The sequence below is a fragment of the Lycorma delicatula genome, chromosome 4, assembly GCF_047948215.1.
Source record: "Lycorma delicatula isolate Av1 chromosome 4, ASM4794821v1, whole genome shotgun sequence".
In the NCBI taxonomy this organism is placed as follows: domain Eukaryota; kingdom Metazoa; phylum Arthropoda; class Insecta; order Hemiptera; family Fulgoridae; genus Lycorma; species Lycorma delicatula.
Window position 1 is genome coordinate 45,784,053 of NC_134458.1, and position 60,948 is coordinate 45,845,000.

General features: G+C 31.9%; 1 protein-coding gene across 1 annotated transcript; it reads left to right on the forward strand.

The window, feature by feature from the left end:
- Window positions 1–8,044: 8,044 nt before the first annotated feature.
- LOC142322605 (uncharacterized) lies at window positions 8,045–46,307 on the forward strand. Its single transcript, XM_075361681.1, has 3 exons — window positions 8,045–8,957; window positions 12,144–12,169; window positions 46,221–46,307. The coding sequence occupies exons 1-3, from the start codon at window positions 8,045–8,047 to the stop codon at window positions 46,305–46,307; spliced, it is 1,026 nt and encodes a 341-aa protein (XP_075217796.1).
- Window positions 46,308–60,948: the final 14,641 nt, after the last annotated feature.

A 60,948-nucleotide genomic window follows, 5' to 3' on the forward strand; every position in this document is an offset into this window, starting at 1 on the left:
AATTGTCTCGACGACGGCATCTTCCCATCGCTCTGGAAAAGGCAGCGACACGGCCTCCTTCCCAAACCCGGGAAGAATCTTGAGAACCCCTGCTCCAACACCGTTATGTCTGCTGGGCAAGTTGTTCAAAAAGATGATCCATCAGAGGTTTGCTCCAGCGGTCGAGAGCGCTGGAGGGATGCCGCCGAACCAATACGGTTTCAGGACAGGCAGATCTACGTTATATGCAGTAGCCAAAATTTCTGCTACCACTAGAGAAGCCAGCAAATCAAACGAACAGGTCGTACGACCAAATATTGCGCCCTCATCACTATAGATGTCAAGAACATCTTTAATAGTGCAAGCTGGACTAGAATAATGCAGGCGGTACAGGCTCTTGATATTCTCTTCTGCCTGAAAGAAACGATATCCTCATATCTCTCTGACAGGATGTAATTTTACAACACAGACGATATAAAGGCTTGTAGCATATCCAGGAGCGCTTTGCAGGCTTCAGTGCTGGGACCCACCCTGTGGGATCTCATGTACGACGGGGTATTAAGGGTCCCCAACTTGAAGGTGTTACCCTTGTAGGATTCGACGACGACCTAGCCATGCTGATGCTTGAAGAGGGTGTTAGAACTTATCCAGTCTTCATATCACAAGATACAACTGTGAAGGCCGGCCTCCATCTAGTACCCGAAAAGGCGGATCTAAAAAAAAAAGGAAAACATATCTGTACTGCTCTCAGGTCGCATAATTGAGGCCAAGCCTGCGATAAAATACCTTGGCATATGGTTAGACACGAGGCTTAACTTTGGCGTTCACATGCAGAAAGTCTCAGAGAAGGCGGATAGAATGTCACGATGTTTAGGCTGCTGCCCAATAAAAGGGCTCCAGACAAAAATTCAGAGCACTGTTGTCCAGTATAATAACATAAACTTTATTGTACGGTGCTTCAATTTGGGTAGAGGCGCTGCAGATTGCGATAAATAACAAGAGGATATCAAAGGTGCACAGGCGTTCTTGCCTCAGAGATTGTTCCGCTTACAGGACAGTTTCTAAAGATGCGGCTGAAGTTCTGGCAGATCTGATCCCAATCGACTTGCTTGCTGAAGTGAAGAAAAGAACCTGGGAAGAAGGCGGGTCACCCAAAGATTCGTGCCATGAGGCTTCGCGGGTCAGGGCAGCACACACTGAAGTATGGCAGAGACGCTGAAATGACGCGGGTAAAGGACGCTGGACTCACCGCCTAATCTGCGATATAGCCAAATGAATATCTAGGGAGCATGACGACATGAACTACGTCCTGATCGAGTTTTTATCTTGGCATGGGGAGTTCAGGAGCCCTGAACTCCCCATCTGAATACTTATTCAGATTTGGACTGGATCATTCAAAAGTTTGCTCCAGTCGCGAGGGCATCGAGGAAACGGCGTACCAAGTGTTTTTTTTGAATTTCCGAGATTCATCTCAGAGAGGAGCACACTGGTAGTCAAGCTGAAAATAGATTGTTCCTGCCTAAGGATCTCGAAGAGATAATGATCACTTCGGTCTTGAGCTGGCAAGCAGTGTAGGACTGGGACAGTACTGTAATTTCGAAGCTACGAGCCCAAGAAGACGCTAGGAAAGGAAGAGTGACGGTGATGCCTTAGTGCTAAGGTCTGAGGACAGGCTGTCTGCGGAGCTCCTGTAGGATTCCGAGCCATTGGGATCGTCCCAAAATGAGAGGCAGCACTCCCGGTGATGACATCTCCAATGATGGCAGCCGTAGATAATCTAACCTCACGAAGAGAAAGCCACTCCTTTCCCGAAGTAATGCCTTGCAGCGGTTCCGGGAAGGAGGTTGGCGGAATAATGGTTTATTGGTACGCACAGTCATACATACACACTAAGTAAGATCAAGCGGAACCTGTTGCTAGTCCGACACGTTATATCGGAGTGTCCGTAATAGTATTCCTTACCTCAATAAAAAAAGATAAATAAATTTAAAAAAACGACACACAGACGGTCAGATAAACAGATGAACGGACCGATGCCTTCCAAGTTAAAAACATCTAGACATGTCTGTCTTGTAGTAGATAAGTGAATAGTTTTGAAAAGACATGATCTAGCGGTGACCGCTTAATCTACGTTTGTTTCTGGGACTGACAAGCTCGCCATGTGACGATCAGAAGCATCACCGTATCACTGATGTTGAACATGCTAGGTTTACCTGAGCCAAGGTGTACAGTACAATATTTTATTTGCACGATATTATTCAGAAGAGCATTAGATATTTACTCAACATTTTTTGCTGAAAAAAGGAAATAAGGGATTTTCTGACGAATTTCAAAACGCAATGAAAAAAATGATAGAAAAGAGACGAAATTGGAATTTTTTAGTGGAAAATAAACTTTGATGGTTTTTCCAATACGGGGGGAAAAGTCGGTTAAGTAAAAACATGGAATACTACGTAATGCATTATAGTGTGGTAAACAGCGGTTTTATGACATCCGTAGTCATTTTGGAAAGAGATCGGTGAGGGAATGGAGAAGCCGGTAACTAAACATAAGGGTCATTTTAATTAATTTGAAGAGAGCCAGGTACACACAGCATCGATTAATGCCAAGAGAATGTGTCGCTTTGTTTATTCACTACCTATGTTATAAATAGAAAGAATTACTTAACGTTTGTTTGAAAATTTCTGGAATAAAATTCCGTAATACTAGTAACAAATTGTTCATAAACCGCTTTATGTAACGAGATATTTACTTAAAAAAAACATCATAACTAATCAACCGAAAAACCAACAAATAAACTTTCTCCGAATAATAAATGTCTATATAAAACTAGCGTTCTCCATTAAAAAGCTGATAACGATGTTGCTGGTAAATTTTCATGACATTTACATACAGCTTAAAATTTCACCATTCCTTTAGCACCGGTAAAGATTGAAAATTAATTTTTCCTTTAGATCTCTTTTTTAAATGTGTTTTTTTATTTAAAAGCTTTTGAACATTTGAAGTTACTAAAACTTTATAGTTTCAAGCCCCAAGTCAAAACGTTAGAAAAAACTGTATTGTGAAAAAGTTATTCTGCATTAATTTAAAACAATATTTGTTTAAAAAATTGTAAAAATACTTGGTCAGATATTGTATCACAAATTTGAAATTTATGTAACACACGGGTTTGTAAAAGTGGCTGTAGCTTGGTTAAAGTGTGCGATACGTAGGGTGTGTCTACTGTTTTTATGTATAATACGCATAAAATATTTAAATATTTACTTTAAAAAAATTAATGTTACACCCATTTATAAAGATGGGAGTGAACTATGTTTAACTGGAAAATAATTTCTAAGAAACAAGTGCAACATTCAATCAACCATTAATTAAAAGTTTTATTATATATATAAAATAAGAGATATTTTACTTAAAAAATAATTTCATTTCGTAGTATCCAAGAGAATTTTGTATGATGTGTGTATGAATGTGTATTGTTACCTGAGGAAACTTTTTCTTTTTTTTTTAACCTCCGGATCCACCGTTAGGCATTCTTCAGAGAATACCTGAGGAAGCTTAGAGAATTCTAAGTGAAACGTAGTGTTTATAATTTATAAGTTTGTATAGTTGATTGCTTAACCCAAGAGATTAATAAAGGTAATATTTTTAAGTAAATTATGTGTTGTTATTATATTTAATCCTATCTAATCAAGAGGAAAATAAACTTAAATAAATTACATTTAAGTTAATATATATATATATATATATATATATATATATATATATATATATATATATATAAATTTAAATACATATATTATATATATATGTATATATTAGTTATGAACCTGAGAATATCCATTAATACAAAATTCCACGTGGTTTATCTTCCCTCTGCTATATAGTATATCATTCAGTAAATAAAGATCCATAGAACTCAAGTTTCATTAAAATGGTGATTTGTAGAAATAATGTTAGTAAAGTAATTGTTACGTACGGGTGAGACTATGTTATAAAACAGTTCAGTATTAGCTTTTATAGTTTAACATGGATATTTTTGCAGAAAGAAGAAGGAAAAACGGTAAAATATAAAAATCTGAGGTATAATTGTTTAAAAATAATGTCTATATCATACATACTGAGATATCATAACCACTAAAACTATAAAACCTTTTATTCTAACTGCTAAAATCTTGAAAAGATGGAAGGAAATTGTTAAATAACTTATTATTAATCTTTTTACTTTTGAGTTGTTTTCTTAGGATGTAAACAAGCACCACTGATTAAACGAAAATAAGCTATAAGAATAAAAATAAAAGTTTTTATTTCGACTTTGATTTGGTTCTCTCCGTATAACGAACACAATTTCTCATCTAAAAATAGTAGTATTTTGTTGGGTGACATTTTCTTGCTTTGCCAAAATCAGTAAATCATCCGTACATTTTAACCAAATATACTACTTAAAGCTTGATTTTGGTTATATAACAATGGCAAACATATATGATATCTTGTTAATGTTATAAAGCCAAGATCAGTTTCAAAGAAAATTTTACTGAACTTTTTCGTAACTGTTACTAAACAAGAAGTCAATGTAAGAACATATGAAATATTTTGAAACATTTCAAAACAAAAACTAAAAATCATTTAGTATAAACAGAATGTTAATTACCATTAATATTATATGCAAATATATCCTTCGGTATCATTTTTCATTTCTACCAAAATATTTGTGTTTAAATTTTTATTTATCGATAATCTTGAAATCAGGAAATATTTAATAGAAAATTTACATCATTCAAAAATTGCTTTTGTATTATTTCAAAATTATACGTTTTAATAAACTTAAAATTTCTTATATTATTAAAGAGCAACGGACATTACTACATTATTTTTTTTTAATAGGATTTATTAATGTACTATATTTTGAAAATGAAAGATATTAAATAATATTGTAAAATCCTCTTATATTTTATTTTTATCAATATTTAAAAAGTACGCGTTAGTTTTCATAAAATAATTTTCGCCCTAAATCTAAATATTAACGAAAATATATTTTTTAAGACGGAAAAGCATTCTAACAATGTAAATTAAAATTCATAAAATAATTTAACCTACCCGTCTTTGGATATATAGGATAAGACACTACTTTTGAATCATAAAAACGTTACTATTTTCCAAAATTTCTAAATTGGACTTTAGAAATTTTAATATGCAAAATTTACATATTATCAAACACTGGTTTGATAATATGTAAATTTGCTTATTAAGTAGGATAACATATTTTCTCTGAGTTTTAAAATCTCAAGAGATTTTCACAAACTTCTCTTTTTCTCAAAAGTATCAGATTATGAAATATATATATATATAAAAACACAAAGAAACGGTCGGATGTTTTTATGGTTTTATTATGTTTACTTTTATAAAGATTTCTATTTACATAACTAACTATTAAAAGTAATTATTAGTATTACGACAAATGCTACAAGTACGAGTAATTATTTTTTGCGCTATGGGCAATTTTTGTAAAATTATTATTATTTATATTTTTTAATACGTATTTCTGTTATAAACACCTCACGTTATTAGTTATTTTGTAAAGGTTGTCGAAGGGAGTTTATATGAATATGAATTAAGTTATTTCTAAATGATCTATTTAAAAAAATCAAACGTCAAGTGATGATTTACTCACCTATAAACTCACTATACACCTATACACTCAAACACACTATGAGTATTTGCAAATTAAGCATGTTTCTACCTCTGTAAGTTTTACAGTATTTTTACTGAAAAAAAACTGTATAAATAAACACACACACACACACACACACACACACACACACACACACACACACATATATATATATATATATATACCTCTAAATTATATTTTTATAATTTTAAAGATATATTACGAATATTTATATTTAAGTAAATCATTTTTATAAAAGATGTATTTATTAATTGAACATAATACACATTTTCTTCAATTAAGAAATAAGTATTAAGTATTTATATGTAATAATAAAATTGTCTAGCCAAGTAAATTTTTTTCATGTAATATTCTAGCCGGTTTGGAAGTTAGTAGCGGTTGCGATCTCGGGTTTGTCACGCGTGGTTGAAACGCTTTCCTCTTCCTGACCTTTTAAATTATTTAGATGCTCATACCGACAGCAGCCGCCTGTCGCAGTACCACTATTACGGCATTTCACCTTTACACTGTAGGTCTTCTTGTAATGCATTAACATACTATGTAACTACATATCTAATAGAATTTAAATTTGAAAAAACAAAACAATATATATATAATTCTGATTATGAAAATTATCGAATAGTAGTTTCCTCTAGATCAGTTATTTAAATTATATTTTTATATTTAATTATTTCTTTTAACGAGTTTTAATTTTAAAATCATAAAAACTATTTTAATATTTAATAAAGCTTAGATTTTAATTTCTTTACAAACTAATTTAGTAATCTAGGGACCTCTAATCAAATATTGTAGAATAATTATTTATTTTTTTGTTTATGATGGTCAGTGATGTTATTAGTTAATAATTTAAACTCTTGCAACTGCAAAACCAACATAATGTTTTAGTACAACGCTTTTAATAACGTACTTCAAAACGTATTCAAAATCAATGTTTACAACTATTTTCAGTAACTAGTGCTGCTGTATTCACAATGATAGCAGCTGATGTTGCAACTGGGGGCTTTTTTTTTAATTAGACAGACCGCTATGAAGAATTTGGTTGAAAAGTGTGTTAGATTTCAATTATGTCTATTCATTTAGTAAGTCGTTGCTACTAATAAAAATAATGTTTAATAAACTCTCATTAATTCAAGTTTCGCCCACGTTTCGTCGCGGTTTCGCCCACGTTATACGAGTATAGAACTTCAAAAATTCGAAATCACTTTTTAGTAATTGTGTATGCTCTACTGAACCGTTATTTCTATTTTCAAATTACCGGATAAAATAGATTAATTTTGATAAATAACAATTTTTCAATGAAACAAAATTTCATAAAACATGTAAAATAAGAGTACTATAAAACTTCTGTATAAATTATATTTCTTGGTTTGTCACTTGTCGGTATCAAGATTATTTAGCCGTTAAGATTTCTGGAAAATAATATATAAAATCGGCCATGGGAGAAACAATCTGAACGGAGATCCACTCCAACGTGATTGATAGTTTAGCCTTGCGACTTGTTAATAGTAACAGCAAAAGAAACTTAGAATATTGTTACGCATAGCTCTGATCTGTGATCCGGTACTATTAAACAGACTGGGAAGTTAAAGGTTACGTAACAACATAGCTGGAGAACCAACTTTAATTTCAGTGTATGAGGTGGAGATCCTAGTGGTTGAAAGTATTAAGAAACTCTTGTTGATAATGGATTTCATCATCGATGCTTAAAACTATATCGGTAGATAGATATTCACGGATATCACCGTCAAACCTTTAAAAAGCAATGTTATTTATTGCTTCTGCTATTATTTTGAAAATATTAATACTAAATTGTAAGCCGAATCAATGCCAATTATATGTATGGTTTACTCTGAAAGAACTTCTTAATTTAGCATATAAAAATCTACTCATGTGAGGATGAGTTCTCGCAGGTTGCCATATCCTACATCAGGGATGTAGAATATGACACCACTGAGACAGAAATTTTTGCTGCAATTACTGCAAGAGTAGGTACTGATGAGGGCATCAAGATATCGTCAATTAGAAAAGGGTACGCCGAGACCCAAAATGTTACAGTTATTATCTCGTATAGGGCTGCCTGTAAGCTGGTGGAACAAAGGTTGAGGATTGGCTGGGTAAATTGTCGGGCATATATTAGGGAATCAGAGGAAAAGTGCTTCAGATGCTGGAATACTGGACATCGTAAACATGAGTGCAAGGGCCCTGACAGAATGGATCTCTGCTTCAATTGTGGAGGCAGAGACCACAAGATTGCTGAATGCCGGGAGCATAGTAGCTGCCTGGATTGTGGGAGCCAAGAACACCGCACCGGAGGCTGGGGGTGCTCAAAACATTTAAATGCTTAGGGTGATAATGGTTAACGCAAACAGAAGCACCATGTCTCATGATTTGGTTAGTGAACTGGTCATACAGCAGAGGGCTGATTTACTGATAATCACGGAGCCGAACAAGTACCTTGTTGCTAGATCAGGCTGGATGGTGGTTACAAATGGTGACGTGGCAATTATGGATGTAAGTGGCAGGATAGCATGGAGATTGACGTCCAGATCTGGAGGCATGTGGGCGGTGGAGTCGGATTCAACACTAGCGATTGGTGCCTATGTGTCTCCAAACTGTGACATACATGAATTTACTAGAAGACTAGACATAATACAAGGAGTAGTAAATAACGCTAGGAAGAAAGTCATTATTCTAGGTGATTTCAATAGTAAAGCGATTGCAGAAGGGAGCGCATACACCAATCGCAGAGGTGAGATCCTTACGGATATGATGGGGGCAATTAGCTGTCATTGTGTAAATGATGGCACCCCTACATATGAGGCGAGAGGACATTCGTCAGTCTTGGACTTAACAATCATAGACGATAGATGGAGTAGGGAACACTGGGACTGGCGAGTGTTACCACATGATGTGGCGAGTGACCATCATGCCACTATGATTACCTTAAAAGGCTCAGACTATGTGACTAGAGAGAAAATGCCCTATAGTAGTTTTACAAAGGAACAGATCGAGATCATAATCGATAGAACGGCCGAAAGGATTATCAACATAGAGAATCTGACACCAGTTGCCCTGACTAACGTTATAAGACAAGAAATGGGCAGAGTAGCTCACAGAAGAGCCAATAGACACTCAGTGTATTGGTGGAATATGGAGATTGAAACACTGAAAGGGCTCCTACAATCGCGCAGAAGAAGGAAGCAGAGACTCAGAATGCGAGGCGGACAGGAGTACGAGGAGGCATCTCTGGCTTATAAAGAGACCAGACGGGCCTTAAACAAAGCTATTCGTATGTCTAAGAAAAAACAATGGCATAGACTCTGCGAGGAGTTAGACGGAGACCCCTGGGGACAGGCATACAAAATAATCACTAAGCGATTTGGAAGGCGTCTGTCCGTATTAAATAATGAGCAGGTAGAACAACAACTTAATGAGCTATTTCCCGGTAGAGTAGAAACTGCAGGAAATGTTATAGATTGCGAACCCAGACGCTTCACTTCTCTGAACTGCACTTGGCTGTAGCACAACTGGGTAATAGAAAGAGCCCGGGTCCAGACGGAATTCCAGTGGCACTCGTTAAAGGGCTGATAAAGAGAATTCCTTATGAAATGCTTGATGTTGCCAGCCATGGATTAGAAAACAAGTCATTTCCAGGAATCTGGAAGGAATCTAGGGTGGTGTTTATCTCAAAAGGCACAAATGAGAATGGAGAACCTTTATACAGACCATTGAGTCTTTTAAATACCATGGCGAAGGTAGTGGAGAAGATGCTCGCTGGCCGAATCTTTAAGGAACTTGAGGAAGGAATAGGCATTAGTGGAAATCAGTTTGGATTCATGAAGGGTCGTTCGACGATACAGGCGGCGACAAAGGTGATAGACTGGGCTAAGGATAATAGGAGCGGCACATGGAGAACGAGGCGTATTCCCCTATTCATAGCTTTAGATGTAAAAAATACATTCGGTTCTATTAAGTGGGAATCAATAAATATGGCATCAGTGGAATAAGGTATCAGTCCTTATTTAAGAAGGCAGATAGGGGAATACCTCTCAAATAGAGAATGCTTGGTGGAGACGCAGAGTGAGTGCCTACGTTTCATATTTATGGCGGTGTGCCACAGGGGTCTGTACTGGGACCCTTACTCTGGATACTGGCCTTCGATGCGATATTAAGACTAGACTATCAGGATGGGGTACAAGTAATTGCCTATGCCGATGACTCATCAAGGGTAAAACAACTGTCGATGTACAAGAGAGTGCTAACAACACGTTACGGACGATAGATAATTGGTTGAAAGAGAGGGGACTCCAGCTGGAAATAGAAAAATGTAAATATATTATGTTCACAGGGAAGAGGATTTTAGACCGTCCGGCCATCCAAATTGGAAACCAACAAATAACAGAGGTCGAAAAGATTAAATACCTGGGTGTGACTTATGAGAGGAATTGCCGGTTCACCCAGCATATAATAGACATATGTGCCAAAGGTGAACAGATGACTAAGAATTTGAATATAATAATGTCTTTGCAGAGAGCTCCAAGACCCACTAAGCGAAGGGCGATAGCGTCCACAGTGACATCCATGATGTTATATGCAGTACCAGTGTGGTGGCACTCAGTCAGGGTTAAAAGAAATTTGAAGAGACTGGTTAGTACTCATAGGAGGCTGTTGCTGGGGGTTGTTTCAGCTTACAGGACGGTCTCCTATGAGGCGTTGTGCGTGTTGTCTGGGGTGCCACCAATAGACTTAATGGCCCTAAATAGAGTCGAGAGGGCGCAAGGCCTCGAAGCAAATGAAGCAAAAGATAGACTTAGACATAGATGGCAAAATAGATGGCAGGAGGATGGACCAGCCAGACGCACGAAGGAGCTGATTCCAGATCTTGCACTATGGTTAGACAGGAAACATGGTGAGTTAAATTATCATATCACGCAGTTTTTTACAGGTCATGGCAATTTCAATGAGTACCTCCATCGTGTTGGAAGAAGGCCAGGTCCAGAATGTATGTACTGTGAGAGAATTGACAATGCAGAACACACATTTTTCTGCTGCGAGAGGTGGGCAATTAAAAGGAGGAACTGTGGCATAATAGGTATGAGCCCAGCAGAGGTCCTAGAGCACATGTTGAGGAGCGAAATAAACTGGAAGAAGGTTACGGAATTTATAGTAGCAGTATTAACAGAGAAGGATATAGATGAAAGGCGACTAGGTTACTAGTGTAGAATAGGGTAGGGTGGACAGCCTCAGTGGTGAGAGACGGCACGCTGAGGTGTGTCGTTCTCAATGATCCACTGAGGACTCCAAGGGTTTAGATAGGTTCCGATGAAGAAGAAGAGTAAGAAAAGACCCGGTGCCACGTTACGGCTATTCGAGGTATGTCGTGGTTTTCAAATGGGCAAACAGAAAATCACTCAAAAGAGCTGACACCGGCGAGCCGACCTGCCATGCCGGACGTTCAGCCGGTAGGCAGAGAGGCTCGTTAGAGTTTACCAGACACTCCCCTGGGTGGCGCAATACCAACCAGTCGGACCGGCCCAGGGGAATAGAGTGAAAAAAAAAAAAAAAGGTTGCCGCTCGATTACGCAAGAAATTAAATTTAGTAAAAGCACATAATAAGTTTCTGAAGAAGTCTACATTGATATCAAAATGCAATATTCTTCAAACTACCAAAAGTTGATTACATATATAAGCAGTTTAATTTTCACTCCTTTAATTTTATGATCAACTAATTTGTTATTAGGTATATATATTACGATAATAGTAATAATTAATCTTTTACAAACAATGACATTAAATTTAGTATAAGAATAATATTTATTTATAAGTTTTTATTATTTATGGTTTATATAGTAGTGAAATTTTTGAGGTTTGAACAGTGGTAAGCATTCCGGGAGTCATAAGAAAGGTAAAGTTAAAATTTCGTAATGATTGGTTTCATAGTTTTCACAATTACCAGGAACAAACGAAAAAGACACTGTCTTTATGTAGTATAAGATTAAAAATGTAATATTCCAACATAAAAGTGTGATTTCTGTTGTCCATAAATAAATTTATAGAAAATAAGCATTTTTTAACAGTTTTCTTTTAAAAAAAGAAAAAATATTGACTCCCGGAAAAGGTTATTGAAAATTAACCATATTTCTCCTGCAGTAACGTTCTATAGTTGTTTTACTGAAAAAAAACTGTATAAATAAACATATATTTATAATAACAAGATACATTTTACTTAAAAATATTACCTTTATTAATCTCTTGGGTTAACCAATCAACTATACAAACTTATACATTTTTTTTTATTGTTTACTTTGAATCCAAACATTCTTTGTTTTGATTTAACTTTGTATAGTTGATTGGTTAACTCAAGAGATTAATAAAGATCCAATCAAGAGGAAAATAAACTTAAATAAATTACATTTAGTTAATATATACCAATATATACCTCTGAATTATACTTTAAGAATTTTTATATTTTTAGAAATAAAATTGTCTTGCCAAGGAAAGGTAAGTAAATTTTTTTTCATGTAATATTTTAGCCTACATTATTTAATGTTTATTCTATCTTGGAAATTAGTAGCGTTTGCGATCTCGGGTTTGTCATGCGTGGTTGAAATACCACATATATTTCATTTTTAAATTAAACAAAAGAAAATAATAAATAATATTATTCTTTTTAATTTAAGAGTCTTTTATAATGCATTATAAATAAATATGTTTTATACATAATGCATAATTCTTTTCCCCCACAATAGGAACTCTCTATCGGTCAGTGGAGTCCACAGTTATGACCAAATACAGGCCAACATACATACGTACAAGCTTGGTAGATCAAAACTTCATTCACCGTGCAAAGTAGTTAAATGATAATTATGGTTACCCGTATAATAGATTAAAGTAGATTAAAAAATCTTTAAGTGTATTTACAAGCATCTTTTACTATTTGTGTAATAATAATCGAAATGAACAATAATTTTACAGTACATTCTTTATCATATTTATCTAATATTAGACATTCATGTTAATTTCTATTTGTGTTTTTAATTCGATTTAAAAAAAACGAACTAATGTTTTTTTCTTTAATCATTACAAATCTTTTTGATGAATATATTAGAAAATTAATGCATTTTTATAATTAGCATACTTTTAATTTTGTGTGTTTGTTTTAATAAATATAAAGAATGGCTTTACTTTAGATAGTACTTATCGTATAGAAAGAATAAAAAATATGTTTATATGAGTAATGTTTTATAAATATTAAACTGAACTCCTATACGAAAATATTTATAAAACATTTACCTCAATTTTCTCCTTTAAGATAAACAGTTGTGTATCAGGTGACAAAACAGGCAAAACGATAGGCTTCTCTCTATTTCTCACAATTAAATTAGCATTAATTAGTCAATTTCTTATTCTGTAAAGTCTTTTCTTCAGTCATCAGTAGTCGGTGAGGATGAATAAATTTATCTTATAAACACCTACTTCGTATAATCAACCGACCGACTAATTGATCCGTGTATAACTGTCTAATAGAAAATTTGTTTCAATCCACAATAAGAATTATTTTATGTAGATATCTTAAAAAGAAAAAAATAATTTACTAAAAATTCTGATGATGAAAGATCTCCGAAAAAGTACTGAAAGAGGAGTAAAAGAAAAAATAATAAACAGTAATTTTAAACAAAGTTCATTTTTATACATAATTATATTATGTTGCTAGGATGCAATTTGCTAGACTATTTATTAACGTATTGTATTATGTATCTCATGTAATATTTAAATTATTATTTAAAAACTATCTAAACAGTTTAATTTTAAGTTTTTCAAATTATTTAATTTTTTTTATCTTATATTTTAACCCAGTTCTACAATTCCGGATGAATTGCTATTTATTGAGTTGGTTTCGTTTAATTCAGTATGAGATTGATTTACCCATCGGGTTGGTCTAGTGGTGAACGCGTCTTCCCAAATCAGCTGAATTGGAAGTATAGAGTTCCAGCGTTCAAGTGCAATTAGAGTCAGTTATTCTTAAACGGATTTGAATACTAGATCGTGGATACCGGTGTTCATTGGTGGTGATTGGGTTTCAATTAACCACACATCTCAGGAATGGTCGAACTGAGACTGTAGAAGACTACACTTTATTTACACTCATTCATCCACTGAAGTATTATCTGAAAGGTAATTACCGGAGGCTAAACAAGAAAAAGGAAGAAGTATAAGATTGATTACTATACGAATCTGGATTGTTATCGGCATACCGTGTTACGTTCTCCTCGTATTTATTGCATGCTGGTTACTATTTTTTCACTTAATTCAAATTATTCGGGAAATTCTTCTTTTTAAGACTATTTTAAACAACCTGAAAACTTTTTTTTTGTGCGGAAACAAACTGTTTAACCTGCACACAAACAAGTTGATTTTGGGATATAAGTTGTAATGACAAGAAGGAATCCAAAGTAATGTACACATCCGAATCCTCTATCGCGATGATTTTATTTATTCGCAATTTATTTTTATTTATTCCCGATTTATTTTTATTTACTCGAATAATGGCTTCATTAATCGTTAATATGTTTTTCTTGTACATCTTATAATCACTCCTCAATTCCTTTTTTACGGTTAGAAGGAACTGGATTAATAACCACAGTTATGGTTAATAACCACACAATTTGTATATGTGTCTAGAAAAAACCTACGATGAGCAAATCATTACAGAAATAAATCTAGGATAATAGATTATTTAAATGAAACTTGATTGAATGCAAAACATATAGACTATTTATTAACGTATTGTATTATGTATCTCATGTAATATTTAAATTATTATTTAAAAACTATCTAAACAGTTTAATTTTAAGTTTTTCAAATTATTTAATTTTTTTATTTTATATTTTAACCCAGTTCTACAATAGAACTGGGTTCTATTGTAATTACCTTCCAAAAATCCAAATGGATTTTTGGAAGGTAATTTATGGTTATTTCGGCCAAAAAAATTAGCAGATATATATATATAAAATAATTAATTGAATGGTGTAGCGATTGCACAATTATTCAACAAAATTTCAAGCAAAATTAAAAAATAATCCAGTTATTATTATGAGCAATACTCCATACAACAATATAAGATCCAAAAAGAATCCAGTTCCTTCTAACCGTAAAAAAGGAATTGAGGAATGATTATAAGATGTACAAGAAGAACATATTAACGATTAATGAAGCCATTATTCGAGTAAATAAAAATAAATCGGGAATAAATAAAAATAAATTGAGAATAAATGAAATCATCGCGATAGAGGATTCGAGATGTGTACATTACTTTGGATTCCTTCTTATCATTACAACTTACATCCCAAAATCAACTTGTTTGTGTGCAGGTTAAACAGTTTGTTTCCGCACAAAACAAGAGTTTTCAGGTTGTTTAAAATAGTCTTAAAAAGAAGAATTTCTCGAATAATTTGAATTAAGTGAAAAAATAGTAACCAGCATGCAATAAATACGAGGAGAATGTAACACGGTATGCCGATAACAAGCCAGATTCGTATAGTAATCAATCTTATACTTCTTTCTTTTTCCTGTTTAGCCTCCGGTAATTACCTTTCAGATAATACTTCAGTGGATGAATGAGTGTAAATGAAGTGTAGTCTTGTACAGTCTCAATTCGACCATTCCTGAGATGTGTGGTTAATTGAATAACCACAATTGTGTGGTTAAAAATTAGACACATAAAATTTTTATTAACAAGACTAAAGAACTTTTCTTAAACTACTTTTTAGGTCTCTAACCTGTTTTTAAGCAATAAACGGGTTGTTAACATTAGTTCCAAAGATATAACTAAAATGGACAACTTAAAGTAATTTTGTTGATGGTTAAAAGTTGATTTACTATTAAATATAAGAGTATATATATATAAAATTTATAATGAAACTAAATATCTGAATAGAGCATACGGAGAACATGAAGCATATACTACATGTTAATTGCCTATGTTCAACATGATATGATCATTATTAGGCTGATGTCAAAATGTAACATAATATATCTATAAGTTGGAATATCTACAGTGGGTTTATTAGCGAGACCATATTTCAAATTATTTGATAATTAATTATACATCGGATTTCACTCCAGCTAATTTAATAGTTGATTGATTAGTAGACTATCGATCAACGTAAAATTCTGTTCTCCATTTAAGTCATGAAAAGTAGTGATGATACATATCAAGTTGAAATTAAAATAAGATTACAATAATACATATAGTAAGTGTTCCAGGAAGGATGCAAATAAGTGTAAGAAAGTTCAATTCAAAATAACTTTCATAACTTTGTAATTAATTATGATCGACTTTATTGCATATTACGTTTGCATGTTCTGAAGGTGTAAGATATTTTCAACTTGTAAAAGGTAGAACGATTGGTAGAACAGAATCAAATCATTTCATAACATTTCAAATGAATCATTTCATAATAAATAGGTATTTAGTTTATTTGTTTTTTTATTCTTAATTTATTTTCATCCGGTAATTTATAAGAATTTAGTCATTGTTTTTTTTTTAATTTCAATTTTCTTAACAAAATTTTATTCTAAATAATTCCATTTCCTAATTTTTATCGATAAAAGTTGTAAAACTTAATTTCAAAACGTTTTTTCTTTAAAATATTTATCATACTCTCAAAAAAATGAATATTTAATTAAATTATGACTCGAAAACCAAAGAAAATGTATAGAATTGGACTAACACACCAGGTAGTTGGGTAATGAAAAAATAAATAATTGAAGTATAAATCTCTTTATAAAAAAAAAAACATTACCCTTGAAAATTTCACTAAGAACAGAATAACCTTAAACTTAATTATTACAAAAAGTCGAAATATCAGGTTGTCTAAAACGTATTGAGCCTTTGGAGGATAAAATAGTGAATACATTTATTGTTATTGGAAAATAACATTATGAGACCACATTATCATTTTTTCGAAGATCTTTTGCCATTTTTCCGGCAACATCATAATCCCATCGGTATAGAACTTCTGTTGTTTTTTGTCAAAAAATTGTGACACGGGGTTTTCACAGGTCTCTTCTGAAACTAACTTAACACCATTTAGAGTTTTTCAGAGACCGAAACAAATGATAGTCTGATGGTGCCAGGTCCGGACTATATAATGGATATATTAAAATTTCCCATCCTGATTCCCTAAGGGAAGACACCCTCCGGAGGTCATCTTATAAACCTCGGCATATGACATCTCTCAGTCGCCTTGGCCCAGAATATCACCGATGCGATGCCACAAGCGACATTCCCATCAGTGTAACGACCACTAAAAGTAACAAAACACATCTCTAGTCTCAAGCAAGACTGAAAACTATAGTCGTCAAAGAAACTGAATCACCTACCTACCGAAGGGTAGAGTGAGTTCACACCGACGCAAAGCGGAAAAACACCAAAACAAAAACACGAAAATAAAACTAATAACAAAGCAACCAAAACCGATGCAACACTAACAAAACAAAAACAACATAACAAAACAAAGTACGCAAGAGCAAGATCAAGCCGTTCTGCCGGGCGGCAGCAGCTCGTGATGCACGATGCCTTTCCAGTCCCATCAAACTCGCAGCATAACCTTCCTGGGCGTCAGTGTGGGCTTTGCCACAGATTGTGGAGTTTTTCCTCGCTTCGAGCACGATCTTTTTTGCACATTTTGGCCGTATGTTATCCACTTTTCATCGCCTGTGATCAACCGCTTCAGAAATGGCTCGATTTCATTACCTTTTAATAGAGATTCGCTGACAGAAATTCCATCGAGTAAATTTTTCTGAGTCAGGTCAAGCGGCACCAAACTTCGAGCTTTTTTTTATAGCCCGGTTTTCTCTAAATGGTTTAATACTGTTTGGTGATGGATGTTTGAGTCATTAGCGATGTCATGACAGCTTGCATGATATCATGCCAGTCCTCTTTTTTTCCACAATACGCTAACGTTCTCTCGTGCGCAAAAGGCTCAATACTTTTTAGACTACCTATTATTATCTGAATTTTAAAATATCAGCATTGTTCTTATAAGAAGCTAAATAATTAATTTCCTCCAGTTTCATAATTTCAGATTAATCCTTTTTTTAAATTGTTTGTGATGATATAAAGCACATGCTGCACGATTACCTTTAGTTTAACTAATTTTTAATATATGAATTTTTTGAAAAGATAAAAGCGTTTAAGAAACGTACAAAGTTTTCTCTACTAAAATAAGTTTTTTGAAAAATTTAAATAGAATGACTAGGAACATAACGATTAGGTAAATTTGTACGGTTTATGTTTTAAATATTCGAACAATTTATGGTTAATACGAATAAACAAAAAGTAATATATAGAAATAAAACAGAATAGAATAAATAATGGCAAAATATCGTAAAACGAGAACCTTAGTTCATTCAGTCAGTGATAAAGAGGTTGGGTAGAATAAGAAACACAAAATATCGACAAAAATATAAAATCTTTCCTTCCTACCCATAATTAGGTTACAACGCGTGCGCGCGTGAATTCACATTCAAACACATTCAAAATGTTCACAGACTTGTAAACGCACACGAAAACACTACACAGGTATTTATATAACAATCGATTTTCTTTCAAAAACGACGTTATTTTACGAGACATTACTCGTAGGTAGGTCTATTATTCATTGCACTATACTTCATAGATTTACCTTGCGTTAGCCTCGTTAGTAATCAGATCATATTTTCTGAAAACGATGAGAATTCGTCTTTTAGCTCCTTAGTGGAAAATTTAGAACACCGAATATTTTGGAATATTCGTTTATTCGTTTAATCATATTCGAATAATCGTTTCTTACAGAGTAATACTCAACATTACTTTTCACAGGTTTTAAACGCATTTTCTATTTATTACATAAACCAATATAAAGTATTAAAAAGATTAAAACACGATAAAAATATGATTTTTTATTTGATATAATTCTTTTCTATTTTATCGTTCTTTAAAGCTAAATCAGGTGTGAACATTTTAAAGTAGAAAGTTGACGTCGATCAAGATTCATTGAATTTGAATTATATCCACAGGAAATAAGCGGTTTAAAATATTTTCTGGTCGTTCTAGCTGTAATTCTCTACAAAGTATTCTCTTCCGATTGATGGGATCTATTTGTAACTTGATTCTGTCAAAGTTTGGATTCCGAACTGTTCGTAAATATCAATCTGTGGATGAGTCATTCCTTCATTTCCGGTTTCTGTATTTAATATTATCAATCTTCAAGCACAAAATATTTTGAGTTTTTTATTCATTCAAGTTTTCCCCTAATTTTTCTACTATTATTTACGGTAAAAATTTTACTTTATATGATTGTATTTTCACGTTATTTTAGTATGATCTGTTTTTAGAGTTCAGTTTTTTTTTTAATTTTAGTCATTAGTACCTTTTTTTCTAATGTAAATATATTTCGTTAAGTATCAATTTTTTTGTCATTTGTATGTTATAAAATGAAAAACTCAAACTTGAAATTTTCTGACTGGAATGGGAGAAAGATAATAGCTTCGGTTGAATTCATACAGGTCTTCAACGTACTTGATGAGAATGAAATAAGAATTAGATTTGTCTTCTTCTATAAACAATAGAGATAGATGAAATTCTCTTGAAAGTGCCGAAAATTATCCCGTTGTAGAAACTTCTATCACTTGTCAAACAGTTTAAATTTGTTTGGCTTAGTTGTGATTATATTTTCATCGGATCTTATTCCCACTCAGAAGAGAAAACCTGACAGCTTCAATGTCGTTAAGTCGAGAAGACTGTTAACAACTGAAAATTTATTTTTCTTGGCGACAACAATGCAAGAAATTTCCCCGGATTTATGCACTAATTACGAGTAGACTTATGCAGTGAAACCAGGGAGTCTTCTGCCTTTCATATCTAGGAGGATCTATCTCAGGGTTTTACCCCCTCTTAACGAACACGTAGAATAATTTGTGATACAAATGCCATTGATAGGCTGCTGGCTCAATTACCTGGTGTTTTCAGAAAGATCGGGCATTGAACCGTACAAGGGTATAAGGAGGTATATCGGTACAATTTCTCATTGATCCTATAAGGATTAAAATGTGACTCACACACCATATGTACACGAATCGTGATTTGCATTTAAATTATAGGTCGTAAAGAGATTCTGTGTGAAGACTTGTAATAGGAAATTTTTAGGAAGGTTCTTTGTAAATGTACTTTAATACCAGGAGGTCGATATATATTTATTATTAAAGTAATTTCATATTGATTTCCGTATTTTGTAATACCGGACTTCTTACTACGCTATTGGTGGATCTGATAACAGCTGGTTAAGGACATAATAGCTGGCATTAATCGATAGTTGAAATTTCATCTTTACATAAGAACATTCATGCACGATGTAGGACCTCACACAAAAATGTAGAACACAAATTGTCACTGGGAAAGTCCTCTTATTCCCTTATGATTGTTTTTAATGATTTTAAAATACCAAATCGTTCATTATAACCCTCTTGGCAGAAGCTATCGACTGCATCTATAACCAATAATAATTATTCTAAGAGATTATAAAATTTTATGTTCAAAAATTAATTCGTTTTTTTAATCGTTGACGTAACATTAATTATTGCGCTAATAGCATCACCATTAGCACATACTCTTGGTGATGCTAATAGCATCACCAAGAGTATTTTTGTTATCTATAGTATGAAACATCTCTATGTCTAGGCTAGCGGGACGGGAACTACCCCCAAAATGACATAGTACCGATCAGCACCTTCGTAATCGCTAATTTCCACAATACTTTACGTTTTTGATGGTGTTGAATCTGAGTACGATGTTTATTTTGATCTGAGATTGGGGAACACTGTCAAAATGGACGTTTTAGCTAAAAATGAAAAATATATTTTTTCATGATTTTTTGTATTTAACTCGCTGTATCTCAACTGGATATTGATGTTTCTTAACGAAATTTTAACGGTATAATTTTCAAGCGATTCTTCAAAAACAAAACCAGAGCGAATTTTCCAAAGCATTTTTCGACTTATGATTTTTTTTTAATTTTAGGTGTTTTCAGAAGTTAACACATTCATTGCAAAAGTTGAGTGACGAAGTTTGGAATTTTCACTTCAAAAGACTGATTATTTTACCGGAAAGAATCTATACATACACGAAGTGTTAAGAGTATTTTTCAATACTTGTAAAAATCATAAAATAAATAATGTATACAATAGAAGAAGTATGGATGCAGAAAATTCACAAATCCCCGGCTGTATTTAAAGAACGGTTTCGAAAATCATTTGTCAATTTAGGACCTAATAGTTATAACATGTTAGACAATTGTATATAGAGTATAGCTGTTTAAAATATCTTCATTAAAGAGGTGGAGAAATGGGTTGCCAGTATTCAGGACAGTAGTGTTTTGTTTTCTAAATTAGAATAAATAGAATTAACATAGAACGAATAATAGAATAATGTTCAAAATTTATACAACACGATCAAGGTTTTGTATTAATGTTGATGAATCGAACCACACACCGTCTTGTATGTAATGATTATTAATATGAATTTAACTGGATATGACGAAGTTTAGATCGATTATATTTAAATTAGGCTATACTTTAAAACTCATTAATCTATTATTATCTTTGGCTGTGGAGCTTATACGTTGCTCTAAGTATGCTAGAGAATGGAACTTTGTATATCTATTTGTAAAATTATTATTTTAATAAAATTGAATTTATATTTTTAAAAAAATCATGAATTCAAAACGAAATTTTAAATTTTGAAATATATATAAAAATAGAGTTTTCACTTACCAACAATTGTAAGTATTAATTATCCAAGCGCTTTCAGACTATTCCTCCATCATCAGGGATTACTGATTAATTATGCATTTTATAGTTGTGCATATCATTTTTTATAAATAAGAATTAAAATGGAAATAAAATTTAAAATTATAATGTTCAAACAGGTGATTGTCAATAGTTAAAACAAGTCAACGTTAAAAGAAAAAAAAAGTTAGTGAGATGTTTACAACTTCTTGATGTGGTATCACAACTAGTAAGGACGAGTGCAGATATCAGTGAAGAAATTAAAGGAGAGTTCTTCTGCTATTCAATGAATAGGAATGTATCTTCTAAAATCTGTATAAGCGGAAACTTTCCCAGCATAAAACCAAATTTGAAGTTTGTTTTTAAATTGTTGATAGTTACTTATCGACAAAAGAAATACATCAGTATCAGGTGATTCAACTATAATGTGTTGTTTCTCAGGTATTCTAGATTGAATGCACTTTACATGAAGTATTAAACATGTATCTGCATCTATGCGGTTACACTGAAAAATACTATCTAAGCAGCACATTTGATTGCTAATAATGAAAGCGATGAGAAGGTAAGTTTTCTTCTACGCAGGTACACAAAAATTTAGTTAAACTGGATTTATTTTCTTTGTTTGATAGAGTCGTTTTTAAACTCTTCAAAAGTCGATATCATAGGCTTTACCATCTATGCCACAGGGGTTTCTCTCTTCTTGTTTAGGACTAGGCGAATCATCATCGTATCTATCAAAAACAAGATTTCATCGGCATGCTGTAAGCGGCCAATAATACCTGGAAAAATTGTTTTTCCCAACCTATTAAAATTATCAAACATTCTTGAAATTACAACTTGCAATTCAGCGATGATAACAACATTTGGTTCTTCTGATACAGTAACTTAGTAAGAATAGATGACTGAATTTCTCGTTCGATGCCGTGCATGAAATCTGCTTTTTCTGTAGTTCTGTGCCCGTCAGGTTTGAAAAGCGGTGAAGGTAACACTGTAAGCGGAAAACTGAAAAACCGATTCCAAATCAACGTCTAATCTATGTATGGAAACAGCTAGAGCTCTTTGATACACCGTTTCGGGAGGTATGAATTTTATGACCGTTTGTCGTTTATTTAAATGTATAAGTTATATTTAGATATAATAGTGTATATATTGTAATTAAACAGTGTGATTAGCAATACATAAAAAATACCTTAAAACAAAGTATTCAGTATTATATATTTTTTGTAATCACTCGGCACGCGTGCGCAAGTAGCTGGTGCGAGAGGCAGATCAAGCGCCCACCGCCCACGTTACGTGCGGTGTACTTTAAATTTCTATACCTTATTTCTATGGTATATTAAGAGCTGTAACGTTGTGAAAAACTTCATAATGTCTAAAATTTTGATACTGTATGGGTTAAAACTCAGAATTCCTTCGTCCCTCAACTATTGCAATTGAATGTACTAACTCGTGAGAACGCACCTAAAATTTTCAAAAAATCTTAACAGCCGGAAAATGCTTTGAAAATATCACTTTGGTCTTTTTTTTTCGACGAATCGCTTGAAAATCATACCGTTAAAATTTCGGTAAGAAATATTAATATCCAGCTGAGATACAGCGAGTTAAACATAAAAACATCATGAAAAAATATTTTTTTTCATTTTTGGCTAAAATGTAAATTTTGACAATTTTTCCCTAATTCTAGATCAAAATAAGCTTCATATTCAGATTCATCACTCTAAAAAACATAAAGTAAGATCAAAATTAGCTATTAGAATGATGCTGATCGTTTTTTCATATTTCTAAGCGACGTTTTAAGAATGTTCCGCTAGCCTAGTCATATTGAATGATAAACTGAATGGTGGGGGGAAGGGGGTGTCAAAATCAAACTATATTGTTATTGCTTTGAACGACTTAACAAATTGGTAAATTCGTCAACATTATTAAGTATTTACTATGCCTACGTCTAATCCCAGCTGAAATGTAATGCTAACTCTTGCGGCTCCCTGATGAAGTCGGAACTGTTCGCAAGATACAAAAATGGATTGTTTTAAGAGATGAATCCTAATACTCATAAATATGAATTACTTAGACAGATATTTTTATAAATTAAGATTTGTTATCTTTATTTAAAAATAAATTGTTATTCTTAATTGTTACTTATTCGTAACAATTAAGAAAAGTTAATACGATAAGAAACTGGTTATATGGACTTATAATTAAATGTTACTGCACCTTGATCGTATTTGACAAAAATGAAATACGGCAATTATTTCATTTTTTAGCCTAGATGTAAAATTGATATGGTGTGTTTTAAAGAAATGTTTCATGCTGTAATAAATCTTTTTAACGATACTTTTAGAAAACTTAAGTTTTAAATGTTGATATTAAAAAAATAAATAAATAGATCATTATTGTAAATTTATTATGTTATTTGAAAATGAAAACTAATGGCAAATAATGTTAACAGAACTCTTAACCTCAAAATTACACTACTTCTGAACTAACTGCTGGTTAAGAAACAAAAGTCTGTATAGTTAATGACTGATTCAAAATATTTTTTTCAAAAATGTTATGCTGAATTATAAACTATTTTTAAATGTTTCCAAAATCAGTTTTAATATAAGAGGAGTAATTCATATAAAATTAAATATAATTTATGTATATTTGTGTAAAACATAAAATTATTGCTACATATTTAAAGAATTGATTAAACATTTTATAACACTATATCATATCTTTAAGTATTTTGTAAATCGTATTAACTAGTTATAGTTTATTTACAGTCCAGATTATCTATAAAAAATTAAAAAACAGTATTTTTTTAACTTTCAATATTTTGGCGTAAAAGAAAAAGCTTTATTATGTTTCCAAGTTTAATTATAAAACCAATTAAGTGAGTTTTCTATGAATTTATTTAAGATAAAATTAAATGAATTTTTTACAGACCCAACCAATTCAATTGTACATAAAGTTTTAAACGATGCTATTACAACAAGAAAAAAATGAATTTTCTATAATTTTGCCTAACGTATACGAATTTGCTGAAATAATTTCTATTGACGTCTTCTACTATGACGAAAAATATCACGTCATGTTACTTCCTGCATAAGCTAAGTAAGATCAAAAATAAAAGTTTTTTTAACCGTGTATTCCTCTATTCTAATCAGGGTTTTACCAGGGTCTTCGTTACTATATACAGTAAAATATACATGTATAATCCAATATAACTTCCTACTAAATGTGATACAGTTTAGTATCATATAACTGTCATAGCAAAAATACCTTTAAATATCCACGGAGAGCATATCTACCTCTTTCTGACTTAATTAATACATGATTAATATTTATTTGTTCTGTTTTCTTGGTCTCTTTTCCTCATTTTTATTACAATAAAGCTAGATATGAGGAAAAATATCACATATTTTTTGCATTATTTAAATCAATTCAAAAATACACTTAAAACTAATGATAATAAAAGTTTTAATAAATTTAATTACGTACATTTTAATCGAAAAAAATCTGTTATATAAAGTTTAAATGCAGGAACCAGAGATTTAAAGAAAAAATAACAATTTTTTCCAACTTCTCATTACGTAAAATGTTTCATTGTGGCATGAAAACGTAGGAATTTAAACAGAAACAAAGACAGTTATTTTTAATTACCTTAAAATTCCGCTTAAAGATAAGCAAACGTGGATAAAATATGTTGAAAAATAAATGAAAAGAATTCAAATAAACATTTCAGTTAATAAATAATGTACTGGTAATTTAAATTTACTTATAAGAAATTCACCTACGTAATAAATAAATTTTACTCGAAGTATTGATGCAAATAATGAATTTATTTATCTTGGAATTTATGTATTTAAATTCTACACGTTCAAATACAGCAATAATAACTATTATCAGAAATTATATAAATTAGTCATAAACGTCGTTAATTTTTCACTATCGATAATTATAACAATATCCATAATAATAGGCACACGATTACATAATTAACTGTTGTTTATAACAATTAATAACTATAATTCTGTTATCGACATTGTTATTAAAACAATATTATTAGTAGTAATAATGATAATAGTACGTTGGTAGTAGGTAATAGTTAAAGTAACAAATGTGATTACTGATTAGGAATGGGAAGGGGGGTCATTAACCCAGGGGCTTGCTGTGCAGAGAGATAACGGTAGTCCAATCTTCTTAACTACAGACAATGCAAAACCCGTGCAATTTCCTTCACAATAGACTGAAATTCTCTGTTTAGAATTAAAGATACATTTTGTCATTTTCTGAAATATTGATAATTAAAAAAACAAATTGCTAATGAGTTATTAATAGTTTTTTTAAAATAAAAAACTGCATGATGAAATTAAAAATTTGTTTAAAACTTAATATACAATTTAAATAAGTTGTAAATTACTTAGATTTGTTCTATTTAAAATATGAAACCTTATTTTGCCTACATTTATAAGAAACGCATAAAATCCTTTAACCTAATAATATAGACGAATAAAACAATGCTTGTGTAATTTTTTAATCGTTTAACGATTATTTGTAATTTTTTTTAAATATTTATAAGTAGCAGTTATTTTACATTTTACTTACTTTACTATTAGTTGATAAAAAAAAATTGCACATTATAATCTGTTACTATACTATTGCTTCTAAATCTTTTTTTAAACCCAATGATTATTAGTGTTTAAAAATAATAAAATTCTAATTTTCATTACTACTGTCTTCAGGCACTTCTTCCATACTTGGAAGAAAGATTCCGTCAGAGTGATTATTTGTTTATAAAACAGACGTATTTATTTAATCGTCTAATTAACTATAAAAATAAACCGATGGGTATTCACCAGCTAAAATTACCACTTTATAGGAATTAACATTGCCTAAATTTGTACTTATATACTCTACCTATTTTTATCTCATCATTAGCTTAAACATATCTTCATAAAAGGTACCAAAGAACACTGCATTTGTTGAAAAGTACGTCACCGTTCACAACTGTGGGGCTGTGCTAAATACTTTGGAAAGAAGAAAAACACTTTTTTTTTTAACATTTTGCAAAACTTTGTTGAGGATAATTTCCGAGAAGATTGCTAGTTGTTTTAATAAGAAATAACAAAGCGTAAAAAATGCAAATCAGGATGGAAAGAGGTCATAAAAAAATATTACACCCAGCGGAAAAAAAGACCTAAAGCGTTTAGTACATTAAAAAAAAGTAATACGTCTTCATTAACATAACATCGTACGCATTGTTTACAATATATTCAAAAAAATCGATCTTCACCAAATATACTGTTACCGAACAGATCAAAACTGATTAATACGAGAACTATCTTAATTGAAGAACTTCGATTACTTATATCAGATAAATCTTATTAAGAAATTAAATAATTCTGTGTAAAACTATTATAAATAAACCTCTGTTTTATAAAAAGCAAACTAACTGAAACTTTCACGAACAAACAGACTTTTGGTCATGAACGTATGAATTTGACCAATAACAAACGTTTGGTAAAAGGTTTCCCAGGCTTGAGGAAACTGCAAAACCTAGAAATTTTAACGGTCCAGAAACAATGAACCTATTTTACAAAATTATACAATTTCTAAATGCTGTAAGACTTTTACTGATATGGGAAAACAGTGAAATAATTACAGTTAAATAATGTAATTTACTAGATTACATTGTAATGCATTTTTTTTTTTTTTTAAGTATAAAGTTTTAATATTTTCATACCGAGTTGAAGCAGTGTATGTTTTATAATTTCTTAACAGTAAGAGGTACATTAATTTATTATACACTATTCGCTCAGTTTTTCTTGTAGTTGTAACCCTTGTAAATAAATCATTTGAAGTACAAAAGGAGTTCCTTATTGGACAATTCATAATTGCTTTCCGTGAGAGTAGTGATATTTATTAACAGCGAGGTGAATTTCAGACGGCCTAGTATTCCGATGTATGCCCTTATATATAAAAATTTCTTTAATAATAAAAACAATTATAAAAATTAAAAAACACGACTGCCAAAAAATAAAAAATAAAAAATAAAAAGATAAACTGATTTAAAAAAAGACTATAAATCGAACTAAAAAAAGAAAACCAAGGTATTGAAAATAAAGGACTAAACATTGTTATGCAGCATTTAATTAAAGAAAATGATGGGTGATCAATCAACTTTCAGACAGTTTTAATTTTTTTAAATATACATCGGGGCTCTTTAATAAAAGATAATTACTATTCAGAGCTCTTTAATATAAAATAATTACTATTCAGAGTACCCCGAGTGCATTTAAATATTTTCGTTGAAGGAAAAAATTTTCTTATCGATGTAAGACCTGGTGAGAACTTAATTATTAGACAACCTAAAATGTCTGCTATTTCTACAACATGAAAAACATATTTAAACAAATTAAAACTCTGGATATTGATTGGTCACCCATTATTTTATTTAATTAAATATTGCATAATGATGTTTAGACATTTATTTCAATAAATTGTTTTCTTTTTTTTTAGTTCGATTTATTGTCGTATTTTTAGATCAATTTATTTTTTTTAATTTTTGGCAGTCGTGTTTTTCAATTTTTATAATTATTTTTATTATTTAATACTTTTTAGTGATTATTGAGAAAAATTCTCGATTCGAAAGTTTTTAACGTACTGACCCTAATGAGGAAACTGTAAATATTTCAATTTATTTATTTAATTAGCGTATACCAATCTAAACTTACAGATTTCTCAAGCGATTGAGTTCCTCGAGAGACTTTTAATCTTGCGAATGAAACATAAATTTCCTGGGATCCAAAAAACGAATAGCTAAACTCCCCAATTGTCTCACGCGAATCCGTGCTACATAGGCCTGGCCTTGGCAAAGGTGTGAGTGCTCAGATCTACGTCAGCACTATCTAGGGTAGTCCCTTGTAGTTTCACCATCACAGCCCAGCACAATATTATTGGCAGCATACGCCGTTCTCCTTTGCCCTGTTCCCCTAAAGCATCAAATTCCACAATAGTGAACTCGATCCTCAATCCGATGCCGACAGCATTACCTGTATAATCGTACTGTCACCAGACTCTACAAAGACCGTTTGTGGAAGCTCACCGAGCTCAAGTTGGTCTCGACGTAGAGTAGGCCACTCGATTTTTCTGAATATATCAGTTAATTTTTGTTCTGATTTAGTTCCATCGTGATTTTGTATTACACTAGCAAATATCCCGTTTGAATTTTGATAATCTGAAGATCGGTTGCGAAGATACAACAAAATTTCCGAATAACCGTTATCTGTTAGATCGAGAGTGTACCTGATGCATGCAAAAATTACCCTTCAACCTACTAACAAATACCCCGTTTGAATTTTGAAAATCGGTCCTCGCATCACCTCACCACACCATCCACACACGCAGTCCCCACGGGAAGCCCACTATTATTAAATAGAATTCTTTTAAATTTATTTAATATAATTTTATTTTATTTTACGTAAATTTGATTCTATTATTTTTGTAATTTAATTCATTCTATTGATTTTAATCATTCACTTCAAACCCAGCTGACAGTGATAGAGGTTCACAGTTTATTACTTTCATTACAATTCATTATACGCATCAACCGGCAAATCACCACAACTATATATATATATAGCCTATGACACTCCCAGTAACGTAACGATTCCAACGTGGGGTCATACATCTAAATCGGTTCGGCCGTTGAGCTGCTACGGTGGAACAAATAGACATTCCACTCCTTCCAAAAACATACATATCACTCCTTCTTGGGCAGTCGTGTAAAAAAGGAAATTTTTTCACCTCTCGCTTTCCTTTATAAGCCTGCTGTGGACTTTTTGTTTCTTTTATGAATGGTTGTATAGTGAGATCATTTATCGTGCACATCATGATACTATACACTATAATTTCATTATGGACTATAATAAAGAGATACTCACGTTTGGTATGAATCGTGGAATACAGTTATGTATAACTGGTAATGTCTTCAAGCAAGTGTTGGAAATGTCCGCCATTTTCCTGAAGGCAGGTCCAAACCCTTCGCACCATATTTTCTTACACCGTTTGTAGGACATCAAGACTAATGGAATTCATCTAAAAAAAAAATGGTGCGAAAGGTCCGTACCTGCTTCAGGACATTTCCAACACCTGCTTAAGACATTACCGGTTGTGCGTAACTGCATTTCATGAATCGTACCAAATGTGTGTCTATTATAGTCCGTAATGGAATTTTAGTTTATAGTACCATGATGTCCACGATAAAATGATCTCACTACATAATTTTTGAGGATACGTAATACTTCATCAAATTATTGTGTCTTAACCGGAGCGAAAGATAAGTAGTAACTATTTTAGATTGAAAAACAAAGTGAGAGGTGCTAAATCAAGAAAAGCTGTCTCAGTGTAACGTTGAGACTCCTAAAAGAAGGAAGAAATTCAAATGAAGTAGTAACATGGTGAAAAGGTTTTACATCTATGGTGAGAGATATGGTTGCCGACAGCGTTTACGTTTTTCCAGACGTAACTATTGGTGAACGATGGTCACTATTAAACGCTAAAGGATTTTTTAATCAGATTTTTTTAAATAGAACAATAACTACCATCTTTTTTTTATTTACTTAATGAGGAGGTATTTCAAGGATTATCCTGTTGGTTTTCCCACATATTTCCCAACGGTTTACCAAATATATGTATCATTAATCACGGTAAAGCAATTTTGAATGTCATTTACAGCTGAATATTTTTGTATCTGATGTTAGCTTTTCACATTAGCTAAAAAATTTAATTTTTCCCCGGAATTAATGAATATAGCCGCTCACTGATCACTATTAAAAAATGGTCATAAAATAAAGGATTAAATTAGATTTGAACAAAATAAAAAATATATATAAACAACTTAAAAAAAAAAAACTGTAAAATATTCGAAAAAAGTATCAGTACGCCATATTAAACAAATAATAGTGGTATCAGATGAATAAAAACTAAAAAATTCCAGTATTAAAAAATCTACATGCATATTCTAGCGATGATTACTTTATTCGCTTCTAACGAAACAGGAAAACATTTTTTTTTAATAACTGAACAAGCACTAAAAGTCTCTGAATTGTGGAAAAAGGAAATGGAATAATATTTTATTCCATTTCCATTTATTTATTTATTTTATTCCATTTATTTAGACGGATAATAAGAAAGAACCTGCAAAGAAATTCTAAATTGAGAACTATACAGAAAATAGTAGATGACATCCGTAAATCATTAAAGTCGAGTTGAAAAGCAAACCGAAGATTGACAGAAATTTTTCCCATTATATTAATATAATGACATTCAAAAATTTGGTAAAAGTTAACTTCATACTTTAACGACGCGTTCCTAGTTTTTTTTTAAGTACACAAATGCTTGTGAACATTTTTCAAATTACGTAACTGAGATCCAAAATTATTGCTTATTTTTTAAATCAATCTCTATAAATATTGAAAAAACGAATTTAATAAACTATATAGGATAGTTTTATAAGCTTATCGATCCAATCAACTAATTGATTGATGTAAAAAACTGTTTATTTATTGTCAAATGTCAAAAGAAATATTTAAAATGTAATGTAGAGGCGTGACTTAAAGGAATGATAAGACTACTATAGCATGGATCTTTGTTAAAAAAAATTAAAAATGTTTTTTGAATTTCGGTTTTTATATGTTTTTATGATACCGTAAAAAAAATAAATCTAGTCTTTTCTTTGACTTTGATTAAGCCTTGTACGTGTGTTAGAAGTTCGGAAGTGAACATTGGTAAGGTCGTACGACAAAATCTGCTTTTATTTTCATTTCGAAGGTACTGCAGGAAGCGGGCAACGTTAGAGAAACAGCAGTAGGAACTGTTAGTGCAAGGGATAGATAACATTGTCGAGTTGTACATTATGTAGTAACACATGGTGTAGTGTTTTCAGGAAGGGATGGGCATGCGGAAACGAGTCAAATCTTTGGTTTGACAACGACATTTGTCTTGCTGATAATGTTGACGTATCCCGGTTTATATACAATTCGCATTTTACTTAACATTCGCTTAACTCATTCGTGTCATATATTTCCTCTTCAAGTCATTTACATTTTGATTTTGTCACCACAAACCTTTCATGAAAATTTAGATGATATTTAATCTTCCTTTCATTTATACGGCATCATTTTACAGTAATGTGGACTATATATGGTATAAAACAGGTTACTTTTGTAAATTCTTAATAATTCATATTTTTTAACAAAGTAATTTAATTATTTTTTTTATTTGTAGTTCTACTTTTTAACAGAATGTATTCGCCAATTTAATAACCTTACAGACGCAGGGAAAACAACAATTTTATATCAAAATTTCCAAATTTTGAGTGTATAATCTTAACTAAAACTAAATGATTATCACATTATCTTACAAAATGTTGTGGAAGGCTTTTCAGTCATAAAATTTCCATACGAAAGGAAAAAGAAAAATCTATTTCGTTATAAGATTTTTATTAAAAATTAACGCATACATTATAATTACATTTTCGTTGCTCCCATCGTATATGAAACATTCATAAATATAAAAAAAATTCAGAAACATATGTATATAGATAAAGCAAATAGTTTTAGTTAATTTGAAACCCTACAGAGAGTCCGTAGAATTTACGTACGTTGCCTATGTATTCCCATTTTTTACGGAATATAAGAGTTTGATTCAAAATTGAATTGATAAGAATTCCTAGTCGTTGATTGAAGTAGTGTGAAATTCTTTATATCGGAAAATGTTTTTGTTTTTTTTAATAAAGGACTAAACATACGTAGCAAAATTTATTACTGTAATTTTATAAAAATAACTTTTCTTAGAAATTTTTTTGTAAATGTAAATTATTACATGCTGCTTTCGACCTAACTGATTCGTTCTCTGAATTTCAAAAGAAAATTACAAAGATTATCTAAAATCTATGTAATTTTAAAAAATAAACTTCAATAAATTATATGTATCCTTATAACTATAAGATTATGTTCCATATCCTTATATGGGACCATTTAAAATTTGAAGGAAAAAAGTTTTACTAATTTTATGCACTCCTTTCCACTATTGATAAACCATGATATTCTCAGGAGTACCCCTTAAAGATATCAGATAATGTAAACATCTCCCTTTAAAAACTACTTCAAACCCAATTTTCAAATTTCTTAATTATTATAAATGTACAAAAAAGAGTTTTCAGAAATTATACAAAATCATTATATTTCTCCTAAAACAAAAAAATTAATACTAATTATTTTGACAACATACATATAAAGCCAATATTCAATATTTTTCAAATATTGAATTTTGAAAAAAAACCGTCAAAGGATTGTAAAACTTTCCCGGCGCTGTCCCACATGTACAACAAAATTTTATTATTATTATTCGGCTTTTACGAATTCAAAATTCAAACGATATTTAGTGCCATAAAGTGATAATTTTAAGATTGTGAATGTTATTATTTATCCATGATTATTATTACCATTGTTTGAGGTTTTATGAGCATCGACTACCGTGGTCATTAGCCACTTTCCACATAAAAAAAAATTTCTTTCCCTCTCTGATAAAAACACTAGTAACATTATCAAAAGACTAGACCTGTCGTAGCAACATCCAGAAATATACTTGACAAAGGATATTAAAACCTCAAAAAGAAACACAAATTGACAGAGGTGTAAAAGGTCCTTGCCACTTAAAAACACACAAATTACTTCTAATAAAAGGATAAAATTCAGTTCTAATAAAGGGTTGTCAAAACTATCTAAAAACACTTCACATTAGACCAAAAAAAAATCTTCTTCAATATTATTGTCTACGTTCAGTCTTAGGTCATCCTATATTTGCTTCTCTTTTCCATCTTCCTAAAGGACTCGACGTGAATTCCATTCAGGTACCTGAAGCCTTGAAAATGGAAACATCCGATCCTCCGCAATAGACCATGAAGGAGGATGCTTTTACTATCGGGATCGGATGATATCCGCTCAGATGCTACGGTCAGTAATGTATCACACTGGAGACTACGACAGTATACACCATGGGGATGAGACCCACCATACCAGGCGACAGACCACACCATCCTAACCCCCGAACGGGAAGACACCCACCTTGTGACGATTCCGGTCGCCCCCCCCTTCAATGTTTCTAGCTCTGATGGGCTTTAACGGGAGTCGTCTTCAGACCCTCTAACCGATACACCTCACAGTAATAAGCCAGGCCTCGGTTGGGATTACACTTATGTAAATGCCTCGGTAGACATTTAGACCGGTGATTTTTAAAACTCAGCTTTCGTCTTCGTTGTAAGCCTCATTCGGACATTTTGACTGTCCTACATCGTTGCACTCTAAACTAGCTAACCGAGTTCGCGGAAACACAAACTCCGTGCCTAGTTCACTAATAAGTAAGCTACATTTGATTGTAAATGTCTCATATTGTACAAGTCTATTTGGTAAATAAAATGCATACCACCAGCAATGTTGTTCGTCACAACGGAATTTATACCTTTTTCCCTTAATATTCTCAGCTCTTTCTGATGTAAGCTTTCAATTAGATTATAAATACTGACTCTGGTTTGGTCTACAAGGGAGAGGTGGACAGACCGCCGACTCCCACTTAGCTCCATCGCAGAGTCCCGCGTGACATCTACTTCATAACCTAAACTACCATCGTCGAGATGGCGCTATACCCCACGGCTGCATGGCTTAGCCAAGCTGTTCCTAAATGCAACATGTCCTCATAGAAATTGTGTTGTAGTCCGATTGGGGGAAACTTACTTAACCGCTCTCAATTCTCTAACATCCGGCAATATACCATGCGTACATCGACCAGTAGAAAATTAATTCCACCTAACTTGCCAAGAGTCAAAACCTTGGTCTTCAATTTCATGCATACGCCCTGGGAATAGAAGGCCTTCCTTCTTCGATACATACCGCTTGCTAGGTTCCTTAACCAGAATATCCATTGATTTACTGCCAGCGATTGCAGAGACTCCCTCTCAGGAGGCAGTTCTGTAGCCCCCGACAACAGCTAGTAATAGAAGATGCTGAGCTAGCAATAAAATATCCCTATAACACTGGAGCTGCATACGATGAGTCCAGACAGGCGCTGCCTACAACATTATGGCCTCACAGGCATCTTTATAAAGAATCTGCATGGTACGGAAATTCAACCCCCAATCAGAGTGGACTACACTAAAAACATCGAAGAAGCCATCAATTGTAGGTGACATACTGTAGGTGCTCCTTGAAGTGAACTTTCTCATTAAGGATTACACCCAGATATTTTTGAATAGTGACATACTTTATGTGAAGACCACCCGTCCCCACTCGTGGATGACGATTGGTGGGATGATGAGTCGCGGCTAGGTGACCTTTCAGAAACATCATAGTGGTCTTCTCTGTGAAGCCCATCTTATGCTGAAGACTCCACGAACGTAGTACCTTGTATGCCTGTGTTGCTCTGTATTCTATCACATTCCTCGTGTTTCCTTCGACAACAGCAAACCATCATCGGCATAAGCGACGATGGCGGCAGCCACTGGGATATCTTAACCGCATCAGAGAGTCGAACTCGACAATCCTGACGAGGGAACATACTTCCCTCGTATGACTGTGGACTTACTTTTGACAGGATGTTTCCTACTTCCGAACCGCCGTCGCGAAGGACAGTGGCTCGGTTGCTGAAGTAGCTTGAGAGAATCTCATTTTGCGTGCAACCACGCTTCTGCAATTGGAAAAACGCAGAGGGCCATCACAGTTTATTGAAGACCCCGAATACATCTAACAAGACTCCAATAACATATTTGCAAACACTGATCGATGCAATGTCTAATACCTTGAAGATTGCGTCCTCTGTGCTCTTTCCCGGGCGAAAACCATGCTGATTGTCCATTAACAAATGCTCAGAAGTTAGTCTACTATTTATTCGGAGGTACAACACCTTAATAACTTTACCTATTGCAGGCAAGAGTCCTATTACCGGCAGAGGCCGGTAAGAAGAGCTCACGGTGGGATCCTTGTCGCTCCCTTTGAATAGTAACTTCAATACACCTCGTTTCCAACAGGCCAGAAAATATCCAGCAAAGAACATTCTATTAAAAACTCTAGTAAACCTATGATTATGGGCAATGTGCGTTCAAGGATCTCCACCGTGATACAATCATATCCGGGAGCTTTATTCCTAGCTAGACTGCAGATTGCCTGACCGACCACCGCCTCGGTAATCTCAGAAGACTGAATCTCAGAGCCAAAATTTGCGACTTCCCTTTGGACTCGGCGATGATATGAGGTTTCACCAATATCAGTATCATCTGAAGTAGATCGTTCATCAGAAGAAGAGAACACGATCTTTATTTATTACAACGCCATCCTGTTTCGAGAGAGCGGACAGAAGAACGTCTTTTTTCTTCTTATGCCCGAGAACTCTATAAACTACACCCCATGGGTCCTTATTTCGCTGCTCTTTCACAAAAGAGCGGTAGGAATCACGCTTAGAAATCCTAATCTCATGAAAGCACTCGGTCCTTGTTCGGCGATAGTCCGCAAGCAGAACTGCTCGCTGATCATATGTAAAACGTTTTGGATTCCAGTTGACCCTCTTGACTAAATTATATTTTTATTATTAAAATTATACTGTATTTAGAGAATAATAGCTAAAAAATTAAAATCATTTTGTAAAAAAATTTGGGTCTCATTTAATTCGCTTGCTTGAAAGCTAGCTCTCAATTATACCTCATGTAACATTTTTAATAAGTCACAACTTGAAAAATAAATTAAGTATCAGAGATTATAATTACCTTTGGAAGTAATTAGGAATTTTTAAGTCGGGTTCCCATGGGAACCTTTTTTTATAATAGATTCTCATTTTGGCTGCATTAATACCAGATACTGTTAGATTTTCAGTTTAGAGAATTAAAGCTCAAAAAATTGATATATTAAGTTCGGGTTACATTCAGTTCCCTTTTTTTGGGCTTAAAATTTTATTTATTCGAGTAATTATTTAATTGAATGAAATGGCCCAATTAGATGTAATTTTATTCAATAAGACTAAAAAAAATTATAATTTACAGTGATAAAACACTTGTCCGATGTGGTCGAAGATCACGCCAAATCGGGCATAAATATAACCAAATACTTATGCCAAATATCAATTTTTTAGTCAACAGATTTTCGAGATATTAAACATAAACTGATTGGAAATAATGTAAAATATCATCTACCGTAACGATTGACCTTAAACTTTGGAATAACTTAAGTAATTTCATCGATATAAAACTTAATTTTCTCCAGTTTTTTATGAAAAAAGGCCAAAAGTTCAAAATGGTGAAAACTGCTCTCCCCCTTTTCTAATTTTTGTTCAAATTTTATCAATATATAACAATTTTTAAGCATTTAGAAAAATCTGTGTTGAGTCAGTTCAGGGTTAGTAATTGAAACACAGTCCAACACATGTAAATACATATATTTCATGTACCGGTAATTCCTGAAAAGTTTTTTGAACTAAGAAGCTCTTGAAATATTGAAATTTTCCAAAATCTAATAGATATACTTTCCTTTTATAACTATGCTGCACCAACAGTAATACAGCTACGGCTGGGAAACTAAAAATGATTTCAAATAAACAAGGAAATAAATTTTATTGTTTTCACAAAATAAAGAAGTACAAATATTTCATTTTTATAAGTATTTGTTACTTAAAAGGAAATATATATATTTATGCATCTCATTTTCGAAATTGAATTGGTTTATTTACATTTTTTTAAAAAATTATTAAAATTTCACACACTTTTTCATAGTTTCATGATTTGTTTATTAACAAATTACCTTAATTATTTTTCAACCATATGTAAATGTTATATAGAAGTTAAAATTACCTTTCAATCAAATAAACTTTGAAAAAAGTTATTTTTTAAATCAATTTGTATGGTTTTAAATCCATGTATATGGTGAACTGGAAAATTTTAAAGATTTTAAAGAGCCAGTAGTAATAGCTATAGAAACTATAATAAAAACGAATATATATATGTTTTACGTACAATATAACAATGACAGATAATTAGGCAGATAAAGGGATGATATTCTATGGAAAATAATATACCAAATAATGCTTACATTCCGCTATATTTCACTCACAGAAATATTGTGTTTTATACATACATATATAATTTTTTCCCATTGTTCTCTAAGAGCAAAAAAAAAATCATGTAAAATTGTTACGTGCACTAAGTTAAATATGCAGTAGAGAAATTTTTAATAGTCATCACATGATGTGCTTTTTACTAACCACTCCTCCTCTACGTGTGATATTTATTTTATCTCCCCCAATGACTATTAAACAATTTTTGAATGGCGAGTGTAAAAGTTTTACATAATTTTAGAGATCTGTTTTCATTTTTTATCATTTACATATTAAATCTTTAAAATTTAATAAGTCGATCTTTGAATTTTAAATCAGTTATATTGGTGAAATATATAGAATCTGAAAATAGAAATCAAATATTTTTTAGTTATTACAGAAGTAAGTATAATTTCCATAGTGTTTGCATTAATGTAAATATTAACGATTCTAGAGCACTGTGTTATTTGTAATGAGAGATTTTCAATCGGTATTTGGTAGAAAAATTTACCGTATTTATTTACTTTTATACAGTTAAAAACAATCTCATCCGGCTACATTTTTACAGATCAGAAATAAATATAATGCTAAATGAATTATACCGTCGATGAATTAAAAAAGTTCTTTATGAAAAAAAAAACATTGACGAAAAGTCTTTAAAATTTACGAAACGTTAACGGAAAAAATACAAACCATTGACTGAGGAAAATAGAAATTTCAGGAAATTTTAAAACGCGACACGACGTCCAGTTTACAGGACGTTGACAATTGTACACACATAAACCTATGGAAAAATACGCATGAATTCAATTCATCATCAGCAATGGGAGGGAAAACGACTTTCAAAGGAAACTAACTAAGTGGACTCTTGTTTTGCGACATAGCGGGCAGAAATACAAAAGCACAGGAATACAGGTAAACAGAAACAGGTTATGACGTATCTGTCAATAGCTGCCAATTTTGGTATAATCCAACCGCTTTGTTCTCCTCATATACCCGGTCGTATGAGCCACTAACCCCTCAATACCATTTACTGGTCTCTCGATCGTACTGAGAAATAATATACCGCTGGTAACGTACAATTTACCGCGTTTTAGTCGGTTTAAATGTAACAAAATGAGGATATAAGCACTAAGTCAAAGCCACATATACTAATTTAGTTACAGACAAAAAAGGTATAAAGTTACAACTTACATAGAACATAGCAATTTAACAGAATTAAATAAAATAATTATTAATTATTATAGAAAATAAAAGTCCAAGTGATAAGTGTGGAATCGGAAAAATATTACATTTCTAAAAATAGGAAATGTTATAACATATACATATAAAAGAACATGTCGTGAGTGATTCATAATCAACGCCTAGAAAATACTACTGATGATAAATTGATGAAAATTTGTATACACGTTCTTCTTACGGTTTAAGTGCACACTAAGAAAGGATTTTTTTGAAATTCCTAGTTTAAAGGATTAAAATGGAGTAAAAATTAAATATATTCTTTTTTTCTTTAATTTCTCAGAAACAAATGAAGATATAATATTTATTTTTGGTGTTTACCAACACCAAAAATCTTCATGTGAATATCTAAAAACCAATTTTTTCGATTTTTAGAAATTTATTCTTAAATGGGGAAAAAGTTGTCCTTGAAAGAAGTAAAAAATTTTGAACTATGATTTCAAATTTTCCCAATTCCCGATTATAGTAAACGATATCTTCATTCGATTTCTGCTTTCAAGTACTTTTCACATAAATAACTAAAGACCATTGCCGGGTATTTTTGGATTTCGGTTTCTTTAAGCGACGGTGTACGGCGCGGCGGCATTTCAAACACCACTGCCATCGTTACTATATGTGCGACGCGACTGACAGCACCTGCCTCCGGTTACCTGGCTAAAAATCATAAAATAAAAAAAAGTTAGTACGACGGGTAACGCAAGCAACCATATAGCGCGGACGAAGCCACGACAGGGATGGTAGTTTAATTATAAATAAGCCTTTTATTAAAATTTATTAAAACAAAAAAGAAGGAAAATGTTAGTAACTATAAAACAGCGAATAAAAAAGAACTATAAAATTACTGAATGTTTTTTAAGAGATCCTTTAGTACAACGTGACGAAATATTCACACTAAGGTTAAATTGATATAAAATATAATGGATATACGAGCTCGAAAATAGTCATTCAAGAAAATATTATTGGAAATGCATAGTAATTAATCAAGCTGAATTCTTTGCCTCACAGAATTTATGTAATGTTATATATTTAGTTTTTCTTTATTTTCTTACAGATTTTTAACGGAATTTATGCATAACGAAAAAAAATTTAATTTTTTATCTCTTCATTGGAAATCAAACGGAAAGTTAGATTTTTTTTATAAAAGAAAACACGAGATAATAATAAACACGACAATATAAATTTCAAGTGATATCAAATTGTTGTAAAATTAAAATCGAAATAAATTTATTTAAAAACATTTTAATTATTTCTCCCTAAAAAACTGATGAATTTATATATTTTGTATCAGGCTTTTTTATTACGTTATTTCGGCTCAAAATTGAACTGAAAATTTTAAATATTGAATATTTATAACAGTTTTTTTTTACGATAATTTAAGTAAAGTTTAAACTAACATCATTTCTACTCAGATACTTCAAGCATCTTCAAATCCACTACTGCCGAAATTCATCCGATATAGTATTAACCCTGCCGATGGTGAGGGGGCTTGAGTGCTCAGTGATACAGAGTAGCTAGACCGAAGCTGCAACCATATCGGAGAGGTATCTGTTGAGAGCCAGACTAAGGAATGATTCCTGAAAGAGGGCAGCAGCTCTTTCAGCAGTTGTTAAGGGCGTAGGTCAGGAGGAGTTAAACCGCCATATCAACATCACTTAATCTTCTAAGTACTGCGCAGCTGAAAGCAATGGAAAACTACAGCTGCTTTTTTCCCAAGAAAATGTAACTCTGCATTTTCATGTAACAAAGATGGAGGCACCTCTTTGGTAAAATATTCCGGAGGTAAACTACTCCCCCGTTCGAATCTCCGGGTGAAGACTACTAAGGAAGCGGTCCCAGAAAATTAAAATATAATATTCTACGAGTCGGAGCGTGGAATGTTAGAAGCCTAAAAAGTTTGGTAGGTTAGAAAATGTAAAGAGCGAAATGGATAGCTTAAATGTAGATGTAGTAGAAATTAGCGAGGTTCGGTGGGAAGAGGAAACTTACTTTTCATCAAGTGATTTTAAAATAATTAACTCAGCTTGAAATAAAAGGCAGGCAGGAATAGGTTTCATAATGAACAAGAAGATAGGGAAGAGAGTAGAGTATTTCAAAATGCATAGCAATAGAATCATTGTAATAAGGATAAAATTGAAATCTAAACCGTCAACGATAGACGTTAACGTCTATATGCCTACAAGTGCGCATGATGATGATGAGGTAGAGTATGTATACGAAGAAATTGACGAAGCAATTAAACATATAAAAGGGGATGAAAATTTAATAATAGTTGGAGATTGAAATGCAAGCTTTTGAAAAGGCAAGGAAGGAAATACTGTGAGTGACTGTGGGCTGGGCAAAAGGAATGAAAGAGGGAACCGACTTACAGAATTTTGCATGAAGTATAATTTAGTAATTGCCAAAATCCAATTTAAAAATCATAATAGAAGAATATACACATGGAAAAAGCCAGGTGAAACTGCAAGGTATCAGATAAATTATATCATGGTTAAGCAAAGATTTAGAAATCGACTCGTCGTCTGCAAAGCTTACCCTGGAGCAGGCATTGATAGTGACGCTAATTTAGTGATAATGAAATGTAGATTGGGGTTTAAAAGCCTGAAGAAAATTGTCAGATGAATAGGTGGAATTAGAGAGAAGCTTGACGAAGAGGATATAAAGAAAACTTATGAGGAGGACCTTGCAAGAGGTCCGAGTAAAAAAAATGAAGTAGAAAATGTAGAAGAAGAATGGGAGAATTTTAAAAAAGAAATTCTTAAATCAGCAGAAACAAACTTAGGCGGAATAAAGAGAAATAGTAGAAAACCTTGGATATCAGAGAATATATTGCAGCTGATGGATGAACGTACAAAACATAAGAATACTAGTGATGAAGAAAGTAAAAGGAACTATCGACTATTAAGAAATACTAGTAACAGGAAGTGCAACCTAGCGAAAGAAGATTGGATTAAGGAAAAGTGTTCAGAAATGGAAATAGAAATGATCATTGGTAAAACAGACGAAGCATACAGGAAAGTTAAAGAAAATTTTGTGGTATATAAATTAAAATCTAATAATGTGTTAAACAAAGATGGTACACCGATTTGTAATACGAAAGGAAAGGTCAATAGGTGGGTGGAATATATTGAAGAGTTATACGGAGGAAATGAATTAGAAAATGGTGTTATAGAGGAAGAAGAGGAAGTCTAAAAGGATGAAAGGGGAGAAACAATAATGAGATCTGAATTTAAGAGAGCATTAAAAGATTTAAATGGCAGAAAGGTTCCTGGAATAGACGAAATACCTGCAGATTTACTGCGCAGTGCAGGTAAGGAAGCGATAGATAGATTATACAAACTGGTATGTAATATTTACGAAAAAGAGGGAATTCCATCAGACTTCAAAAAGAGTGTTATAATCATGATACCGAAGAAAGCAGGAACAGATAAATGTGAAGAATACAGAACAATTAACTTAACTAGTTATGCATCAGAAACTTAACTAGAACTCTGCACAGAAGAATTGAGAGGTTAATGGAAGAAATATTAGGAGAAAACCAATATGGTTTCAGGAATAGTATAGGGACAAGTGAAGCAATTTTAGCGCTCAGATTAATATTAGAAGGAAGATTAAAGAAAAACAAACCAACGTACTTGGCATTTATAGACCTACAAAAAGCATTCGATAACGTAGACTGGAATAAAATGTTCAGCATTTTAAAAAAATTAGGTTTCAAGTACAGAGGTAGAACAATTGCTAACATTTACAGGAACCAAACAGCAACAGTAGTAATTGAAGAACAAAAGAAAGATTCCGTAATAAAAAAGGGAGTCCGACAAGGATGTTCCCTATCTCCGTTCCTTTTTAATCTTTACATGGAACTAGCCGTTAATGATGTTAAAGAACAATTTAGATCCGGAGTAACAGTACAATGTGAAAAATAAAGATGCTAGGATTTGCTGATGATGTTGTAATTCTGAGAGTAAAAAAGATTTAGAAGAAACAATTATCGGCATAGATGAAGTCCTACGCAAGAACTACCGCATGAAAATAAACAAGAACAAGACGAAAGTATTACAAATTACTAAAGATGGACGAAGCAGGAGCGATATAAAATGGCGAGTAGCACAGGCGAAACCAGCCTTCAGTCAAAAATATAATTGGTTTACATCAAAAATTAATTTAAACGTCAGGAAAAGATTTTTGAAAGTATATGTTTGAAGCGTAGCTTTATATGGAAGTTAAACTTAGACGATTGGAGTACCTGAGAAGAAAAGATTAGAAGCTTTTGAAATACGGTGCTATAGGAGACTTTTAAAAATCAAATGGGTGGATAAAGTGACAAATGAAGAGGTGTTGCGGCAAATCGATGAAGAAAGAAGCATTTGGAAAAACATAGTTAAAAGAAGAGACAGACTTATAGGCCACATATTAAGGCATCCTGGTATAGTCGCTTTAATATTGGAGGGACAGGTAGAAGGGCAAAATTGTGCAGGTAGGCGACGTTTGGAATATGTAAAACAAATTGTTAGGGATGTAGGATGTAAGATGTAGGAGGTATACCGAAATGAAACGACTGGCACTAGATAGACAATCTTGGAGAGCTGCATCAAACCAGTCAAATGACTGATGATAAAAAAAATTATCACTCTGAAGTGTGTAGTACAAACTCAGAAATTTTAAAATGATCTCAAAACTAAAACCGGAGTTATCTAGAGCTAGAAATTAAATCTGATGGGATAATTATGGGTAAAATATTTCTTATAACAAAATCAGTTTTAATTTTAATTTTTTATTTGACTAAATTTCATAAAAATAAATATTTTTTCAATAATATTTTAACAAACATTCTTTTGTATATATAATATTTTAAATGTTAAGCTCTTTTTTTTTATAAAACGATCAGTACTTGACTTACCTCCTAAAACTTTTGAACCTTAAAACTATTTTTAGACAGCTAATTAAAATTTAAACGTGATTAGCCGACCGTAGAGCCTGATCAACAGAAAATTGTTTCAATTAATAACAAATTTAAGTAAAATTGACTGCGTAGTACCTATTAAAAATTAAGATGGTTTTGAACGATACAGCTAAAAATAAATTCACTTTATGAAAACTCAGCTGGCTGCAGTTGTCGATTATGGTTACAATAAAAAAAAAAATTATTCCAGTTATAATACTAATGAAATTAACGATTAAAGGTTACAAGAAAACCGAATTAATATTTATTTCCTTTCTCTTACTCAAATAAATCACTGTTTCAGAAGAAACTTTTGCCCGTAAATTTTGAGGCAAAATGTAACTTGTTTTCAGAAGTAGTTAAAGATAAGTAGGCAGGTTTGAAATTCATGGAGCAATATAGCTTAAAGATGGAGTCTTATTACAGTATTCCGGTCAAGAATACATGATATTTTGCTTTTCCGTGAAGTCGGTTCGGTACAGAACCGAGATCTTGTAAACGGTAACAAACCAGAGAATATAGCAAAGAACTGAACGTTTATTTCCGTACAAATTGAATTTTTATCTGCCACTATGTAGCGGTTTTACTTCCGTTTTAATGCTTTTCACCTTACCTTATCTAATAAACCGCACAAACCCCTCTTGAAATTCAGCCTATATTTTTACGACTAATAAACTTTGTTTAAAAGTTAATTTTCGGCTCGTTGAGAGTGGTTTTATTGTGTTCTGCTTGCGGCTATCTTAAAATATTCAACTGCAGATTGTAGGGGCCTTTATTGCTACCCAATTCTGCACTCTATGTCCTCATCCAAACTTCTCATATATAAAAGACTAAACCGTTTGGCCGCTCTAAACCCTTTCGATTTATTAAAAATTAAAAGATTTAGCTGAATTGTGGATATATTAATACGATTAAAAAGAATGTTTCTAAAAATAAAAAAGATAACTGTAAACACACTTTTAACGTCTATTTTGCATGAAAGAACTTAGAATCTTTTACTTTTTGTTATAAGAAGGAAAGTGGAGTAAATGGCAACCAATGAAAGTTTCACTATTGTACCAGTACAGAAATAAACGAGGAGGAAACGTAAATATCTGTAAGAACAATGACAAAAAGATCAAACACAGACAAAAACAACAATAGCCAAACAAAAAATTAACGATGTGAAATAATTAAAATCTAATAAAAATAATAATCAGACAATCTTTTTTTTTCATTAATCAACAAAAGCCTAAATTAATACTGTATGGTAACATTTCGGATCCAATAATTATTAATTCTAGAATTTTCATTAAGTGAAAATAAAATCATATAGACATTCGGGCATCATTAAACAATAGTCACAGTCACCATCCATCGATGTTAGTATATTAACTTTCATATTTTTTAGACCCCGATTGACAAAATATACGGGTGACCGTTAATTAAATTATAATAGTTATGTACAGTCTGTGTTTCCAGCATCATCAAACGGTTCAGGAAGGACATCCGGTTTTATAACTTCATGAAATCTTTTCCAATTTAAGTCCGGATAAACTTGATATAAATGATATTAAAAAAGTCTAGTCTAGAAAAAGACTCATACATAATTATAAACCTACTTTCTAGTTCAAAGATAAAAATGACCCGCTTGGCTGAGTCAACAGAGACTCCAAAAGGCCTTAACCACGAAAAAATTCACCACGAAAATAAATTATTGGAATAGGTTTGGAAAAGTATATAGAATAAAGGTGTGCCCTAGCGGACATGAACGAATAACTATTTAATTTGCTAATTAATAAATTAAGGAAAAGGTTTACTTTTTCGCCAATAGCGGAATTTTTATAGATAATTTCTTAGTTTTCTAGTGGTATTTTTTCATAAGAATAGAAATAAACAAGACATTGACGAAAGACTAGATATTTTTTTCAAAAAATTACGTTTTTTCCACAAACAGTAAAAAATTTTGCAAAAAAAATGTATGTATATATATGTACTATTGGTAAATGACATTATTTTACATAAATCTACTAAGTTGGATTGAAATATTTGTTTTCATTAATTTTTTATAAGAATCTGTTTTTAGGGTCATTTTCATGTGTTTACGAAGTACATTAATATTTACTTCCTAAAACTCATTGAAAAATTAAAGTTTCTGAGAAACCATCTTAAAGTGCATATCTTTAAGATGTCAACTTAAAGTACATATTTTACCTTACAAATAACGATTTAAAATATTTTTAAATTGGAAAAAACAGAATTAATAATGATCGGGGTTTGAGCGTTAGCTAAGATACCAAAACACGCTTTTTCTAAAAATTAAATTTTCAAGTGTTGATAAATAAAACAAGATATAGCGATATCCCTTTTAGAACGAGTAAGTAGTAAGCTCAAGATCAAAATGCTATACTGACCTTTTTATTTTTTGCAATTTGTTTATTATTATAGGCATTTTATCAACAAGTTGCAAATTTGCATCGTAGATCCGGATTAAAGGGCAATCAGAAATTAAAAATACGTCAAAAATTTGAGTGATTTATAGCTTTGGGACTTATGAATCGGTACCTTTTTGAATTTTTTAACTATCTCTAATAGGAATAGAATTATGCAAGTTTATTTACTGCGCGCCTTCAATTTACGCTATCTATGTGTGGTAACTAAAGCGCGACTTTGGTTCTCATGTAAAATTCGCTAGTAAAATTCTTTCTAATAAATTTAGGAAGAAGAGAATTTCCTTTCTAGGACATATTTTCAGAATGGAAGAGACCAGACTTATCAGACGGATAATCGAACTTTTCTGGAACAAGAAAAGCAGACCGAAATGGTTATACGAAGTACAGAAAGACATGGAGGAATTAGACATATTCCCGTTTTTCATAAATATTACACACCAGTTTGTATAATGTATCAATCGCTTCCTCACCTGCACTGCGCAGTAATTCTACAGGTATTCCTTCTATTCCAGGAGCCTTTCTGCCATTTAAATCTTTTAATGCTCTCTTAAATTCAGATCTCAGTATTGTTTCTCCCATTTCATCCTCCTCACCTTCCTATTCTTCCTCTATAACACCATTTTCTAATTCATTTCCTCCGTATAACTCTTCAATATATTCCACCCATCTATCGACTTTACCTTTCGTATTATATATTGGTGTACAATCTTTGTTTAACACATTATTAGATTTTAATTTATGTACCCCAAAATATTCCTTAACTTTCCTGTATGCTCCATCTATTTAACCAATGTTCATTTCTCTTTCCACTTCTGAACACTTTTCTTTAATCCACTCTTCTTTCGCCAGTTTGCACTTCCTGTTTATAGCATTTCTTAATTGCCGATAGTTCCTTTTACTTTCTTCATCACTAGCATTCTTATATTTTCTACGTTCACCCATCAGATGCAATATATCGTCTGAAACCCAAGGTTTTCTACCAGTTCTCTTTATTCCGCCAAGTTTGCTTCTGCTGATTTAAGAATTTCCTTTTTAACATTCTCCCATTCTTCTTCTACATTTTCTACCTTATCTTTTTTACTCGGACCTCTTGCGATGTCCTTCTCAAAAATCTTCTTTACCTCCTCTTCCTCAAGCTTCTCTAAATTCCACCGATTCATCTGACACCTTTTCTTCAGGTTTTTAAACCCCAATCTACATTTCATTATCACTAAATTATGGTCGCTATCAATGTCTGCTCCAGGGTAACTTTTGCGGTCAACGAGTTGATTTCTAAATCTTTGCTTAACCATGATATAATCTATCTGATACATTGCAGTATCGCCTGGCTTTTTCCAAGTGTATATTCTTCTATTATGATTTTTAAATTGGTTGTTGGCAATTACTAAATTGTACTTCGTGCAAAACTCTATAAGTCGGTCCCCTCTTTCATTCCTTTTGCCCAGCCCGTATTCACCCACTATATTTCCTTCCTTGCCTTTTCCAACGCTTGCATTCCAATCTCCAACTATTATTAAATTTTCATCTCCTTTTACGTGTTTAATTGCTTCATCAGTTTCTTCGTATACACTACCTCATCATCATCATGGGCGCTTGTAGGCATATAGACGTTAACAATCGTTGTCGGTTTAGGTTTTGATTTTATCCTTATTACAATGATTCTATCGCTATGCGTTTTGAAATACTCTACTCTCTTCCCTATTCTCTTGTTCATTATGAAACCTACTCCTGCCTGCCCATTATTTGAAGCTGAGTTAATTATTTTAATATCACCTGACCAAAAGTCGCCTTCCTCTTCCCACCGAACCTCACTAATTCCTACTACATCCACATTTATCCTATCCATTTCCCTTTTTAAATTTTCTAGCCTACCAACCTTTTTTAAACTTCTAACATTCCACGCTCCGACTCATAGAATGTTATTTTTTATTTTCTGGTGACCCCTTCCTTAGTAGTCCCCACCCGGAGATCCGAACGGGGGACTAGTTTACCTCCGAAATATTTTACCAAGGAAGGCGCCTCCATCATTGCTATATGAAAATGCAGAGAGCCACATTTTCTTGGAAAAAAAGCAGCTGTAGTTTTCCATTGCTTTCAGCTGCGCAGTACTCAGAGGACTGAGTGATGTTGATATGGCCGTTTAAGTCATCCTGACTCACGCCCCTAAAAACTACTGAAAGAGCTGCTGCCCTCTTTCAGGAATCATTCCTTAGTCTGGCTCTCAACGGATACCTCTCCGATATGGTTGCACCTTCGGTCCAGCTACTCTGTATCCCTGAGCACTCAAGCCCCCTCACCAACGTCAAGGTCTCATGATTCATTGAAGAGGCTTTTATTTACGTATATTAAGTATTTACTCATTTCAAGGGCACTGCTTTGAATTTTTACTACGAAATAACGAAGTCCGAAAGTATACGCCTGGAGGCCCATATTTTTTTCTCTAAGATCAATAATATATAGTCAAAGAATTTTTTTTATGTTTTGTTTATGTATTAATAAGTCAACAAAAGAGGCCAAAAAGAAAAAATCTAGAGATAATAAATCCACAGACAAATTATTGTTTTGAAATAGACTTATCCATATCAGCGTGGTATTTTTTTTTTTTTAAATCATTGTTATCGTATTACAGATTAATGGGTAAAAAAAACATATGTAGTTTGTGAATATAGCTACTTAATCCATCTGTGGAATATCGTAAAAAGAACTGCACGGCTTGTTTAAAGCTAGTTTTTTTTTTTTTTAATTTAAAGTAAAATTATAAAGTTATTAAACCAATTAAATACAATTCGCAATGCAAACCTTTTTTTAGATTTCCAGGTTACTTAGTTTTAAAAACTGCTGTATTCATTTAAATTGCCTATTTTGCATTATAATTTAATTCTATTAAATATTATCCTTATAATCGAGTTCACCTGGATCATATCTCGTCCACCAGAACAGGTGAAATGTCTATAAAAATGTTATAACTTAACTAAACCAAGGCTGTTGTGGTCTTTTTCAAAAAATTCCTTATAAGATAGATACACTATATGTTCAACGGTTTTTATTGGATACATTTTAAAATTGATTTCTTAGCTAGTGCTGCTATCTACCGGCTGTAAGCCCAATTAACATTAAAAAACCTGTACAATCTCTACCACTACCTTCATACTTCCATAAAAAGAATAGCAATAACTAGAAAAAAATTATTTAAAATTATTAAAAAATCTTTTTCTCAGAAGTAGTAAACAATTAATACTAAAAAAAAAATTTTAATTCATTTTATCCCCTTAGTATACGTTTGAAGTGTGCTACATAAGTCTGAATCAGAAGCAGAACAAAATAAACTTATGAATTTCATTAAAAACGGATAAGCTGTTACGGAGTGGCGCCTTAACAAAGAGACAGACTTACATTTTACGTATATACGCATACAACATACGTATACACTTCGGCGGGCATACTTCTACAGATTTATAATACAAAATGAGATCTACTGTAAAAATCCATAATTGTTAATTCACCTGAAGAAAATAATTAATAAATTTTTGGGTCGAATCTTAAACTAAGACTGTGGATATTTATTAATTTTTTTCATAGGAAAATAAAGTAAAAGAAATATTTCCTACAACTTTTAGAACCTTTAAAATGTGTACCACAATCTGTAAATAATAGGTGTCAGAGATGCGTTTACATAATTAATTGAATACTATTGTTAAATCAATTTTTAGTGAGATTACATGTAATGTTTCCAAGTCTTTCTCATTATATATAGAAACTCATACGCATATTGTTTTTCTTAATACCAATAACTAAACGTTTAATTAATTAATTCGGATTTTATATTAAGCACCTGCACTCCAAACCTTTCTATAGCTCGAACTCACCGAGACAAATGGTGGTACTTAGCAATGTAAAAATATAATACGTCATTCCGTACCCACACCAGGGAATTGTCCTACATATTTAATTTTATAAATGTAAGCAGTACATTTTAAGGCACTCTCATTAATTATAACTTTCCTTAGAAATTAGTGATTCTTATTTTGTAATTATAGGCCTATTTACAGTCAAACCTCGGTAATTTGAAGCTGAAAAGAAATATATTTTTTCTAGTATTAATATTTCGACTTAGTAAGGTACCTTACTAATTACGTACCGTTGTAATTAGATGAGAATATTTATACAAATAACAGTAAGTCCAATAACAGTAAATACAAATAACAGCATGCGTAAGATACAGTAACTCATAAAAACACAAAAAAAACGTAATAAGTCATATATTGTACCATAATAGATATAGAAGGCTACGGAGAGGTACAAGGAAACCCCCATTAAATAAATAATTTAACAGAATTTAACTGCAGAAATTTTTCATTCTACTATCATCGGAAAAACTTAAAATGAACCTGTTTTTTTAAGTAAAATATTTTAAGAAAAAGAATCGGGATGAAATTTGTAGTAACTGTGATAAGATATAAAGTATTTCTATCAGAATCGAGTTGAAAATTTTGCTAACAGAGAAAAAAGATACCATGATCAAGGAATGTAAGATAAAAGTGTTAAAATTAATTAATTAAACAGTTGATGTATAAAATCAAGTCATCTTTTACGCAAGTTGCTACACATTTTACCGTAGGAAATTGTTGTACGTTTTGTAAGCTGCTTTTAACCACAGGGTTTTCAATCGCCCGAGACACGACGGCTGGAAAATTTTAGTATTGGGGCAAATAACGGGTACTAATGCTGACAATGCATGATTTTCAAAGCTATTTTTTTTTGGAATCATCTATTGAACGAGATGGATCCCTGCATTTTACATTTCATCTACACCTCCTACATACAGGAGGCGATAGATGAAATATAAATTTATTTATTATTTAAAAATAAAACGTTCAACCCGTAAATACTATTAGAATCATAAAGAATGAATTTTGAAACTTTCATGGGAAATTACAGGACTACGGCGGCAAATGTTCTGTTATTTTGGGATGTCGATTGCGAGGTTAGATGAACTGGTAGTAAACTCATCAAGTGGTCCTGCATTTAAACAATCCTTTTTAAGAGAGATAACTATTGTAAATTATAACCTAAAACTGAATAAACAGAACTGAATTAAAAAATGAAACAGCGCTTGTTGCATGCGGTGCTTAAATAGATGATTTATGGTCCACGAACCGCAAAAAACAGTCCGATGTGCACGGCACGATGGCATGTTTTTCTGAACGCGACCATCACTCTGCCTGTAAAACTGCCGACAAAGCATTAATAAACTAATTTTATTCCATTGACATATCGACGGAAGTTAACTACAGTCGATGAAACGTGCAACACAAAACACCTGCATAAAAAGAGTAAGAGTTTCAAACAGATAATTTAAAACAAACGAAATTCACATTCAGACAGAAGCTGTCTCGAAACCGATCTCCTACCAGCTTGTTCGTATATTATTCCCACTTCTTAATTACATAAAATAATTATTTAATATAAATTTTTCATTTCACTTTTATTAAAAATGTAATGATTTTTTTTTTTTAATTAATTTTTTTTTAAATATTTAGTTTCTTTAAAGGAAGGGACGAAGGAAACATGCGTTGAAGTAGTTCAAGGTCGAAATTTTGTAAATCGTGGAATAATGTTTTTCATTATTCTCGTAATATACTGAAAACATTTGCTATATATGTTTCAAATTCTCGCATGCTAGTGCATTCTATATCAAATAAAAGGTTTTCATAGAGAATTTTCATTAAATGAAAAAAATCGCATAAACTGTAAATCGCTTTTTTTTCTTTTTTTTCAATCCCTACATCCCTGGGCCGGACATCCAATTAAGTATACTCGGTCCAGGGACGTGTCCTTCCGACTCTATGGAGGTCTCCCCATCCACCGGCTTAACATCCGGCACGACAGGTCAACCCCCCCCGGTTTTAGATCTTTTGTGCCTGCCTCTAATCCCCGGTGGGGGAAACAGGGCCCGTCTATGCCGTTCCCCCCCCCCCCCACCAAGAACCGGGTCGCGGTCATTATGCCTTGCCTCAAACCAAAGGTGCCAGCACCAAGGGCGCAAACATCCCCAGAAAAGCAACACCCTCGGCAGGGTCTCGGTCTTAACTTAACTCCTCGCGAAGGCTTTCCCATGGAGTCCCCTTCCCCTCACAGGTACCCGTACACCTAAGCATACGGGTCCTCCGAGACGGGACCCTACACTTAGCACTCTAGTAACCCCGGCGTCGATATACCTCCAATTTCGTACGGAGAACTGTTCTCGCGAAGTTTGCGAACCATTTCCAGTTATTTTCAAAGGCCAACATCCACTCCACAAGATTTCCCGTCGCAATGCGTTCATCTGCTAATCGTTGGCGGTGTTGCGTCCATCTATGGCACTCGAACAGCGTATGTTCGGCGTCATCTACGCCCTGACAATATTCACAAACAGGCGACTCCTTCTTACCAATTCTATTCAGGTAGGTGCTGAAACAGCCATGGCCAGACATTAATTGGGTAATGTGGTAATCTATATCACCGTGATGCTGGTCCAGCCAGTTATCTAATTCATGTATTAGTCGCCTGGTCCACTCCGCTACAGATGATGAATCGCTTTAGTTGCTTTTACGGATTCGAACGCCGCCTAACTATTGGCTGATTATCCTGACATCGTACTGAGTCATATTTTATGAATGACAGTCTAGCCTCAGATGATCAGTTGATAATTTTTAAAACTTAACATAATTTATAAATTTTTTTGGAAGAAATATTGCAACTAATTTCCAATTATTACTACTTGCAAGGATGTAGATTTAAATCAGTACTACTACTGTAGAGTTAAATAAGTACTATACATATATATATATATATATATATATATATATATATATATATATATATATATATATATATATATATATATAATGTTTTTTCTAATTTTTATCGTTTGAACACGGCATTTTCATCTTCACTATTGTAAATATCTATTAGGTGGTTAACATTACTTTATATTACGTCACATACCTAAACAAGAATTTGGTAAACTTCTAGTAATGGCTTACGTTTTTTACAACTTATACAACTTATTATATCCATTAAATATTACTGAATAAATGACTCTCTTTTGCATATAAATTTTCAATATAAACGTTAAAGTGGTGTGTTGGGATATTAAATTTGTTGTTTTTGGCTAATTCTAGATATTTTATGTCCAGTAGCAAAAATTAATACAAATAGTTTCGTTTGGGTACTTTGCAAGTGAAAAAACATTTTTAATGTCGATCCTACATTCGAATAAATTAGAAAAACAAAAATCCTAATATAAATTATTGGTCTCATGATTCCCACGATTGGTATCCTGGTATGCATTATCTGCGTTAGTAAACTTTTTAGTAGATCTTTAGGTATTTAAATTTAGATACGTATGAAGTAACGTGGACGGAATTTTGAGTATTGTATTTTTTTTTGGAATTCATGTAACTTTCAGAGATAAAATTAAATTACTACTTTATCTTGGGAAACATAATTATTTTACTGTAATGAGGCCTAATCACCTTTACATATAAAGGTAATTTACTGGTACAGGTAATAATAATTACCTCTTTTTATGAATATTAGCTTTTTTTGAATTACAATTACTAGGTAACCGGGAAAAATAAATAAATGTATGTAAAAAAGCGAGTAATTACACATTTCTGTTTATATAACGTCAAAAACAAGATACGTAATGTGCAATCTAGTTATACGTACGCTATGTTACACAGCATACGTGATTAAAAGATAAAATATTATTAATTATTGAAAATTAGCTCTTTATTTCAATTAATAAATTCATTAATTAAAAAACGTTTATTTGGCTAAAAAATAAATAATAAAAAATAGCAGGTAAATAGAAAAAAAAGATATTTAAGTGTTTTCATATAAATAAAAAAATTACGTATTTTATGTATTTTATCCTGTTAATTTTATATACGTTTGTTGGAGTAAATGTTTGCGTCAGTAAAAATTATTTAACAAAAGCCAAATTTAAAATTGAATGATTTTTTTATCTGATTAAAAATATGAAATACCACAAATAGACCGTCGGTACTTACATGCGGTTGACTAAATCGATAAAAGATTAGAAAATAAGGAACTGTTTTGACATCAGACGTTATTGGACGACTGTTGAGTCGGTGGTTGTAATTTTTAGTCTGAGGGTAGAATATACTATACTACAACATCTCTGTTATTGCCGCACCGGTAGCGAACGGTAGCCGGGCGATAACGCCAGCTACGACTGGTGACATCTACTTGCGGTCCATTAGCTCATTTTGATTGGAGAGTTTGGATATTTCTTTGGGGACGAGGGATCGGTCTCTTCTCAGGTCAACTGGAAATGCCGATGGCTGATTTATGCCCGAAATGTCGGACCCAGGTGACGCTACGCTTTATGGGCAAATAAATATTTTGCAATTGGAAAAAAATGATGTAGGTATCGTACTCCAACGTCGGTCGGAGTATATAAACACAATACACCTTCGACTGTATAAGATAAAATTCCTTATCGGTCTGTCCTAATTCGGTATGACATAAAAATACTATAAATATAAGAAAATAAATAAAAAAAAACGTAACAGAAATTCACGTATGTATTAATTTAAGAAATATTTTTTTATAACTCTTTCTTTACATTCATAAACTAAATGACATAAATTTATTAACTGGAGTTATAAAAATAATTTTAACACCTTGCGATACAATAATTTGTGTATTATAGCCGGATAAAACTTAGAAATCCTAGTAACCGTATAAAATTAACGATTCGATATAAAAGTAGAATTATTATGTTCTCATTACTATTTCACTGTGTTTGTGTAGATTTATTTTACGTATAAATTCCACATTAACGTTTAAAATTAAATTTATTAATCAAGTAACAATAATGTACTTGAAAAGTGTATCGCACAAATCCTTTTTATAATATAAAATAAAGGGTCTTTCGTTTTCAGCGCAAAAAAAAAAATTGCAATAAAAAAAGTATGTGTAATATCAATATAACTATGATTTTTATTTTGAAGCTTATAGCGTTACATTATGCTCGAAAACAATGCCGTTCATTTGGCCTCCACAGCTTCGTTTAAAATAGTCGTCTATGAACAAAAATTTGCGTAACTCTTTCGCACAAATCAGCTTTAATTCCATTAATAACGCGTCGAATATTTGCTTTCAAGTCACCAATCTTTAGTGGTTTGTCACGATAGAGCTCTGACTTAACATAACTCTAGAGAAAAGTCTAAGGTAGTCAAATCACACACGATCTTTGTGGAAAATTGACATTAACATTTCTGAAACTTATCAAATCACCAAACATTTGACGTAATAACTGAATCGTTTCAGGATGTGAATGGCATATAACGCCATCCTATTGAAACAACATCTTATTCAAATCAGGATTTTACAAGTTTGTAAACAAAATATCTCAAACGCTCAGTAGCGTTCACCATTTACTTTAACACGATTTCCTTTCTCATTTTCAAAAAAAAAGGCCCAATGACGCTACCAGCCCATAATCCACACCAAAGAGTGACGTTTCTGGATTAAATGGTTACTGGTTGAATCATTTGTGGATTTGAATCATCCTAAATACGACAATTTAGCTTGTTTACAAATCCATGCAACCAAAAATGAGCCTCATCTGAAAACATGATATTTTTTTAATGAAAATTTGGATCTATTTCGAGCTCTTTAGAGTCCAATTAGGAAACCGTCTATGCGAAGAATGATCCTGTGGCTTTAATTTTTGAGTTACTTCAATCTTATATAGGTGTAAATCAAGAGCTTTAGGCAAAATTCGCCGTGTTATTGAAGAAAGGCCCAATTCTTATGAATGACGTGAAGCCGATAAATTTCGATTTTTACAAATACCTACACTTACAGCAGCAATATTCTATCGATTCCTTGAATTTCTTTTGTGAATTGGTGTTTCAAAATCAAATAGAGAAAATTCCCTTCGAATTTAATCAAACGATGAATTTTGCTTTTGTTTGGCCGATTACGCATACCATAAATATCGCGAAGTGTACTATAATTAGCTGTAGCTGTAACCGATTCCATATTTCGAGAATAAATAATTTGTAAACATTTTTGAGGTATTCAGAGTTTCATGATGATTTTTCATTAACTACTCAAAACAAATGACACGCTTAAAAAATTAAAAAAATAATTAAGTCGTCACCAAAATCTGACAATTTTTTGCGCTCAATTTGAAAGACTCCTTAAGTATTATTATTAGTATTATAACCGGGGAAAAACAAAAATAATATTAAAGTCTGGACTTGATTTTATGTTATTTTATTGTTTTCTATGAATGGATACAGAATTACATCGATATAATGCACATCATAAATATAAGTATTTCTATGTATAATAATACTACACATTTCTGTAACTGCTCATAGCACTAAAAAAGTTTAAGATCTACATTTCACACGGGAAATTATTTTCCTGGAAATTGATTTATTTAAAGATAAACGTAGATCAGTGATTAGGAAAGGTGTTAATTATATATAGAAAGTTAAAAATGATGTAAATTATTACTTTTTTTTTTAATGAGAAACTATATTTCTTTAATCTTAATATTAAATGACATAAATAATATTATTAAAACATTAATCCATTACAGGAAAAATAACTTTTATAACAAATATATTTCTTTATTCATATTTTTATTTTTTTTCTTAAGCGCTAGAACACGCAAGGACAGTGAAAGCAGATAATTAATCGTTAGAATAAAATCAATAAAATTCCTTTCTGCGGTCTTGTTCGGCATTTTATATAATTTATTTATTCTTTATCAAATCTTCTACTTCTGAATTTTGGAATTAGCAGATGACCATTTTATTTTTTAAATAAAATTATTTGTATCATTTAAAATAGTACTTCGTCATATATTGAAATATTTTTTGATTACAACTAATAAAATATTCTTATAAATCAACGTAAAGGCGTAAGTACGTTAGGATAAGACAATCCCCACCTTATTACTTCGTACTGCAATAATAAGCCGCACGAGGAAATGACAATGGCCGGCTATCCCTCAGTATTACAAATTCATAAATCATAGTAAGAGCTCTTTTAACTAGATAATATATATGACAATCCCGTTGTAGATATTGATCAAAAGCTCCCACATGTTTGAAACGGGTAATATTTTTATATTTTATTTTAAATAACAATATTGAATTAATATTTTACGGAACTAAATATTTTTCATTGAAATGAATGAAGGATAATATTCCACGAAAAAGTTATATACTGAAATACAATCAAAGCTTACTTCAAATCTGCTTAGTTGTAATGCTAACCAAACCGATTTTTATCGAATGTAAACTCTAAATTTTAATATTTTCCAGGAAATAGTTAGCGGTATAAAGAATAAATAATAAGATTTTACCATCTGTTTTTAAAAGCACATAATACTTTTTCAAGTGGAATTATAAATACTAAGAAAAATGATGACCTACTTCTTATCTGCGAAATTTCAAATGCTATTTCCTGAAATAAAGCTTAAGAAACCATTTATTTATTTTTATTTATACATCCATATTTTATGTTTTGCAAATAACTAGCGGTACATTTTTTATAAATCCCCATTCACCAGTTGACGTAAAAAAAATTAAGTTAAAATGAATCAAATTCTACCTCTGAATAAGTTCACAACAGAAATTTGTTGTTTTACACTATTTGCTCCGATCATTTTTACGATTCTGACACATGTAAATCATCTGAGATACAAGAAACAATAGTTATAATTGCTTTCTCTTAAATTAATGATATTATACAGCCATTCTTGTGGTGAAAAGAATAAAGGTGCCAATTGCAAGACTGAATATCACTTATATTTTGTGATGCTAATATGCAACCATATATTTTAGGCATAGCGAAGAAGATAACGGAAACCGTTTAATTCCTCATTTTCCTGAATAAGGCTTGGATTCTGATATTTTTAAATATGGTTACACCATTTTTGACAGTAACAAAAGGATTTAAAAGTATTCAATTATTAAACTTCAATAAGTTATATGTTTTTTTTTTCGTTTAACCTCCGGGACCACCGTTAGATATTGCATCACAGTATAAGATGAAATGATTTGTAGCGTATGAGAATGCCATGCCTGACCGGGATTCGAACCCGGGATCTCCGGATGAAAGGCCGAGACGCTACCACTCGCGTCACGGAGACCGGCAATAATAAGTAATCATCTACATTATAACAGACGTTTCTATTACTCTACCTACATTAAATATCAGAAAAATTAAATTGTAACAACGAATTAATTTTTAATTCCAAGATTTATAAACTGGATTCATTCTTTATACAACTTGTCAATTACTAGTTTTATAGCTTCCATTTATTGTACAAGAGATTAGTAATATAATTTTTCCATATTATTAATATTTCATTTAATTTTAAATGTGAATCATTTTTACGATTAGAAACGTTTTTTAACTTCAACTTCAGTTATTTACTTAAAAATTACAACCAGCATACTGTTTGATTATAGATCTTTGGTCTCTTGTTTCTAGTTTGTGGTTGCACCTGTAAAATTGCATCAGCGAAGTTCTCTCATCATTTACAAAATAATTATTTAATATATTTACACTTCTACCCGGTTACATTTTACTTTTATTTTCATACTAGCTGCAGAGGCGTGCCGTAGGCACGCCCTCCGCAGTTAGCCCCTCCGGACGGGGGGCGTCTCGGAATGGTATTATTGGGTGTCCAAAATTGATTACCTCTTGTGCAAAGATTTTTTTTTCCTTTTTTGTTTTGAATAATGAAAATTGATCAAGATAAAACGAAAAAAGGGTTCGTCGTCATTCAATTAAGCATCCTTCCTCATAAGGAAATAAGTTTTAGGATGAGTTACCATCATCGCGCTTTCTAAAACCACAATAACTTCAAAACAAAATATCCGCTTTCACTTTTAAATTCTTTTCTTCAATAAACAAAAATCACTGTTCTACTTATCAACCTAGACCATCCAAAATTTCTCTAAAAACAGCATCTTTCACTCTTTTATCTCTATGCTCTTGAGATAATTTCACTTTCACTCCACCCATGCTTTTACTCTTGATAACGCAACACAACTGTTCACGCCCCAAAAACTTCTCTTCTCAAATCAATACCAACCAATTTAAAAGTTTGCCCTTCAGACTTATTAATCGTCATACAAAAAGCTAATTGTTCAGGAAACTGAAGCCTCTTCAGTATTGAAGTCTGATAAGTCATAAAAAGCTGCAAGCTAATCATACTGAAGTTTCTATTTAGAAATTTATTTAGAAATCAAAAAATCGGTAAGGAGGATATATAGGATTCAAAATTCTTCTAATTTTTATTATTATTTACCATTTGATTTGATCCACGTGTTTTGCCTATATGTATGTTTAATTGTAACTACAAGGCCAAAAAAAAATCATATATACGATTCTAAGTGGATAATCGATAGCATTTTCAGTATCGATTTATTTTTATCGAAAATAGTTGTTTTAAAATCTGCTACGATATTGAATGAATGTATTATGAAGGTAAAATTTATTTTATAATTATTACTACTACTGTTATTTATTGTTTAAAAACATTCAAGAATAAAAATCTTATGATTTTTTTTATAGGCAGTATGTTCGATCATGTATGTTCTCAGCTAAGGAGGACGGACACACACACAGACCCATATACAAATGCCCTTTTGTAGGATAGGATTTATAACTTCAAAACGATCTGTAAAAGTGTAATTTAAATTAGATTTTTCCAAATAACTCTTTAATTGAAATTACCCGATCATTACTTTATTTATTTATTTTTTTTTTTTAATGAAACAAGTAACCCGTAAATAATTTTATGGTTCTATTTTGATATAATTTGATTAACAGCAACTATTTTACTGGTAGTATTTATTGAAATACAATTATGTAGAACTGAACTAAAATTTTCCGTTGAACCATCCATATTATTAGAGTATAAATCTCTTCGACCATTCTATGCAAAATTTAATAGTTACAGTTAATTTTCTTTACTTTTATTAAAATTATTCTACTAAAGATAAGGGATAATTTTATATTTATTTGTGTATTTTGTATTCATGGGATAACGATTTATCAAAGATTTTTCAAAAACAATTTATTTATTTATTTTTTTTTTTTGCTTGATAATATCGTATTATTATTATTATTATTTACTAATACTTATATAAATAATACTTATAAGTTACTAACACTTAAATTTCAATAAGTTATCATTTATATTATAACAAACGTTCCTATTATTCTACCTACATTAAAGAGTTATAGATTTATAGATTGTTATGCACTTGCTGTATACTAGGAAAACTTTTCCCAAAAATTATTTTTATGTTTCTTTATATAATTATAAAGAAATCATTTTAATGAATAAAAATCCTTTGCTGTTTAATAAAGAAAATTTTGATGAATATTACCCGAGTAACAAGAATATGAAATCGATGAAAAATACGAGGATGAATTTTCACCCACGCGACTTTATACCATAGAGATATGTCATTATGAGTTTAAGCGATGTAAAATTTTTTATGTAACCGATTGGTGAATACGTTTAAAAATATTCCTCAATATTGCGTCACACAGAATAACTCACTGTAAATAAAACTTTTTCTGATCTCAGATGTAATATTAGAGATTCTGTGTCTGCATCTGTGTAGTGCATATCGAAATATTACCGTAGATACTTACAGCGTAATACA

What these genes read in the sequence shown, in the direction of transcription:
- LOC142322605 (XM_075361681.1), top strand. Translation starts at nt 8,045, where the DNA reads ATGTCTCATGATTTGGTTAGTGAACTGGTCATACAGCAGAGGGCTGAT. An exon ending in GGCCTTAAACAAAGCTATTC is followed by an intron (nt 8,958 to 12,143) that starts GTATGTCTAAGA and finishes TTATATTTTTAG; the next exon opens with AAATAAAATTGTCTTGCCAA. An exon ending in AATTGTCTTGCCAAGGAAAG is followed by an intron (nt 12,170 to 46,220) that starts GTAAGTAAATTT and finishes TTATTATTATAG; the next exon opens with GCATTTTATCAACAAGTTGC.